At 41.5% G+C, this 72,089-nt stretch overlaps 1 protein-coding gene across 1 annotated transcript; it reads left to right on the top strand.

Annotated features, from left to right (window-relative positions):
* Positions 1-8,556: 8,556 nt before the first annotated feature.
* Positions 8,557-18,027, top strand: LOC112262455 (neuroblast differentiation-associated protein AHNAK). The gene is made up of 7 exons (XM_024438101.2): positions 8,557-8,644; positions 11,469-11,518; positions 11,670-11,780; positions 11,867-11,953; positions 12,068-12,212; positions 12,501-12,661; positions 12,769-18,027. Exons 4-7 carry the CDS (start codon positions 11,939-11,941, stop codon positions 17,392-17,394), a joined length of 4,947 nt encoding a protein of 1,648 aa, XP_024293869.2. The 5' UTR covers positions 8,557-8,644; positions 11,469-11,518; positions 11,670-11,780; positions 11,867-11,938; the 3' UTR covers positions 17,395-18,027.
* The last annotated feature ends 54,062 nt before the right edge of the window (positions 18,028-72,089 follow it).

Consider the following 72,089-nt stretch of genomic DNA (forward strand, 5'->3'; position numbering starts at 1 on the left):
AAAGATTTCCCAAGCCTTAAACATCCCAAGGAGCACTGTGCAAGCGATAATATTGAAATGGAAGGAGTATCAGACCACTGCAAATCTACCAAGACCTGGCCGTCCCTCTAAACTTTCAGCTCATACAAGGAGAAGACTGATCAGAGATGCAGCCAAGAGGCCCATGATCACTCTGGATGAACTGCAGAGATCTACAGCTGAGGTGGGAGACTCTGTCCATAGGACAACAATCAGTCGTATATTGCACAAATCTGGCCTTTATGGAAGAGTGGCAAGAAGAAAGCCATTTCTTAAAGATATCCATAAAAAGTGTCGTTTAAAGTTTGCCACAAGCCACCTGGGAGACACACCAAACATGTGGAAGAAGGTGCTCTGGTCAGATGAAACCAAAATTGAACTTTTTGGCAACAATGCAAAACGTTATGTTTGGCGTAAAAGCAACACAGCTCATCACTCTTAACACACCATCCCCACTGTCAAACATGGTGGTGGCAGCATCATGGTTTGGGCCTGCTTTTCCTCAGCAGGGACAGGGAAGATGGTTAAAATTGATGGGAAGATGGATGGAGCCAAATACAGGACCATTCTGGAAGAAAACCTGATGGAGTCTGCAAAAGACCTGAGACGGAGATTTGTCTTCCAACAAGACAATGATCCAAAACATAAAGCAAAATCTACAATGGAATGGTTCAAAAATAAACATATCCAGGTGTTAGAATGGCCAAGTCAAAGTCCAGACCTGAATCCAATCGAGAATCTGTGGAAAGAACTGAAAACTGCTGTTCACAAATGTTCTCCATCCAACCTCACTGAGCTCGAGCTGTTTTGCAAGGAGGAATTGGAAAAAATGTCAGTCTCTCGATGTGCAAAACTGATAGAGACATACCCCAAGCGACTTACAGCTGTAAGCAAAAGGTGGCGCTACAAAGTATTAACTTAAGGGGGCTGAATAATTTTGCACGCCCAATTTTTCAGTTTTTGATTTGTTAAAAAAGTTTGAAATATCCAATAAATGTCGTTCCACTTCATGATTGTGTCCCACTTGTTGTTGATTCTTCACAAAAAAATACAGTTTTATATCTTTATGTTTGAAGCCTGAAATGTGGCAAAAGGTCGCAAAGTTCAAGGGGGCCGAATACTTTCGCAAGGCACTGTATATGTTATTTGATGTTGATCACAGGTCCACACCTTAATGTACATCACACTACCAATGAACAGTCCCACTCGCTTAACCAGACCATAGTAGTCAGTCTTATCAACAATACATACAAGGATAGCAAGTAGACAAGCTACAAACAAGGTATCATCATAAGCATCTGACAATCTATTGCACAAAGGTTTTGTTTATGAATGGCTTTTAGTGCCTAATACTGTGCTTTCCCTGTGTGTGTGTGTGTGTGTATGTGATGCTGTGCTCTGCTTGTCTGGCCTACGTTACTACGCAGCATCCCTTCTCTTTCTCTCTTGCTGTGAGCTCATACTCTATTTTAGCTCTTAAATAATTTAACAGGAAGCATCCCTTTGAAAACACACCCTGACTCAGACAATGTGACCAGGCACCATGCGGCACCTCAGGTTTTTCATACACACTCTCTAAAGTCTGTGTTTAGCTCCCCTTTTGCCTTTCCCTCTTATACACGTTTCCCAACAACTGTAATATATAGCATCTGGTCCTGTGAAAGATATTGAACTATGTAGTGTACTGTGTCAAATTCAATGATGTGCCTCCTCCTCCTCGCCCCCCTCCCATAAATCTCTATTGGAGCGTCGTCCTGAGTGTCCTTGCCTGATTGGTCTGATCAATGCAGCTGGTGAGAGGGAGGGTGGGGGCAGCCCTCCCATAATACGTTTAGCATGCTGCTCTGAAGGTCTATGTTTACAGGAGAGATTAGAAGAGCCCTGCCTCACTCCAGTGTGGACTGCTCTGAGCGTGGATGCTGCAGAAATCACTCTCTCACACGCGCTGCTCGTAGGCTTTACTCACTCACTCACTCACTCACTCACTCACTCACTCACTCTACTCTCTCTCTGGTCCTGCGACTCTTGCCTCCTTCCCTGCTGTGACTGACTGAGTGGAGGCAGTTTGAGGAAGAGGCTGCAGCTCTAGCCACTCCAGAACAGGCAAGCCGCCAGAGCTCATCAGCAGCCAGGGCCGCTGCGCTGTCGAATACCTGTCCGAGGACAGGACCCCTTCTCCCTCCCAGGACCCCAGTGGACTGACAACATGTGCGACTGTTTGCACCTGGCCTTCCCCAACTGGCACGGCTCGCCGGGAACGGGTGGGCATCCCTCTCTCTCTCATCTCTCTGTTTCTATGTGGTCCTAAACTATTCCCTGATTTAGCACCCGAGCTCAGCAGAGCTGTGTGAGTGAGTGTGTTGGGAGGCTGGTGCTGCTGAGAGTAGAGTGCTGAGTCATGCTGCTGACCTGCTGCTTGCCTGCCTGCAGTGTGTGGATGGGTGTGTCTGCAGTGTGTTGTCTGGGTGAGCCTACTTCATAGGGATGCGCTTGATGTGTTTACATACAGTGGGGCAAAAAAGTATTTAGTCAGCCACCAATTGTGCAAGTTCTCCCACTTAAAAATATGAGAGCGGCCTGTAATTTTCATCATAGGTACACTTCAACTATGACAGACAAAATTAGGAAAAAAAATCCAGAAAATCACATTGTAGGATTTTTAATGAATTTATTTGCAAATTATGGTGGAAAATAAGTATTTGGTCAATAACAAAAGTTTATCTCAATACTTTGTTATATACCCTTTGTTGGCAATGACAGAGGTCAAACGTTTTCTGTAAGTCTTCACAAGGTTTTCACACACTGTTGCTGGTATTTTGGCCCATTCCTCCATGCAGATCTCCTCTAGAGCAGTGATGTTTTGGGGCTGTTGCTGGACAACACGGACTTTCAACTCCCTCCAAAGATTTTCTATGGGGTTGAGATCTGGAGACTGGCTAGGCCACTCCAGGACCTTGAAATGCTTCTTACAAAGCCACTCCTTCGTTGCCCGGGCGGTGTGTTTGGGATCATTGTCATGCTAAAAGACCCAGCCACATTTCATCTTCAATGCCCTTGCTGATGGAAGGAGGTTTTCATTCAAAATCTCACGATACATGGCCCCATTCATTCTTTCCTTTACATGGATCAGTCGTCCTGGTCCCTTTGCAGAATAATAGCCCCAAAGCATGATGTTTCCACCCCCATGCTTCACAGTAGGTATGGTGTTCTTTGGATGCAACTCAGCATTCTTTGTCCTCCAAACACGACGAGTTGAGTTTTTACCAAAAAGTTATATTTTGGTTTCATCTGACCATCTGACATTCTCCCAATCTTCTTCTGGATCATCCAAATGCTCTCTAGCAAACTTCAGACGGGCCTGGACATGTACTGGCTTAAGCAGGGGGACACGTCTGGCACTGCAGGATTTGAGTCCCTGGTGGCGTAGTGTGTTACTGATGGTAGGCTTTGTTACTTTGGTCCCAGCTCTCTGCAGGTCATTCACTAGGTCCCCCCGTGTGGTTCTGGATTTTTGCTCACCGTTCTTGTGATAATTTTGACCCCACGGGGTGAGATCTTGCGTGGAGCCCCAGATCGAGGGAGATTATCAGTGGTCTTGTATGTCGTCCATTTCCTAATAATTGCTCCCACAGTTGATTTCTTCAAACCAAGCTGCTTACCTATTGCAGATTCAGTCTTCCCAGTCTGGTGCAGGTCTACAATTTTGTTTCTGGTGTCCTTTGACAGCTCTTTGGTCTTGGCCATAGTGGAGTTTGGAGTGTGACTGTTTGAGGTTGTGGACAGGTGTCTTTTATACTGATAACAAGTTCAAACAGGTGTCATTAATACAGGTAACGAGTGGAGGACAGAGGAGCCTCTTAAAGAAGAAGTTACAGGTCTGTGAGAGCCAGAAATCTTGCTTGTTTGTAGGTGACCAAATACTTATTTACCACCATAATTTGCAAATAAATTCATTAAAAATCCTACAATGTGATTTTCTGGATTTTTTTCTCATTTTGTCTGTCATAGTTAATTACAGGCCTCTCTCATCTTTTTAAGTGGGAAAACTTGCACAATTGGTGGCTGACTAAATACTTGTTTGCCCCACTGTAAGTTGATGTACTTTTTCCTGGTGTATAGTCATTAACCGAGAGCCCATGCAGAATGCATCAAAAGATGAATGTAATCTGTCATTCACAATGTAAACATAACTCATTTAATTTTCTTATAGAAGCAAATTCTGGAGGACAAACACATTGAGAGTTTGTATCACAGCGCGTGCTTGCTTGAACTATCTAAAGTGTATTCAGTTTTGCAAGCATTTTGTTGAAAGGTTAAGAAGTAATTTAGGTTATCTTTAGTTGAAATTGTGAGAATAAAACATTCTTTATGGTCAATGAGAATATGTTGTGTCTTTCCAATGTTAGCAATGGCCTTTAGATTCTAGATTTGTGGACATTGTTCTTAGATTTTTACAAACATAACTCTTGTGTCATTGACGTGTTCAAATAATGTTTATTTTTGCCTATTCTCTTGACTTAAATAATTCCATTCACTTGACCTTAAAAGGTTCCAATGCAGACGTTTTTATGTCAATATCAAATCCTTTCTGGGTAACAATTAAGTACCTTACTGGGATTGTTTTCAATTTAAAACCTCTTAGATGTAAAGTCCCATGTTTTGGGAACCTGTGTGGTTCTGATACCGGTTCTGACCTGCAATTTTGCTTATTAATCAATCTGTGGACACCATAGATAGAAGTGTCTTGCATTGAGCTGTAGCCCTGATTCTCATGGACACAGGGGTAAGGCCTCTTCTGACTGTGTGAAGCAGGATGTGAAATCTGACACCACTTGAAGCTGGGATGTTCCTCCTACCATTTCATTCGCTCTTCCAACTGTCCATCAACTGAACGCTACGTCACAGTGCCTAATAATGCATATGCCTGCAATCCTTACACCGTAGCGCAGCAAGAGAGAGTCATTTAGCGGCACTAGCACATTCAGAGATAGAATTATAGCCAGTAATCTAAAGTAATTAATAGATATTAAACAAAAACACTTTCTGTTTTTCATTAATTTGAGATGAAACGAGTTCAGGAAGCCAAGCTAGAGCTCGGTGAGACGTTCACAGCGATGGGGGCAGATATTTTGTTCAAGAGAGACCTTTAGATAATAAGGAAGGTGAAATCTTATAGTTAGTCATTTTATAATGTGATTAAACTCTATTTAGAAATCCTATATATGTAATTTCAAGCCTTATTCATACTCATATTCAGTTTTGTTGAATAGGAAATGGTGTATCACTGCAGAATGCTGTGGTAGCCATGCTGGTTAAGTGTGCCCTGAATGGAATCATGTAGTAACCATAACAGTCTAAAACAATCTTTTATATTTGAGATTCTTCAAAGTAGCCACCCTTTGCCTTGATGACAGCTTTGCACACTCTTGGCATTCTCTCAACTAGCTTCATGAGGTAGTCACCTGGAATGCATTTAAATTAACAGGTGTGCCTTCTTAAAAGTTAATTTGTGGAATTTCTTTCCTTCCTAATGCGTTTGAGCCAATCAGTTGTGTTGTGACAAGGTAGGGGTGGTATACAGAAGATAGCCCTTTTTGGTAAAAGACCAAGTTCATATTATGGCAAGAACATCTCAAATAAGCAAAGAGAAATGACAGTCCATCGTTACTTTAAGATATGAAGGTCAGTCAATCCTGAAAATTTCAAGAACTTTTAAAGTTTCTTCAAGTGCAGTCACAAAAACCATCAAGCGCTTTGATGAAACTGGCTCTCATGAGGACCGTTTTCAGGAAAGGAAGACCCAGAGTTACCTCTGCTGCAGAGGATAAGTTCATTAGAGTTACCAACCTCAGAAATTGCAGGACAAATAAATGCTTCAAAGAGTTCAAGTAACAGACACATATCAACATCAACTGTTTAGAGGAGACTGCGTGAATCAGACATTCATCGTTGAATTTCTGCAAAGAAACCACGACTAAAGTACACCAATAAGAAGAAGAGACTTGCTTGGGCCAAGAAACACGAGCAATTGGTCTGATGAGTCCAAATTTGATATTTTTGGTTCCAACTGCTGTGTCTTGGTGAGACGCAGAGTAGGTGAACGTATGATCTCTGCATGTGTGGTTCCCACCGTGAAGCATGAAGGAGGAGGTGTGATGGTGTGGGGGTGCTTTGCTGCATGGCCCCCCAGCTCGTGGCCCCCCTGCACTGCATGTGTACACCAGTGTTTAATGTGTCAAACTTTTGTACAAAAAGTGCTGTACTTGGGTACAGGTTCAAAGTTACTGAGATAATGTAATTCCTAGGTCTGGGAGGGACAGAAGTCGAGGTGGGGCAGAGATAGGGATGGTAGAATGAGAGATACAGTAATTGCCCTCTCCCCTGAGCAGAAACCTGTGTCAAATACTGGCCCAGATTTAGTGTGATAGGTGGTCCACTTAGCATTAAAGCCCATTGAAAGTCCATTTATGGTATCATCCATGATATCATCAATTAAACACCATAGACATTGACAATCTCTTACAGACAGTCTGGGGAATATTGCTACTTTTATAGACATATTATTGTACTTTGCCCCTCTGCATAGAAGTGGTGGTAAGCAGTACTGGTCCCATTAGAGGATGGGTGTTCACACTGTTGTTTGCTTTTTCAATCTATGCCTATGAGACGTATTGTCTCCAGTATTTTAAGGACTTCTCCCTGTGGGGCAATTTTTTTAAATCGTATTGGGAGGGTATATGTGGGAATAGGGGCAAATTCTGATAGTTGAATTCTAAAACCACGATGAAACTCCTATCACGTTAGGTGAGAATGAATAAATGTTCTGGCCTGCTCGATTTAAAGCATGCGGGATCACAGTCCCATGTCCACTTAATCCATGGGGAAAATCCTATTTAGATTTTTTTCCTCCTTTTGAATGCAAACAAGCCACCCCCAGAAGAAGGAGCTTGTGTCTTATTCAAATTGGGTAGGAATTATGTCTTGCTTCTCTGTAAATGAGGAACATGTAATTCGTTTGGATAATGCATGAGTTTGGTTAATGAGCTGAGCTCAGGGTCCTACCAGGTGCAGGGCCTATGAGGAAAAAAACAAACTCTAATGGTTATAAAAGTGATCATGGGTTGCTGGTTATGTTCAGAGAGAAGTTGTTTGATAAAGTTGTTAGTGGAAAATGTATGCCGTAGTAATCCAGGTTTTTTAGTATAACATCATTTCTTTGAGGGTATATAAAATGACAAAATAGTTGTTTAGCCACTGTTGAGATTATGAGATTATGAATGGCCTTCCACATTTCAAGGTGCACTTTTCCAGCTAGACGTGGCCTTGAGAGTGACCACACCCAAAGACAATGGTGCGGTTGCACCCCACATGAGTCATGTAAGATTAACTCCATGAAATGTTGCACAATTTCAGAGATTTGTAAATAAACTTGAACATTGAGGGGACCTTTTTTAAAAATCTTGTACAGTGAGGGAGAGATTGTTGGCAAATCTAAAGCATGCAAAAAAATATATTTGTTTGTAATCACATAAACCTCAATGTGCAATCACACCAACCACATTGTAAAACTGTGTAACTAATTACACCTGCCATGCAGTATGCAATTACTATGTCAACACATTTTGTAGCGACACCTAACTTAAAGTAGGGCAGAAAGTGAATTCATGTGGATAATTTGGTAAATAGTGTGTGTCACCATATCACCTTTCTGCAGCACCCATATGACAAATATTTGAGTAAGGAGTTTCTTCACGTTTAGTGCCAGTTTTAGGTACAGGAATATATGCCAGCCCCTGTAAAGGAAATAGAATATAACATGAACATCATCATTTTCTGGTCTTTTTTTTTAATGGAGATATCAATTTGTAGGATTGCCCAGCTTCATACCACAATAAAGGAATTATCCTGAGAAGGGAATTCTCTTAGGAGGGAACACTGCTTTATAGTGTACAAATCTATTTCTCTCTACCATTGCATGTAGTTGTATTTAGCATTTTGCTACAAGTTATAAAGGGAGCAAATTGATTTTAAGCATCCACTTCTATTCAGCTCACACAGGTAGAGTTCCCTTGTTCCTCAGAGAACACTGAACCCACTGTCTCTACATGTCATAACCCTCTCCAGCATTACCCTCCCCTCTGACCATGTACAGATGCTGATAATCATTCAATCTGAAGAAAAATGTGTGTGAATAAGTCCCTGTGAGATGAGAGTGGAAATGACTAAAGACTATAAACTTTACATAGTTTTTCTATTCATAGCTGCAGTGTACATTCCTTGTACGAGGGGAAAGGGTTATAATACACAGACATAAATCCGGTCAATTTACATTTATGTTGGAGAACATCCACACCTTTCTGAGAATGAATTTAAAATATGATTTGCAACTCTCCAATCCTGACTGTCTCCTCCTGTGTTACTCATGCTGTTACAAGATTGATCTAGATTAGAAGGCCGTATCCACCCTTATATGTCTATCAGAGGCTGGTCACTGGGACCAAAAACAAAACAGCTATGTTGGCAGTTTCATTCAGTCTGTTGGTCCACAGTGGAATCTGGGTGAGGCAGTATTAACAGGATAAATCAGGTTGCTAGTGTGGCTTAGAGGGTGACATTTTTCCTTCAGGTAAGCGCTCTCTATATAATAGAGAAATATTTCTTTATGACATTGTTTTCATGTGCTTGGAATAGCTATGTTGGAAAAGCAAACGTAGTAGTAGTGATGGCTATTTAGCAGACACTTTGATTCTATTACTGAGGGGCAGAATTTTTTCCTGAGCTACAGACGGTTATATTGATCTGCTAATACAGGACTAGTAAAGGCCCAGTGCACAACTTTTGTGAAAAAAATACAAATATTTTAACTTAAATATTTTTCTTATTACAGATTTTTCAGGGGGTGCCGCAACACCCTCAGCACCCCTACTTCCTGCAGCTATGTACCTTGATAGAAAATGACTTAAGTAAAAGTGAAAGTCACCCAATAAAATACTACTTGAGTAAAAGTCTAAAAGTATTTGGTTTAAATGTACTTAAGTACTATGTTGGAAAACATACTAAATTGTCATACTTTAGTAAAAGTGAAAAGTAAATGCTACACATCAAATTCTTTATATTAAAGGTGCACTATGCAGATGTATAAAACTGAAAAGTAAAAGATGCAAAAAACAAAACTTAAGAACGGGAAGCATAGAAATAGTGCACATAGAATAGATCTACCGCTTCTTAGATTTGCTTTCAATGAGAATGACAAATCTATAACCAACCTTTTTATTTGAATTTGGTCAGGTCACACAATAAGTTACAAATTATAGCTTTAAGCAAACCAGACGGCACAAATATATATATATATATTTTTTTTTAAGGACCAACAGGGCTCACTCCAACATTCAGACATAATTTACAAACGCAGTATCTGTGTTCAATGAGTACGCCAGATCAGAGCCAGTAGGGATGACAAGGCATTATATTGATGCAGTTTGGCCCTAAATTATTGATACCCTTGATAAAAATGAGCCATAATGACTGTAAAATACATAATTCAAATACTGAGCTATATTGTATGCAAAAAATGGGGAAATTATTTTATTTTATACCAATACAATTGCTCAGAGAAAGATTTTGTTTAAGAAGTTATATATTTTTTTCTCAAAAAGGTAGGGGTCCAAATTATTAACAGCCCTAAAGATTCTTATAAATGAAGTAGTCAATTAGTAGTATTTGGTCCCGTATTCCTAGCAATGACAACATCAAACTTGTTGGATGCATTTGCAGTTAGTTTTGATTGTGTTTCAGATTATTTTGTGCCCAATAGAAATTCATGATAAATAATGTAGTGTCATTTTTGAGTCACTTTTATTATAAATAAGGATAGAATGTTTCTAAACACTTCTACATTCATGTGGATGCTACCATGATTATGGATACTTCTGATTAGAATCGTGAATAATGTTGAGTGAAAAAGATAGAGAGGGTCAAAGATCATACCCCCAAGATTACAGAGGGTCAATAAACAAATAAAAATAGTAAAGTAAAGAACAGATTCCCCCAAAAATGACTTACCACTGCTCATAAGGTACTTTCTAAGGGAATGACACACCCTTTCCATAGGAAGTTCCCACACCTATACACACAAACTCACAAGTGCACACACAAGATTGTGTACACAGAAAAGTGTGAGGTCTAAGGTCTGAGATCTAAAATACTGTGGTAAGAACTATTTGTACTCAATGAGGAAGTTGTTGAACATGTTAATGAACACCTGTTTTTGCAACACAGTTATACTGAAAGCACTGACCATTGGTCAGACAGATCATTGTTCACCCAGTAGGCACAACATTGACTTTAAAAGGATATTACCACAGAATGCTCAGAATTTCTAAGCAAATTACACTTGCATTTTGATGAGAGAACCTGTTTGTAGAAAGGTAATAGGTACCTTCAGACGGTTGAATGCTCTCGTACACTTTATTGCTTGCAACGTTTAGACCGGAACACATATCAAACATGTTTACTTGCCTAAGTCAATCGATATCACATACAGTATCTCAGAAAGCAAACTCAGCATTGGATAGGCCTAATGCCGAGCGGGGAAGTGATCTCGACTGTAACCTTGTTACAGCATATTTTATAGATAATCTTGATTTTCACATCAACATGAAAAGTGTTTCTACAACCCCACTGCTACTTCAGCCTACTGCAACATCTGATTTTGTGAGACACCCCAGCTTTCCACCACTGCTTTCCACCACTGCAGTGATCTGACCAGTGACTTACAGAGGCCTATTGTGATATGAAGCTTCAGATTTGTCCAACCAGTCCAACCATTGAGGGTACTCAGCAGCTAATATGACCCTATTGACACCATCATTTGTTTTTGAATAGTTGTTTTATTTCTCAGAAATTGTGGCATCACGGCAGGGTAACTTAACAACAGAAAATATGATCACAGCATGATTGTGTATCATGGATGATGGTAATAATAACAATCACATTGATCAGGATTATATAATTTCAAAACTACACACTCTTACCTACTTTAGACTTCAAGGCTAGCCAGCCACACTGGCTGTAACTCAAATCTCCAGATCGATAGAGTGGATCATTTAAAAGGCGCTGCAGAAGCTGGTTCCTTTGGGAATTCTTGCCAGGAAGAACTTCCAATAATCTCCTCCTGGGTTACAGTTTCTCAAAACAATTCTGCTCCCATGGTAAAACAGGCAGAGAGGATCAGTCAGTCTAGGGCTCGGTTTTGTCAAATACATCTGAATTATTTTGTTCTTGTAATATCAAGATAATATTCACTATACATGTGAACAAAACATTGAAATCCTCTCTAATACCTGATCTATCTAATGATAGATATTCTGAGACTTAACCTTTTGACAACTGTAGTGGTTTACCTTGATCTAAATATGCTCTTAGTGTTTTTTCTTCTTGGTTTTGAATAGGGGCCGGACGAAGGCTGAAGGGACCAGAGCCTGACACGGTGGATGATTCAGTGAGTGGATATACTGATATGAAAAACCTATTGCTTGCATGTGTGGACATCATGTGAATACTAAAGACTATGGGAAAGACACAACTTAAATTAGAATTTTTAATTCATCCCTATATAGCAACAAAATGAACTATACATATTTTTGTTCCAGATATGTGAAGAGCCATCTGAATTTATAGAGGGGGAGAGACCTCGCCCACAAGGATCCTCCCCTGTAGATGAATACCCTGAGACTGACGAATACACTGACATTGATAAACAGGTACAATACTTTATATTTCAACCAACCATGGTGACTTGTAGTTTGAATTTTGTCAGACACTCTGATTCATTTAACATTCCTTTTAGGGTGGAGGTGGGAGTGGCAAGAAAGGAAAGAGGGGTTTTGGGTCCCTTTTTGAAAAGCGCTCCCCTGCCAAGATGAGTGAACTGGAGGTCAGACATGTCTGCATTATATTGAACTCATGCAGAAGCATTGTTTCAGGTTGTCATTGGTGGTACATAACATGTAAAAAATAGATTTTTCTTCATTTTTTCCTGTAAACTCAGAGCTCAGAGTCGGGAGTGATTGTGAGAATGGCAAAAGAGACATGTGCCGAGGGTCTTGTTGTGAGCGGAGGAGGGAAGGAGGGCATCTTCATTAAGGAAGTGAGGCCAGAGTCCCCAGCCTCAAAGCTTCTTAGTGTACACGAGGGTAAGCAGACAACTAGCTCATACCATGCTCTTTCAGAAGTTCATTAAAAAAAAATTGCCTTTAGAGTCTGTAGTCAAGACTCTATAGTATAGACCAAATAGTTCATCTGAAAGCAAAGGACATATTGGTGAAATGTGCAGTGAAATGGGTGAAATGTGAAGTAATGGAGGCAAGATTGCTTTTGCTATCCAGGGTGAGAGACTCTTTGATATGACTCTTTGATATGCTTGTTCAACAGTTCAAATGGGGATTTATTGATCTTGCTATGTCTTCCTTTTGTTCATTCAGGTGATCAGATACTCAGTGCCACAGTGTATTTTGACGATGTTAAATATGAAGATGCCCTTCAGATATTGGAACATGCACAGCCTTACAAGATGGAGTTACTTCTGAAACGCAAACCAATAAAGATATCCACCCTTGAGAGTGAACCAGCCCTTGAATCCCAAGTAACTATCACTATGTTATTTTTCTGGATCTGTAGAGTAGTGCTATGTCTTTGGCTCTTTTTCTCATGAAGCAATCAATCAACATTTCATTTTTTTTTATCCTACAGGTGGAACAAGGTTCCTCTCTGGAAATGAGGGGACATTCAAAGACAAAAAGGCACGGTGACCGAATCTCTTGGCCCAACTTCCCCTCCTTTAGCAAAAGTCGAAAGTCCCATTTTAAGAGGTCTCACAGTACCGCAGATGCAGATGATCAGAGGAAGCTGGAGCTGAGCCCAACAACAAGTGACACAGAGTCGCCAATCAAATCTCAGGAGGCTGTCAAGGGCAGGACAAAGAAGCAGAAGATAAAGTTGTCAAGTCTAAAGATGAAGGGCCGCAAGAGCAGGTCTGTTGAACAGTCGGGCCAGGACACAGACATACTAACTGTAGAATGTGCGCAAGTTATGGAAATCCAACAGAGTCAAGATGACATATACTCACCAGATGGTCTAGAGAGCACATCAGGAGAAACACCTCAAGTATATGTGTTTGAATCAGAATCAGAAAAAATGGAATCCACCAAGATAAAAAATGAATGCTCTCTTCCGGACCTGACAGGCTCGGAAAACAAACAGCACAAGGTAGAACTCATCAGACTGGACAAAACTTTGAAAACCACAGACATAACAGTTGCTTTTGCTGATCAAGAGAGTCCCTTAACCAAGACATCTCTGGAGGAAAAGAAAAAGAAGAAAGAGAAGAAAGAGAGGTCAGAACTAAAGTTTAGGATCAAGGGAAAGGAGACAAAAGACAAACACAAGCAAGAAAAACATGTAAAATCATCCCCAAAAAGCATGAAGATACCAGTAGTAGATATCATAACATCTGATCTGTCTGCACATGACAATACCTTGCTGATTCCAACTATAGTATCACATACTAAGCTGATGGAGCGTCAACTCCCAATTGACATGTCAGATGTAGGATTTATCAGGAAATCCCCTCAGATTGGACAAGAACGAGACTTGAAAGAAACATATGTTAAAACAAATTTAAATGCACAGGAAATGCATGCTAAGGTCACCAGTATTACAATGGAACCTGACTTGCAGATGGAAATACAAGCTTTAAAGTTACCTACAGAGACAAGCATTGATGACGTTTTAGTACAAATTGGTACAAGGACTGCTACCAAGTTCAAGCTGCCAAGGGAGGACCTTGCTGACTTTGTTACCGCTGAACCTATAAAAATGACAGACGTGAGGATTGTAAAAATGGATGTGAAAAGCCTTAAAGTTGAGGATAGGAGGTTGAAGATACTTCCAAACCGTGATGATATTGAGATCCCCGGCATGGAAGATGCATCATCAACTGGCACCAAAACCCCAGTGATCAAACAGCCTAAAACAGCATTCACTCTTCCTGTTGAAGAAATTCAGGCGCAGACTGTTCAGATGGTTATAGACGTTGACAGAGTTAAAGAGGCTGTCTCCAAATTGCCAGGGTTCAAGCTGCCGAAGGGTGACACCGTAGGACTGCCTGCTCATCAAGAAATCACAAAGACAGATGTGAATGCAGAAAGAGTAAATGTGACAGTAGAAAACACCCTGTCTAAAATCACAGACATAAAGGCACAGTTGGACACGTATGTCAAAAAGACTGACATAAATGCTTCACCTGAGAAGTTGAGCCGGAGCTCAGTTACCACAATCAAATTGCCAAAGAACCAACTTTCTGATCTAGGTGCTCATGAACCTATTACTATGACAGAAATATACCATAAAGAAAGAAAAGAGGAAGCTGGAAGGACCAATGAGGTTGAAATCCAAATTGAACTCCATAAACGAGAGAACGTGGAGATACCTGGAATGGAAAATATACATCAAAAAGGATCTCCCAACCAAGTGGATAGGGGAAAAGAGTTGGCAGTACCAGTACCTGAGTGGCCAACCATCAAAGCCGAGGAGACAAATGTAATTCCTTACACTAAAGGATTAGATAAGAAGTCAAAGAAAGCAAAGATGTCAATGCCTGCTCCAAATGTCGCCGTAGATGTACCTGATGTGGAAAAGGACATTAAGGTTCAAGGAACTGAAATACCAGAACCCAAACTGACAATGTCAGAAATTAACATTGAAAAGCCAAGGGTTGATATTAAAGGTCCAAATAAAGATGTGGATGTCAATCTTAAAAAACTTGAAATGTTCACTTTAACAGAAGTCAAAGTGCAGGTCCAACCACCTAGCGTTGAACTCAAAGTGCCTTCTGGTGAAGTTGAAATACCTGAGGGAGCGGCTAAGGAAATTGATGGAAAAATAAAAAAGCCACAGATGTCATTTGGATGGTTTTCAAAACCAGAAGTGAAAGCACCCGAGGTTGATATCAGTCTTAGAAATGTGAATATTTCGCTTCCAGAAGGAAAGGTGGAGGTCGAAGATCCAGATGTGAAAATGAAATCTCCGGAAGTTCAAATTAAAATGAAACATGATATTGAGCTTGAGGGACAAGGAAGTCAATTTAAATTACCAAAATCTGGACTCTCAATGTCGAGGGTTAAAGGTCCTGAAATTGGCTTAAGTCTGTCAAAGATAGATGTAGATGTCGACTTACCAGAGGGAAGAGCAGACCTCCAACTATCTGATGTGGAAGTCGGAGTGCCCTCTGTTGAAGTTGAAATACCAGAAGCAGGTTCTAAAGATATTGATGTGAAAATGAGAAAGCCAAGAATGTCATTCCCCAAATTTGGATTTTCAAACCCTGAATTGAAAGCACCAGAGGTTGATATCAGTCTTCCAGAGGTGGATATTTCTCTTCCAGAGGGAAAGATGGAGGTCAAAGAGCCAGAGGTGGAAATGAAAACTCCAGAGATTCAAATTGATGTGAAAGATACCGTAGGCTCCCCCTCAAGATTCAAAATGCCAACTTTAAAATTCCCTAAATTTGGAGCAGCTTCTCCAAATGTCACAATAGAGGTACCTGATTTGGACAAGGACATCAAGGTTCATGGAACTGAAATACCTGAACCCAAGCTGACAATATCAGCATTTAACATTGAAAAGCCAAGTGTTGACCTTAAAGGTCCATCTATAGATGTCAATCGTAAAAAAAATGAAAATGTCACTTTACCAGAGGTCAAAATGAACGTCCAACCACCAAGCATTGAACTCAAAGTGCCTTCTGGTGAAGTTGAAATGCCTGAGGGAGCTGCTACAGAAATGGATGTAAAAATGAAAAAGCCCAGGATGTCATTTGGATGGTTTTCAAAACCAGAAGCGAAAGCACCCGAGGTTGATGTCAGTCTTACAAACGTGGATTTTTTGCTTCCAGACGGAAAGGTGGAGGTCAAAGAGCCAGACGTGGAAATGAAATCTCCAGATGTTCAAATTGAAATGAATCATGATATTGAGCTTGAGGGACAAGGAAGTAAATTTAAATTACCAAAATTTGGACTCTCATTGCCAAGAGTTAAAGGTCCTGAAATTGGCTTAAGTCTGTCAAAGACAGATGTAGATGTCGACTTACCAGAGGGAAGAGCAGACCTCCAACTACCTGATGTGGAAGTCGGAGTGCCCTCTGTTGAAGTTGAAATACCAGAAGCAGGTTCTAAAGATATTGATGTGAAAATGAGAAAGCCAAGAATGTCATTCCCCAAATTTGGATTTTCAAAACCTGAAGTGAAAGCACCAGAGGTTGATATCAGTCTTCCAGAGGTGGATATTTCTCTTCCCGAGGGAAAGGTGGAGGTCAAAGAGCCAGAGGTGGAAATGAAACCTCCAGAGATTCAAGTTGATGTGAAAGATACCGTAGGCTCCCCCTCAAGATTCAAAATGCCAACTTTAAAATTCCCTAAATTTGGAGCAGCTTCTCCAAATGTCACAATAGAGGTACCTGATTTGGACAAGGACATCAAGGTTCATGGAACTGAAATACCTGAACCCAAGCTGACAATATCAGCATTTGACATCGAAAAGCCAAGTGTTGACCTTAAAGGTCCATCTATAGATGTCAATCGTAAAAAAAATGAAAATGTCACTTTACCAGAGGTTAAAATGAAGGTCCAACCACCAAGCATTGAACTCAAAGTGCCTTCTGGTGAAGTTGAAATGCCTGAGGGAGCTGCTACAGAAATGGATGTAAAAATGAAAAAGCCCAGGATGTCATTTGGATGGTTTTCAAAACCAGAAGCGAAAGCACCCGAGGTTGATGTCAGTCTTACAAACGTGGATTTTTCGCTTCCAGACGGAAAGGTGGAGGTCAAAGAGCTAGACGTGGAAATGAAATCTCCAGATGTTCAAATTGAAATGAATCATGATATTGAGCTTGAGGGACAAGGAAGTAAATTTAAATTACCAAAATTTGGACTCTCATTGCCAAGAGTTAAAGGTCCTGAAATTGGCTTAAGTCTGTCAAAGACAGATGTAGATGTCGACTTACCAGAGGGAAGAGCAGACCTCCAACTACCTGATGTAGAAGTCGGAGTGCCCTCTGTTGAAGTTGAAATACCAGAAGCAGGTTCTAAAGATATTGATGTGAAAATGAGAAAGCCAAGAATGTCATTCCCCAAATTTGGATTTTCAAAACCTGAAGTGAAAGCACCAGAGGTTGATATCAGTCTTCCAGAGGTGGATATTTCTCTTCCCGAGGGAAAGGTGGAGGTCAAAGAGCCAGAGGTGGAAATGAAACCTCCAGAGATTCAAGTTGATGTGAAAGATACCGTAGGCTCCCCTCAAGATTCAAAATGCCAACTTTAAAATTCCCTAAATTTGGAGCAGCTTCTCCAAATGTCACAATAGAGGTACCTGATTTGGACAAGGACATCAAGGTTCATGGAACTGAAATACCTGAACCCAAGCTGACAATATCAGCATTTAACATCGAAAAGCCAAGTGTTGACCTTAAAGGTCCATCTATAGATGTCAATCGTAAAAAAAAAATGAAAATGTCACTTTACCAGAGGTCAAAATGAAGGTCCAACCACCAAGCATTGAACTCAAAGTGCCTTCTGGTGAAGTTGAAATGCCTGAGGGAGCTGCTACAGAAATGGATGTAAAAATGAAAAAGCCCAGGATGTCATTTGGATGGTTTTCAAAACCAGAAGCGAAAGCACCCGAGGTTGATGTCAGTCTTACAAACGTGGATTTTTCGCTTCCAGACGGAAAGGTGGAGGTCAAAGAGCCAGACGTGGAAATGAAATCTCCAGATGTTCAAATTGAAATGAATCATGATATTGAGCTTGAGGGACAAGGAAGTAAATTTAAATTACCAAAATTTGGACTCTCATTGCCAAGAGTTAAAGGTCCTGAAATTGGCTTAAGTCTGTCAAAGACAGATGTAGATGTCGACTTACCAGAGGGAAGAGCAGACCTCCAACTACCTGATGTGGAAGTCGGAATGCCCTCTGTTGAAGTTGAAATACCAGAAGCAGGTTCTAAAGATATTGATGTGAAAATGAGAAAGCCAAGAATGTCATTCCCCAAATTTGGATTTTCAAAACCTGAAGTGAAAGCACCAGAGGTTGATATCAGTCTTCCAGAGGTGGATATTTCTCTTCCCGAGGGAAAGGTGGAGGTCAAAGAGCCAGAGGTGGAAATGAAACCTCCAGAGATTCAAGTTGATGTGAAAGATACCGTAGGCTCCCCCTCAAGATTCAAAATGCCAACTTTAAAATTCCCTAAATTTGGAGCAGCTTCTCCAAATGTCACAATAGAGGTACCTGATTTGGACAAGGACATCAAGGTTCATGGAACTGAAATACCTGAACCCAAGCTGACAATATCAGCATTTAACATCGAAAAGCCAAGTGTTGACCTTAAAGGTCCATCTATAGATGTCAATCGTAAAAAAAATGAAAATGTCACTTTACCAGAGGTCAAAATGAAGGTCCAACCACCAAGCATTGAACTCAAAGTGCCTTCTGGTGAAGTTGAAATGCCTGAGGGAGCTGCTACAGAAATGGATGTAAAAATGAAAAAGCCCAGGATGTCATTTGGATGGTTTTCAAAACCAGAAGCGAAAGCACCCGAGGTTGATGTCAGTCTTACAAACGTGGATTTTTCGCTTCCAGACGGAAAGGTGGAGGTCAAAGAGCCAGACGTGGAAATGAAATCTCCAGATGTTCAAATTGAAATTAATCATGATATTGAGCTTGAGGGACAAGGAAGTAAATTTAAATTACCAAAATTTGGACTCTCATTGCCAAGAGTTAAAGGTCCTGAAATTGGCTTAAGTCTGTCAAAGACAGATGTAGATGTCGACTTACCAGAGGGAAGAGCAGACCTCCAACTACCTGATGTAGAAGTCGGAGTGCCCTCTGTTGAAGTTGAAATACCAGAAGCAGGTTCTAAAGATATTGATGTGAAAATGAGAAAGCCAAGAATGTCATTCCCCAAATTTGGATTTTCAAAACCTGAAGTGAAAGCACCAGAGGTTGATATCAGTCTTCCAGAGGTGGATATTTCTCTTCCTGAGGGAAAGGTGGAGGTCAAAGAGCCAGAGGTGGAAATGAAACCTCCAGAGATTCAAGTTGATGTGAAAGATACCGTAGGCTCCCCCTCAAGATTCAAAATGCCAACTTTAAAATTCCCTAAATTTGGAGCAGCTTCTCCAAATGTCACAATAGAGGTACCTGATTTGGACAAGGACATCAAGGTTCATGGAACTGAAATACCTGAACCGAAGCTGACAATATCAGCATTTAACATCGAAAAGCCAAGTGTTGACCTTAAAGGTCCATCTATAGATGTCAATCGTAAAAAAATGAAAATGTCACTTTACCAGAGGTCAAAATGAAGGTCCAACCACCAAGCATTGAACTCAAAGTGCCTTCTGGTGAAGTTGAAATGCCTGAGGGAGCTGCTACAGAAATGGATGTAAAAATGAAAAAGCCCAGGATGTCATTTGGATGGTTTTCAAAACCAGAAGCGAAAGCACCCGAGGTTGATGTCAGTCTTACAAACGTGGATTTTTCGCTTCCAGACGGAAAGGTGGAGGTCAAAGAGCCAGACGTGGAAATTAAATCTCCAGATGTTCAAATTGAAATGAAACATGATATTGAGCTTGAGGGACAAGGAAGTAAATTTAAATTACCAAAATTTGGACTCTCATTGCCAAGAGTTAAAGGTCCTGAAATTGGCTTAAGTCTGTCAAAGACAGATGTAGATGTCGACTTACCAGAGGGAAGAGCAGACCTCCAACTACCTGATGTAGAAGTCGGAGTGCCCTCTGTTGAAGTTGAAATACCAGAAGCAGGTTCTAAAGATATTGATGTGAAAATGAGAAAGCCAAGAATGTCATTCCCCAAATTTGGATTTTCAAAACCTGAAGTGAAAGCACCAGAGGTTGATATCAGTCTTCCAGAGGTGGATATTTCTCTTCCCGAGGGAAAGGTGGAGGTCAAAGAGCCAGAGGTGGAAATGAAACCTCCAGAGATTCAAGTTGATGTGAAAGATACCGTAGGCTCCCCTCAAGATTCAAAATGCCAACTTTAAAATTCCCTAAATTTGGAGCAGCTTCTCCAAATGTCACAATAGAGGTACCTGATTTGGACAAGGACATCAAGGTTCATGGAACTGAAATACCTGAACCCAAGCTGACAATATCAGCATTTAACATCGAAAAGCCAAGTGTTGACCTTAAAGGTCCATCTATAGATGTCAATCGTAAAAAAAAATGAAAATGTCACTTTACCAGAGGTCAAAATGAACGTCCAACCACCAAGCATTGAACTCAAAGTGCCTTCTGGTGAAGTTGAAATGCCTGAGGGAGCTGCTACAGAAATGGATGTAAAAATGAAAAAGCCCAGGATGTCATTTGGATGGTTTTCAAAACCAGAAGCGAAAGCACCCGAGGTTGATGTCAGTCTTACAAACGTGGATTTTTCGCTTCCAGACGGAAAGGTGGAGGTCAAAGAGCCAGACGTGGAAATTAAATCTCCAGATGTTCAAATTGAAATGAAACATGATATTGAGCTTGAGGGACAAGGAAGTAAATTTAAATTACCAAAATTTGGACTCTCATTGCCAAGAGTTAAAGGTCCTGAAATTGGCTTAAGTCTGTCAAAGACAGATGTAGATGTCGACTTACCAGAGGGAAGAGCAGACCTCCAACTACCTGATGTAGAAGTCGGAGTGCCCTCTGTTGAAGTTGAAATACCAGAAGCAGGTTCTAAAGATATTGATGTGAAAATGAGAAAGCCAAGAATGTCATTCCCCAAATTTGGATTTTCAAAACCTGAAGTGAAAGCACCAGAGGTTGATATCAGTCTTCCAGAGGTGGATATTTCTCTTCCGAGGGAAAGGTGGAGGTCAAAGAGCCAGAGGTGGAAATGAAACCTCCAGAGATTCAAGTTGATGTGAAAGATACCGTAGGCTCCCCCTCAAGATTCAAAATGCCAACTTTAAAATTCCCTAAATTTGGAGCAGCTTCTCCAAATGTCACAATAGAGGTACCTGATTTGGACAAGGACATCAAGGTTCATGGAACTGAAATACCTGAACCCAAGCTGACAATATCAGCATTTAACATCGAAAAGCCAAGTGTTGACCTTAAAGGTCCATCTATAGATGTCAATCGTAAAAAAAATGAAAATGTCACTTTACCAGAGGTCAAAATGAACGTCCAACCACCAAGCATTGAACTCAAAGTGCCTTCTGGTGAAGTTGAAATGCCTGAGGGAGCTGCTACAGAAATGGATGTAAAAATGAAAAAGCCCAGGATGTCATTTGGATGGTTTTCAAAACCAGAAGCGAAAGCACCCGAGGTTGATGTCAGTCTTACAAACGTGGATTTTTCGCTTCCAGACGGAAAGGTGGAGGTCAAAGAGCCAGACGTGGAAATTAAATCTCCAGATGTTCAAATTGAAATGAAACATGATATTGAGCTTGAGGGACAAGGAAGTAAATTTAAATTACCAAAATTTGGACTCTCATTGCCAAGAGTTAAAGGTCCTGAAATTGGCTTAAGTCTGTCAAAGACAGATGTAGATGTCGACTTACCAGAGGGAAGAGCAGACCTCCAACTACCTGATGTAGAAGTCAGAGTGCCCTCTGTTGAAGTTGAAATACCAGAAGCAGGTTCTAAAGATATTGATGTGAAAATGAGAAAGCCAAGAATGTCATTCCCCAAATTTGGATTTTCAAAACCTGAAGTGAAAGCACCAGAGGTTGATATCAGTCTTCCAGAGGTGGATATTTCTCTTCCCGAGGGAAAGGTGGAGGACAAAGAGCCAGAGGTGGAAATGAAACCTCCAGAGATTCAAGTTGATGTGAAAGATACCGTAGGCTCCCCCTCAAGATTCAAAATGCCAACTTTAAAGTTCCCTAAATTTGGAGCAGCTTCTCCAAATGTCACAATAGAGGTACCTGATTTGGACAAGGACATCAAGGTTCATGGAACTGAAATACCTGAACCCAAGCTGACAATATCAGCATTTAACATCGAAAAGCCAAGTGTTGACCTTAAAGGTCCATCTATAGATGTCAATCGTAAAAAAAATGAAAATGTCACTTTACCAGAGGTCAAAATGAACGTCCAACCATCAAGCATTGAACTCAAAGTGCCTTCTGGTGAAGTTGAAATGCCTGAGGGAGCTGCTACAGAAATGGATGTAAAAATGAAAAAGCCCAGGATGTCATTTGGATGGTTTTCAAAACCAGAAGCGAAAGCACCCGAGGTTGATGTCAGTCTTACAAACGTGGATTTTTCGCTTCCAGACGGAAAGGTGGAGGTCAAAGAGCCAGACGTGGAAATTAAATCTCCAGATGTTCAAATTGAAATGAAACATGATATTGAGCTTGAGGGACAAGGAAGTAAATTTAAATTACCAAAATTTGGACTCTCATTGCCAAGAGTTAAAGGTCCTGAAATTGGCTTAAGTCTGTCAAAGACAGATGTAGATGTCGACTTACCAGAGGGAAGAGCAGACCTCCAACTACCTGATGTAGAAGTCGGAGTGCCCTCTGTTGAAGTTGAAATACCAGAAGCAGGTTCTAAAGATATTGATGTGAAAATGAGAAAGCCAAGAATGTCATTCCCCAAATTTGGATTTTCAAAACCTGAAGTGAAAGCACCAGAGGTTGATATCAGTCTTCCAGAGGTGGATATTTCTCTTCCCGAGGGAAAGGTGGAGGTCAAAGAGCCAGAGGTGGAAATGAAACCTCCAGAGATTCAAGTTGATGTGAAAGATACCGTAGGCTCCCCCTCAAGATTCAAAATGCCAACTTTAAAATTCCCTAAATTTGGAGCAGCTTCTCCAAATGTCACAATAGAGGTACCTGATTTGGACAAGGACATCAAGGTTCATGGAACTGAAATACCTGAACCCAAGCTGACAATATCAGCATTTAACATCGAAAAGCCAAGTGTTGACCTTAAAGGTCCATCTATAGATGTCAATCGTAAAAAAAATGAAAATGTCACTTTACCAGAGGTCAAAATGAACGTCCAACCACCAAGCATTGAACTCAAAGTGCCTTCTGGTGAAGTTGAAATGCCTGAGGGAGCTGCTACAGAAATGGATGTAAAAATGAAAAAGCCCAGGATGTCATTTGGATGGTTTTCAAAACCAGAAGCGAAAGCACCCGAGGTTGATGTCAGTCTTACAAACGTGGATTTTTCGCTTCCAGACGGAAAGGTGGAGGTCAAAGAGCCAGACGTGGAAATTAAATCTCCAGATGTTCAAATTGAAATGAAACATGATATTGAGCTTGAGGGACAAGGAAGTAAATTTAAATTACCAAAATTTGGACTCTCATTGCCAAGAGTTAAAGGTCCTGAAATTGGCTTAAGTCTGTCAAAGACAGATGTAGATGTCGACTTACCAGAGGGAAGAGCAGACCTCCAACTACCTGATGTGGAAGTCGGAGTGCCCTCTGTTGAAGTTGAAATACCAGAAGCAGGTTCTAAAGATATTGATGTGAAAATGAGAAAGCCAAGAATGTCATTCCCCAAATTTGGATTTTCAAAACCTGAAGTGAAAGTACCAGAGGTTGATATCAGTCTTCCAGAGGTGGATATTTCTCTTCCCGAGGGAAAGGTGGAGGTCAAAGAGCCAGAGGTGGAAATGAAAACTCCAGACATTCAAGTTGATGTGAAAGATACCATAGGCTCCCCATCAAGATTCAAAATGCCAACTTTAAAATTCCCTAAATTTGGAGCAGCTTCTCCAAATGTCACAATAGAGGTACCTGATTTGGACAAGGACATCAAGGTTCATGGAACTGAAATACCTGAACCCAAGCTGACAATATCAGCATTTAACATCGAAAAGCCAAGTGTTGACCTTAAAGGTCCATCTATAGATGTCAATCGTAAAAAAAATGAAAATGTCACTTTACCAGAGGTCAAAATGAACGTCCAACCATCAAGCATTGAACTCAAAGTGCCTTCTGGTGAAGTTGAAATGCCTGAGGGAGCTGCTACAGAAATGGATGTAAAAATGAAAAAGCCCAGGATGTCATTTGGATGGTTTTCAAAACCAGAAGCGAAAGCACCCGAGGTAGATGTCAGTCTTACAAAGGTGGATTTATCTCTTCCTGAAGGAAAGGTGGTCAAAGAGTCATATGTAGAAATGAAAGCTCCAGAGAGTCAAGTTGAAATGAAAAATGAAGGTTTTTCAGTTGATGGAAAACTACTAACACCAAACATAGAGGATAAAATAATTGAAACGGGGGTGAAGAAACCGCTGATAACCTTTCCAAAAATAGTTTTTTCAAGATCTGAAATTACGGCTCCTGAGATTGTGATTCCTCCAAATGTAGACATTTCACTCCCAGAGGGAAAAGAGTTCAAAGTGCCTGAAGTGAAAATTGAAGCTCCAGAGATTGAAGTTGACGTAAAAGAAGCTGTTGGCTCCCCCTCAAGATTCAAAATGCCAACATTCAAATTGCCTACATTTGGTTCAACTTCAAAGGTGGCAGTAGATGTCTCTGATAAAGAGAAGGTTATTGAAGTACCTGGTGTAGAAATTCTAGATCAAGTACTAGGAGCTTCCTTTCCAGTTGATTTGACAGAACCCGGGGATACAGTTGACATTAAAGGATGTAGTGAAGTTCATCTACATGTTGCTGGATCTGCAGGGCCCTCAGTTGAAGAAGGAATGACAATAGCTGATGTGGATGTTCATGGTGTTGACAGTTCAGAACTGACAATTGATGATAAAGGCCATGGCTTACCCAGCAAAGGTCAAGGCTCACCAAGTAAATTCAAACTTCCAACCTTCAAAATGCCCAAATTGAGCATTTCAAAATCCAAACGACAGAATGAACATGAACATGATGATATAAGTCCAAATATTATTTTGGAGAATAATGAAATTCATGTGGAACCACAAGGACCAGAGATTTCACCAAAGTTGACTTTGACAACATTTGGGGAGGTATTAAGAAGCATTGATGTTGAATTTTATGTCCCTGCATTAGAGGAAGTGGAAGAAAAGCTCACAGGCTCAAGGGAAGGACCCAGTGCTGAAACCCAGTCTATCCAAGAAGAGGAAGAAGCGAAAGAAAAATCCAAATTTGTTTGGTTTAAGTTTCCTACATTTGGACTATCTTCTCCTTCAGAATCTGCCAAAATTTTTGAAAAAGATACTTCTGAGAAAGAAGCAAGTGAGAACAGCCCTGCAGGTGACTCTGTGGAACAAGATTCCAGCTTGACCTTCTCAGTGCGGTCATCGGATGCTTTTGCAGATATCAGTTCTACAGTCACAAGCGAACAAGTTGCTCCATCATTGGCCTCTCCAACCAAAGTCACAGTGAAATACTCTGACCCTATTGCCACTGAGATACAAGGTAATATCATTACCTCCACAGCAAGGACAAAAATGATCTCTTTTGAACCCTACTTGGCAGAGAAGGTCACCATTCCAATGTCCTCTGGAGCTTCCTCCTCATCAGTGGACACCCTAAAACTGGAGTCTGGTACACATGTCATCACATCCAATATACAAGCAATACCAGACACACAGAAAGCCACGCTCTTAACAGATTTTGGATTGCAGACAGGGACCGCCGGAGCTTCCTCTGCATCTTGGTCAGTGGACGACACCAACAAAATACAGAGTGATGGGCAAACAGTCATTACGAGGCATGTAATTAGGGAAACGTCAGGCACTGACAAGGAAACGGTTGTCATAACTCAAAGAGTTACACATGTGTTTGGGGCTGAGCCCATCTCAGATGAAACCGCCTCATCTATCAAACAGATGAAAGAAACTATGCATTCTGAAAAAATGAAATTCTTCGATGGGGCTGAATTGGAGTGACTTGGAGGAATATGATAAATCCCTCAATTGAGAAGTAATATCAGTCATATTATTATTGTGCTCTTAATAATTAATTGTGCTTTAATTTATGACAGAGATTTAATATATACAGTTAAATGTTTTGATTGTTTACTTAGTACACAATAAATATAAATATACACAAGTGATACAGGTAGGGATATTAATGCCAAAATTGTCACTTTATTGTAATTACTACCATTGAGACCATTTTACTGAATTTGCTGTTTTAACACATCTCTGCAGGTTGTCCTGCTGTACATATAATGGAGAGAAACTTGTTAATCCACTGCCATATACATTGATAAATTACCTCCGATTTCTGCTCTTTATTCCACTTCTGGGCAGCAATATATAAATATAAGGAATCAATGATTATGACTCTGAAAATATGTTTACAATTATTTCACTGTAAAACCATACAAAATACTTAATGAATACGTAGTGATATAAATACAAACCATGCAACATTAATAGAACAAAAATACACAACACATAAGGAAGAATTGCAATCTGAACACTTATTACCATGAAATAAATATATGTTGCTAAAATGTGATGCTTGTAATCATAGGTAAAAAGAAAGAAAAATATATTGATGCAACTATATTTTGATTAGAATTATGCATAGATTTAATTTTCCATAATGTATACTGTACCTAACAAAAACATTTCTGGATTTGTGTATAGTTGGAAAATTGAAAATGCCTATGTATATACTTGATTTTGATCACTTCTTTTGCAGAGTTACTTTGATTGTTGTTCTTATTCTCCACTGATGTAATACATGTATTAGCAAAACTATACATAATAAATCTTCTAAAATATTAAGAAGTGCATTTCCTTACTGCAATATGTATCTACATTAAATGCCACTCAGATTCCTGGTACCTTCTCCACAGACATGTCATATCCTGCAACCTAGTAGTGAGCTAGTTTCTATAGCAGGCTACTGGCCATTATAGTGGATCATGTATGCTGGCTAGCCACAGACTATCTATGAATAATTCAACATCATTACAGCAGTAGGCCCACTCTTGGTGGTATGTGTGCACATATTACAGAGTGCGTAGTCTTTTCCCTATATTCATTTATTTGATTTTATTATGTATTTCTGTCGAGACGCGGTTTTAAGATCAGAGTGACAAGTCACATATCTTCCTCAGATTCTCATCAGATCGTCTGAGAAACCTCCAAGGTAACTAGCTAGCTAGGTTGAAATCCTGGAAGTGTAGCCAACCCTATATACAGGGCATTCTGAAAGTATTCAGACCCCTTTACATTTCCTAAATGTTGTTATGCGACAGCCTTATTTTAAAATGGATTGAATTGTCCCCCCCCCCCCTTATCAATCTACATGCAAAACCCCATAATGACAAAGCAAAAACAGGATTTTAGAATGATTTGCAAATGTATTAAAAATAAAAAACTTAAATATTACATTTCCTTAAGTATTCAGACCCTTTACTCAGTACTTTGTTGAAGCACCTTTGAAAGCTATTACAGATTTGAGTCTTCTTGGGTATGACGCTACAAGCTTGGCACACCTTTATTTGGGAGTTTCTTCCATTCTTCTCTGTAGATACTCTCAAGCTCTGTCAGGATGGTTGGGGAGCGTTGCTGCACAGCTATTTTCACGTCTCTCCAGAGATGTTCGACCGGGTTCAAGTCCGGGCTCTGGCTGGGCCACTCATTCAGAGACTTGTCCCAAAGCCACTCCCACGTTGTCTTGGCTGTGTGCTTTGGGTCATTGTCTTGTTGGAAGGTGAACATCATCCCAGTCTGAGCTCCTGAGAGCTCTGGAGCCGGTTTTCATCAAGGATCTCTTTGTACTTTGCTCCGTTCCCTTGATCCTGACTAGTCTCCCAGTCCCTGCCGCTAAAAAACATCCCCACAGCATGATGCTGCCACCACCGTGCTTCACCATAGGGATGGTACCAGCTATCCTCCAAAGAATTCCATCTTGGTTGCATCAGACCAGATAATCTTGTTTCTCATGGTTTGAGAGTCTTTAGGTGCATTTTGGCCTTTTACTAAGGAGTGGCTTTCTTCTTGCCACTCTACCTTAACCATCGCCACAGAGGAACTCTGGAGCTCTGTCAGAGTGACCATTGGGTTTCACCTCCATGACCAAGGCCCTTCTCCCCCGATTGCTCAGTTTGTCTGGGCGGCCAGCTCTAGGAAGAGTCTTGGTGGTTCCAAACCTCTTCAATTTAAGAATGATTTGAGGCCACTATGTTCCTGGGGACATTCAATGATCAGATCTGTGCCTTGACCCAATCCTGTCTCAGAGCTCTACGGACAATTCCTTCGGCCTCATGGCTTGGTTTTTGCTCTGACATGCACTGTCAAATGTGGGACCTTATATAGGCAGATGTGTACCTTTCCAAATCATGCCCTATCAATTGAATTTACAAGGCCATCATCCCGGAGTCACCTCTTCACAGTTGACGTTGAGACTGGTGTTTTGCGAGTACTATTTAATGAAGCTGCCAGTTGAGGACTTGTGAGATCTTCAGTTTCTTGGCAATTTCTCGCATGGAATAGCCTTCATTTCCCAGAACAAGAGTAGACTGACGAGTTTCAGAAGAAAGCACTTTGTTTTCTGGCCATTTTGAGCCTGTAATCGAACCCACAGATGCTGATGCTCCAGATTCTCAACTAATCTAAAGAAGGCCGGTTTTATTGCTTCTTTGATCAGGACAACAGTTTTCAGCTGTGTTAACATGATTGCAAAAGGGTTTTCTAATGATCAATTAGCCTTTTAAAACAACAAATTTGGATTAGCTATTGCCAGTGGAACACAGGAGTGATGGTTGCTGATAACGGGCCTCTGTTCCGCTATGTAGATATTCCATTAAAAAAATTTGCAGTTTCCAGCTACAATAGTCATTTACAATAACAATCTCTACACTGTATTTCTGATCAATTTGATGTTATTTTTTGTTTGTTTTGTTTTTTGTTTTTTTGTTGTTGAATTTTTACCCCTTTTTCTCCCCAATTTTGTGGTATCCAATTGTTGTAGTAGCTACTATCTTGTCTCATCGCTACAACTCCCGTACGGGCTCGGGAGAGACGAAGGTTGAAAGTCATGCGTCCTCCGATACACAACCCAACCAGCCGTACTGCTTCTTAACACAGCGCGCATCCAACCCGGAAGCCAGCCGCACCAATGTGTCGGAGGGTACACCGTGCAACCTTGGTTAGCATGCACTGCGCCCGGCCCGCCACAGGAGTCGCTGGTGCGCGATGAGACAAGGACATCCCTACCGACCAAGCCCTCCCTAACCCGGATGACGCTAGGCCAATTGTGCGTCGCCCCACGGACCTCCCGGTCGCGGCCGGTTATGACAGAGCCTGGGCGCGAACCCAGGGACTCTGATGGCACAGCTGGCGCTGCAGTACAGCGCCCTTAAACACTGCGCCACCCGGGAGGAATTTGATGTTATTTTAATGGACAAAAAATTTGCTTTTCTTTCAAAAACAAGGACATTTCTGAGTGACCCCAAACATTTGAACGGTAGTGTATATGATGGTGTGTATATACATTATGGACATGTATATGAATATAAAAGGTGTGTACAGCAGTAGTTATATAGGATAAGTCTTGACTAGAATACAGTATATACAGTATGTTGTGGGTAAAACAGTATGTAAACATTATTAAAGTAACAATTGTTCAATGACTATGTACATTGGGCAGCAGTCTCTAAGGTGCAGGGTAGAATAGTGTGTGGTAGATGGCTAGTAATGTCACGACTTCTACCAAAGTCGAAGTCTCTCCTTGTTCGGGCGGTGCTCGGGGGTCGACGTCACCGGTCTTCTAGCCATCATTGATCCATTTTTAATTTTCCATTGGTTTTGTCTTGTCTTCCTACACACCTGGTTTCAAACCCATTCATTACCTGATGTGTAGTTAACCCTCTGTTTCCCCTCAATTCTTTGTCAGATTGTTTGTTATTCAGTGTTGTGTTGGTTTTTGTATTGGTGCGCGACGGGTCCTTGTACCCACTTTATTTATTGGTACATTTAGTGTTTGGAGTATGTTTTGTTTATTTGTTATTAAATACTCCATTACACTCAGTTTGATTCTCCTGCGCCTGACTTCCCTGCCACCTATACACACGACTCTGACAAGTAACAGTGACTAAGTTCAGGGTACTGCGCGGAGGCCGGCTAGTGGTGATTATTTAACCGTCTGATGGCCTGGAGACCCCACACACAAAATGTGCAAAGCTGTATGTTTGGGGAACGCCCTTGAAGTTCAAGTGTTGCAGTCATGTTGCAGGTAACAACAGATGCAGTAGTACCTGAATGCTGTCACTAGAGGTTGGTAGTGTTCTACTCACACTGCTCAGAATGAATACAACTGTCAGCTGTGTAAGAGCAGTGTCAGTGAAGTGCCTGAGAGGATGGCAGTAAGTTATATTTCCAAGCTACATCTGTGGCTTTACAATGAATCAGTCAGACAGTCTGACCGTTTACCCGTTCTCTAATTTCCCTATCTACACACAACAAAAACAAATCCCGCAAGTGTTGTAACTGTAGGCTTACAGTAGCCTAATGTATCCTACTCTTTCCATATAACATAAGAGGTAGATTGTCAACTAACTCTTCACCTGCTCTGAGGGGAATTGAGTGAGCTTCATAATGTAATACCAAGATGAATGGTGCAGCACACAGTGGAGGCTGTATGTGATGTCCAATAATGTGATGTCATCTCCATTTCTGAGATCTGTTTAAATTAAAAGTGAGAAGATCAAATTTCAATTAAAGATCAAATAAGGAAATCTCATGAGCTCCTGATAAGTGGTGTTGCAACTGAAGAATGTCTGGCCTTGAAATTGCAATTAACATGACTTGAAAGTTAAAGTACATTTGATAGCCTACCAGAGACTAGGCAGGTTTCCATTCCTCCCAGGTTTATTTAAAAAAAACATTGTGACATGTGTAATGGAAATGGCAGCTATTGGTGAAATGTTCTAAAGATTGACAACATTTTTATCTGGGGGACCTAAAATCCCCAAAAGTCCCTACAAGGATAGTAAAACAAGTAAAATTCTACCTCAGGGACATTTCTCACATCCTCATGAGGACAGAGGCTATTTTAAGATTAGGGGTTAGGGTTATAATAAGGGTTATAATTAGGGTTAGGGTAAAAGGTAAGGGTTGGGGTTAGGGGTTGGGGAAAATAGGATTTTGAATGGAAATAAATTGGAGGTCCCCACGAGGATAGAAGAACCTAATGTGTGTGTGTTGTCAATGACCCCCCCAGTATTATGTCTATCCAAGTGGGTGTGACACCTACTCCCATTGCCTGCTGCACTGCTGCTTGGATTCCACCTGGCGATCTGTTCACTGTTTGCCCTGGCCTGTCTCCCCCTGTCTGGTACAGGTACCTCCGCCACACTCACCCCTCTCTCCCGAGGTTTAGCTCACCTCCAGCACACACACACTGATGGGGCGAGTCAATCTGAACTTACAATGGCTAGCCCCAAGTCGTTGTATATTTTATTTTGTTCTTGTGCATTTTGTTATTTTGCTATTTGCCTCATGACTCCTGCATACTTTGTTGATTACAAACTTTCTTTACCCAACCATGGGACAGACTATGTTTGTTCGCAGACTCTGGACTCTGACTCTCTATTGGTTACACAGACCTTTGGCCTCCCATCCTATTCTAACCACCCCTCGCCGGCTTTGTATTCATGTTACCTGATGAAATTGCTGTACAATATGATCTTGTTGCCATCTGATGCACATGTCATAAATCAGCACTGCAGAGCTCTCCCTGTGCTATGCCGTGCCTTGATTGTATTACTGTTGATGATATCTGGAAATGTGCATGTACACCCTGGCCTATCTACTCTTGCTAGCCCCAATTCTGACTTGTGCTCTGATGTCTGCTTCACTGATTTCTGCTCTCGCAAAAGCCTGGGTTTTCTGCATGTTAACACTTCAAGCTTATTACCTAAAATGGATCAATTGAAAGTGTGGGTTCACAGCTCCAATCCAGATGTGTTGGTTATTACTGAGACGTGGTTAGGGAAGAGTGTTTTGAATACTGATGTTAACCTTTCTGGTTATATCCTTTTTCGGCAAGAAAGGTCTTCCAAAGGTGGAGGAGTGGCAATCTTTACCAAGGATCACCTTCAGTGCTCGGTTGTCTCCACCAAATCTGTCCCCAAACAATTTGATTTGCTGGTTTTAAGCATTAAACTTTCAAATAGCTCTTTGTTGACTGTTGCTGGGTGCTATTGTCCTCCATCAGCACCGGCTTGCACCCTACCTACCCTAAGCTCTCTCTTGGCCCCTTACACTAAGTCTGAATTTGTCCTGATAGGTGACCTAAACTGGGACATGCTTAAACCACCTGACCAAGTCCTAAAGCAATGGGACTCCCTAAATCTTTCCCAGATTATCACCAATCCCACAAGGTATGACTCCAAACACCCAGAAAATGCTATTCCCCTCGATGTTATCCTCACAAGTAATCCTGATAGGTATCAGTCTGGTGTTTTCTGTAATGACCTTAGTGATCACTGTTTTACAGCCAGTGTTCGTAATGGCTGCGCAGTGAAACAAACTGTCCTGATTTGTCATAGATGCTTGCGAGCAACAACGTATTTCTAGTGTTTTCATGTTTGATTGTTGGGAGTGTGGTTTTAGTCCGACAATCAGGGTGGGTGGGGTTTATGTTTTTTTTTCTATGTTTAATGTAGTTTCCTTCCTAGAGACACATAGGTCACTTCAGTGTTCAAACTAAAGTTTAAATATTACCTGACCATTCAGTTATATATTTGAAACCCAAACCATGCTTAATCCACAAAAAAATTTCACATTCAATGTAAAAGGTCTTAACAGCCCGGTTAAGAGGAAAAGAGTATATACATACCTTAACAAATTAAAGGCTGACATTGTGTTTTTACAAGAAACACATCTTACAGCCAGTGAACACAAGAAATGAAAGAGGAAATGTTTTTGCGTACTCTTTTAACTCCAAAGCAAGAGGAACTGACATTTTGATAAGTAGACATATCCCCTTCTGTGTCAGCAACACCGTGTCTGATCCCTCAGGCAGGTTTGTTTTGGTGCAGGGGCATATGTATGTCTTGGACCCTATTGAATATTTATGCTCCTAAATTCGATGACCATATGTTTATTCAGAATGGCTTCCTTCAGGTTGCTCAAGCACCACCAGGATGGCTACTGGCTGGAGGAGATTGTAATTTGTGTTTAGATATAGTTTTTGATAGGTCCTCTGTTAAACCCCCACTTCTTACCAAAGCCGTCAAGCTCAACATGTCATTCATAAAGGATCTCAATTTACTAGACACCTGGAGACAGATGCACCCACAGGATAGGGACTACTCTTTTTATTCACACCCACACAGCACACACACGCATACATAACGTTTTGCTATCAACCCAACTGTTTCATAAAGTGTTAGATATCGATTATCTCCCCAGATTGCTTTGTGACCATTCTCCTCTGGTATTATCAATCTCCATTCCTACCAAGGTAAATGGAGCATATAGATGGAGAATATATTCTATACTCTTAAAGCAACCTGAATTTTGTACATTTATCAAGAGCAGAATAATATTTTTTACTTTGACAAATAAACCCTCTTCTCCTGACAGTTTCATTCTTTGGGACGCATTGAAAGCCTATCTGAGGGGACAGATCATTGCCTATACTAAAGGGTTGAAGAGAAAACACAGTGCTGAACTGAATGTCCTTGAATTTGAAATCTCTGATCTAGAGAGAACCTACCAAGAGGCCCGACTAAAGACCTATAAAAAAAAGTACTCAATTGTCAAACTTGAGTAAAAGTAAAGATACAAGTAAAAGTGAAAGTCACCCAGTAAAATGCTATTTGAGTAAAAGTCTGAAAGTATTTGGTTTTAAATATACTTAAGTATCAAACGTAAATGGAATTGCTAAAATGTACTTAAGTATCAAAAGTAAAAGTATGAACCATTTCAAATTCCTTATATTAAGCAAACCATAAGGCACAATTGTATTTTCTATTTTTATTGACGGATAGCCAGGGGCACACTCCCACACCCAGACATTTTTACAAACGATGCATTTGTGTTTAGTGAGTCCGCCAGATCAGAGGCAGTAGGGATGACCAGGGATGTTCTCTTGATAAGTGTGTGAATTGGACCATTTTCCTGTCAAAATGTAACAAGTACTTTTGGGTGTCGGGGAAAGTGCATGGAGTAAAAAGTACATTATTTTCTTTAGGAATGTAGTGAAGTAAAAGTAAAAGTTGGCAAAAATATAAATAGTAAAGTAAGTACAGATACCCCAAAAAACGACTTAAGTAGTACTTTAAAGTATTTTAGACATCTATGTTTGGGCGAAATCAAGGCTGGTCCAGACCGGACAAAATCTGAACCAAACATAGAAGTCTATGATTGGTTCAGATTTGGTCCGGACTGGACCAAAAAATAATATCCGTGGATGTGGAAATCAAGTCCGGTCCGAACAGCACCAAAAAAAGATGTCCAAAAGGTGTCGGTGTCGGTCCATGCTTACTGAGGGGTAGCCTACAGTGTTGCCTGAAATTGAATTTTACGAATGCCCATCTATGTGGTAAGCCTACCGTTTGCAAAACACACCCAAAAAAAGACTTCCGGACGGGACCAAAAAAAGTATTGTGCTTACTGGGGTGCAACCTACCATGTTGACCCACAATGAAATGTTATGAATGCCCATCCATGTGGTAGGCTCACCGTTTGTAAAACAGGCCATAGCATTGGCTTTATTAGTCCTGACTAATCAATTTGGCTATTTAAGCTCTGAATATCAGCTACCCAACTTTATCAGGAGTTATCATGAGCCTATTTGCAATGTGTTTACACAACAGGAAATGCAGAAATATTTTATTTTTTGCTATGATCAGCTTGTCAAAAATGTACAGATTCAAACTTGAAACCACTGATCATGACAATGGGGTGAAACTCCTGGACAACAGTTGTGATTGTCTATTCCATATTGTCCATTTTACTTTGACCTGTCCTGTTTTTAGGATATGTTGTTTATTAACATGACAGCACATTTTTCATTTGATTGAGGGCCATTTAGTTTAAGCTATTTGATCTGAGAATCTGGCATCATATAAAATTGTCCGTCTCATTAAATTGTCATACATTTATCTCCAGCCTGTAGGCTATAGAAAAGGCCGCACACTATTTGTACCATATCCTATTTGCTACATGATTTATGTTAGATAATTTTTGGGACGTAACGTTGGTGAAGCGCTGCAATGCTTCTCTCCAACAGCACCCTGGAGAGGCGCACTAGGAATGGAATTTTGCGCCCCTGCCTTTGACAAAGTGGGGTCACCTAAAAAGTCCATATGCCACTGGTTGAATAAAATTGTAATTGTTTTTGGGTAGAATTATGTGAGGTTTTATGTGTTGTTGTTGGAGATGCGTCTTGGTCAGTTTAGCTCATAAAATGCCGCCCTTCTCAATCTGCCACCAAAAGCATCCGCCTAATCCTGCTTCATGAGAGGGCCGACTCTGTGTCCTATCTATCTATCTATCTATCGATTAAAAAAAAACACAAAAGCCTCCCCAAAGCAAAAAAAAAAAGTTTGACAACCCTCCCTTATTTTGGACCACCTCTCCCCCCAGTAAATGTTGATCTGTCCCTTATCAGGGCTGACCAGGTGTAGACCTGTTTATATAATTATTTAGACACAGACCTATAGGTCCATGACAATACATATCCCACCATTGGAATACATTCTATCAATAGTGTTTTGTCATGTTGATTAGGTGATGAGCTCTGGGTTGGGTAACAAGGCTGAGGTGTGTTTGTGTGTGTGGTAGTAGACTGAGGCATGGGAATTAGGGCTGGGGAATAGCATAGCCAGGTCATTCTTACTGGTGGAGGTGTCTGCATAGGGTGGAATGACTGTATTGCTAGTCTATTCACATACCTTTTCATGGATTTAAATGGGTTAGTATTGGCAAAGAAATCTGTGACATTCTCTGATCATTTTAAGATTAAAAGCAGCATGAGCTGTAAAAAAAAAATGAAATAAAAAAAGAAGCTGCGTTGAGTAAAAAGGTGAAGAGGCTGCGAATAAACCAACTTCAGCCTGTAATTGAATCTGTGCCAGAGATGTTCTACTAGAAGTATGTAGCTTTGTCTGTGCGCAATAGAGTACCACAGTATGAGTGATAATACCCATAAAACCTAACGGTCAAACAGGGAAATGGTTCCAATGGTTTTTCCACCATACATCTTTCCCATAGGGGATTTTAGAAACACTTAAAATAAGGGCTGTGTTGTGTGTAGGCTTACCCTGGCGTGACGTTTTGATAACTGTGTAAATCTCTCTAGGACAAGTTGACTTTTATCAATATATTCACCTTAACCCCCAAAACTGAAATGTTAATTAGCTGCTAATGTGGCTATCATAAAGAAATACAAATGCTATGATCATCTGGATGAGGCTGCCGAATCGAGGCAAAGGTGAGAATGTCTGTATTAACTGTCTAATGTTAGTTAGACAGTTCCCCATCGTTGTAATTTTTATTTATTTTGGAAGCCATAGAAATGCATTTATCAATGTCAACATTTGTTTTTGCCACGTTTATTATACAGTATTACAGACACCTTAATGCATACTTTTACATTATATTATGTGAGCTAAACATACAAATAAAAAATAAATACAAAAATATATCAAAAGATTTTCCTTAAAGTATAATTTGAAAGTTCTGTTACTGTCCCCACTACAGCAAAATAATACCTAAATGCATGTAATTATGTCCTTGAAACATTTAATTGAAACACTGTAGAATTCCATCCATTCCGATGGAGGACTGCTCCTTCTGTGGTGAGCCAATATGGCGAACCAGTGGCTTCAAAGGCTCTCATTGGCCAGAACATAGCTTCAGCAATTCAGGGTTTATATACATAATTGGTTATCATGCTTGCTAAATAAATACAAGAGGGAAGTAGGGAGCACGCCTTGAGCTTTGTGTGTTGTGCCTGGCCCCGACCTGCGATTTCCGTTAATCTGATTGGTAAAGAGAATGCTACAGCACTACGATGTGAAGGACAGAGAAATTGTGTGCAAATCAAACCTTTTAAGACTTTGCATCAATATATTTCATTAAACTAAAACAAACTGATTGAATAGTGCTGTGGCAAATTTAGCCTCGCGACACGTTTTCCAGCAGCCCTGATACGATGTGTGAATTCAATAGGCCTACTCGATTCTTTTATTTTTTCATAGGTAGGTTTCCAATGACCCAGGTTCAGTGGTGATTTTAGCATGTAAATCTTGTAGGGCCAGCAAAGCCAATACACAACACAACACAACACTAAACAATACATTAATTTCACTATGACGGTGACAAACTGTGCCCACAAACTGTTAGGGCCTACATAAAGCTGTCCCAACAGCAGAGTCCCAACAGCTGTCCCAACATCTTGCCACTGTTACACATGGCTATCAGCGGAGCCTTGTCTGGCAGCAAAACTGTTCATTCAGCCTCATTTATTGCCTTTTTTAAAAACATAGCTGAAATGGCTGACTTGCTTATTAAACAAATGTGGTTTGTACCGATAATTGAGATGTACAAACTATGACATAAGGGGACGACATGTGGATAATATTTGGGAAAAAAATGTTTTACCTTTATTTAACTAGGCAAGTCAGTTAAGAACAAATTCGTATTTACAATGACGGCTTACATACACTTACTATTACTTTCTTAGCTACAGTATACATATCTCCCTGGCATGTTACATCATTTATGCAGCAACATACACGCCATTTTTGGACTCACATTGTTGTGCTGTGCTCACTTGAACACCTTGAACAGGAAGGTGGCGTGGGATAAGAGGAAATCCATACTATCGATTAAGACATTAATGAGCGAGCTAGGACGGACGTAGTCAAAATAACTATTTGTTCAGCACTTTTGAATTGTACAGCGACAGAATTCAGAACATGGGCCATTCTTACAGTATTCTTGCTGTACAACAAGTCAGAACCGTAGGATAAATAAAGGGGGCATATAAGCAGACAATGAAAGCTCTTACAATATTTGATGATTACATTTCTCAAAAACAGGTTATAGGCTACATGTGCACCACCAAGTCAGAACAGTAGGCGAAATTAAGAGGTGAAAATAGACCAAATTATTAGGGTGAGGCACATGGGCTACTAACAGCTTACTACACAACATACACTTTGTATTACTTTCTTAGCTACAGTATACATATCTCCCTGGCATGTTACATAATTTATGCAGCAGCATACAATACATTTTTGGACTCACCTTCTTGTGCTGTGCTCACTTGAACAGGAAGGTGTCACGGTGGTCCTTCGCGGGCAAATTTTGTCATCAAACTTTGTCATCAAAGTCTGCCATTCTCTGGATGTATGGTGCTTTCAAGACAACTGGGAACAAAACCAAAAAAAGCTTGACTCTTGATGACATCAGTGATCTAGCTCATAGCTCTAGAAAGAGGCTTGAGTTCCAGATTTACAATTCCGAGCTGGAAAACTTATTTCCCCAGTCGTAGCTCGTTCTTCCTGAGTTCCCAGTTGTCTTGAACTTACTAAAGTCAGATTTTGCAGTTCCGAGTTAACAGTTGTTTTGCTTCATTGACAGCATGGCCAATGTTGAATGTTTATAATATTAAACTAGGAAAACAGACCTTTAATCTTAGGGACCACACAGCCATTCCACTGAATAGCAGGCTAATGATTACTTTGCAATACTTGCAGTTAGCCACTGATTCCTTCCAAACCACTTATTGTTGAATTTGCGATTTCCAGCTTGTTGTGTAATGTTTATGTCCAATGGTCGATGAGTACCGATACGTTTGATCAATTATTTCTCTTCATATGACAAGGATTAAAAAGGATTGCTATCTAAGATTTTGACATGATCAGTCCAATCAAAGCTACTGTAGAAATAATGTGATTTGATGTCCTTTTATCTGTGGCCAATAACCTTGAACCTTCTTGGATTGGCACCTCTAATGTAACTGTAATAGGTCCTATGTGTAGCTGGTGTAGAGAGTCAGGCGCAGGACAGCAGATATGAGTAATCAATGTACTTTTACTCAAAATGTAAAAAATACAAAGTAACAAATACACGCACACCATGACAGACCAAAAATACAGTAAACAATCACTCACAAAATCAACATGGGGAACAGAGGGTTAAATAATAAACAAGTAATTAGTTGAGTGAAACCAGGTGTGAAAAAACAGACGGAACAAATGGAAAATTAAATGTGGATTGGCGGTGGCTAGAAAGACGGTGACATAACTCTATGGCAGCACCCAAGGGGCTTGAATTTTTTAGCTCTATCCTTAGACATGGCGATGACGTAGTGTCCCCATGAGTGACAGAATACTGAGCCAATTATGGCGCAATGCTCCATATTTTCTGCTGGCTTGCCCCACCACCATGGAAGGCACTGAGCTAGGCTGAAACACCTTAATTTGGAGCCCGTTACTCAAGAAAACAAAAATGAGACCATGTTTGCATGATAATAATGACATATATATTTTTACATTGTTTGCAAACTGATATGTGACATGTAATAATGTTAAAATAACATTAAAAACCCTGAATGACGGTTCGCCACTGCCCAAGTTCACTCAACAAAATCAATGTTGCAAAAAAAAAACATTGTGACGTGTAATGGAAACGGTAGACAAATGATCTAAAGATCGCCAACATGTTATCCATTTGACAGGGCTGTATTTTTCTTTTGTCTAACTTTCTTTATTGCTTCAAATTATTATGGAAACAGTTTTTTTTCGAATAAATGATGATTGCCTAATCATTTTGAAGGTACATGAGGAAAATGATGTCATCATGTAACTATAAAGCTACACTCCATATTTAATTCTAAATGCCTACTGCTTGCTAAATCTATTTTCAACTCTAAAAATAATGTTTTATTGCAGGAAAAGGATTGTCTTGACTTTCAAGAATGCCTGAATTGCTTCGCCTTGCTTTTCTGGTTGGCTGGTTGTAAATTTCAAAATCCAATCATTTCAGATTGACCCTTGTGTAGTCTTAACATTCTGTATACTCCCCTTGTCTTAAGGGTAAAAAATGACTCGCCTTCACTAAACCCCTAAAATAAAGCAACTTAATTGAATTGAAAACCCCAAATCTATTTTGCATGGAGAAACAACCTGTCATTCATCACAAACTTGAATATCTGGGTTTTCCCTCTTCACCATGCAGACTGCATTTAATCAGTTGACACCACTCGTTTTTATTACAACACACGTCATAATTGTTTGCTTTACTAAAGTAGAGGTTTATTATTATTATTATTATTGCTAAAGGTACCGCATAGGTGTAAACATACCTTTTCTAGCAAGAGATAGCACTTGTATAGCCTAAGAAAATAGCAGAAATGTGCAGAAAGGAGTTTGGAAAGCATTTTATTGAACGGAAACAAGAGTCTTGAACTTTTTTGGCCACATAGTGATATATTCTTATATACTGTACAATGAAGAATTCAACTACAAAATACTAGTCTTCTCCCATTTTTTTAACCATTGCCCCCACACACAAGGTGTATAAACAACAACAATAAAAAATAATAAAATAAGATAATAGATACAAAACAAAAATGTGAAGAACATAAATCAATCAACTCTAATTAGCACGTGTGTTTGCATGGAATTTGCAGATGTATTTCTCACATGTGCAACACATAGTATTTGTTTTACAGTCCTTTGGGGGGGCAGAATGGGCATCTCCTCCTCTTGCCTGCCCCAGTTGCAGCCTCAGGTTGATCAGGACAAGATTCAGCCCCCTGAATAGTTTTCACAAGCGCTGCAGAGGCTGCTGTGCAGGGGAGGCGCTCCCTTCTTTGAATGTGTGGGGTTACAAGTGCCTTTCCCAGCTGCTCCAGGAACACCCTCTTGTTCTGCTTATCAGGCATCCAGGTAGGGTTGATCTTGTTCCATATCACGAAGGCATTGTATGAGGACACATCAATGATGTTATGGAAGATGACCAGGGGCTAGCGGGCATCATCCTCCTGCAGCTGTAAGTTCAAATAACCTTGTCCAGGTTGTCCATGCCTCCTTTGTTGTGGTTGTAGTCCAGGAGGATGGCTGGTTTCCTGTCCTCATGATCACTGATCTCAACCGTTTTGTGCATTGTGCTCAGGAGGACCACATTCTTGTTCCTCTTTTTGGAGGTAAGAAACTAGAGTGGTGGTGGGGGTGAAGACAAACTTTGATGAGTAGACCTCTCTCCCCCTTGTTGCGAGGAGTGCAGGGGGGAGCTCAGGCTTGTTCTTTCTAACTGTGCCAACCATGGTGATCTTCCTCTTCACGAGCTGCTGGCTGAGTTCATAAGAGGTTAAAAAATTGTCACGTGACATTGTGCCCCCTCAGTCCATCTGTCACATCAAGCACAACTCACATCCCCTGGTTTTGCTCCGGGCCTCCACCAGTCGGCTTCCCTGTATAGACTTGCATCTTCCAAGCGTACCTGGATTATGCGTCACAGGCCAGCCATATCTTAATGCCATACTTTGCTGGCTTGCTGGGCATATACTGCCAGAAAGGACAGCGAACTTTTGACAAAAGAGATTACTATCAGTAGTTAGTGTCACACAAAACAATCACATAAATTAATGATATTACAGCAATACATAATAAAATTAACAGTCAAAATCACATACATTACAGATATGAAAATAAAAAGGTACCTCTGAATGGAACTCGGTGCTCATCCACTGTTACTTCAGGCCCAGGGTTGTAGAGGTATGGCAGACGCTCCACCCACTTCTCCCAGACCTCTCTTATGGCCGCCAGTTTGTCTCTCACATATCTTGCAGGTATTGACTCACAGTTATCAAATCATAGCATTCTTGAGAAAGTGTGAAAGACTTTCAGCGACTTCGTGGCACTGAAAATCACACTTCCACTCTCTGCATCCCAGAGACTACATGTAGCCTCGCCTTGGGACCAATACACACCAGCTAAGATTAGCAACCCTATGTAGGGATACAGCTCAATCTCGTCCATCCGTTTCCAGTTGTCTCCATATTTACGGAAACACTCCAAATTTGTCATCTCCAGGATGATTTTTTAGATGGCTGGTGTGATGAACATGTAGAATGTTGAGGCAATGTCCTGGGCATGGGCAACTGCATGTCTTGTGGGCACTGGGGTCATCTTGAATCAGCTATGGTGTGCTAGGGCAAAAAAACAAAAATGTGCACCCGGGGGACCAGGACTGAGTTTGGGATTCCCTGGGCCAGAGAGCATGTTTAGCCTACATTATGAGATTGTTATGGACAGAAGAGCAACATCATTTTTATTTGAAAAAGACAGCCAAGCATCGATGATCATGCCACCAGAATAAGACCATCAATATTTATTAGAATGGAGCATCAAGCTCATCACCTTGCACTTTCACTAACCTGTGAATGAACATAATTGATATCATCTGTAGCCTAATAAACTGCATGCTTTCCCAATGAGTTGTAGTGGGAGGACCACAGTACATGTCATTGCATGACTCCAAGTGTAACGGTTTTCTTGTGTCGAAGGAGAGGCGGACCAAAACGCAGTGTGGTTATTATTCATGGTTCTTTAATAAAGAAACTATACATGAATAGACTAACAAAACCAAGAAATGTGGAAAACCAAAACAGCCCTATCTGGTGCAAACACAGAGACAGGAACAATCACCCACAAAACCCAACACCAAACAGGCTACCTAAATATGGTTCCCAATCAGAGACAATGACTAACACCTGCCTCTGATTGAGAACCATATCAGGCCAAACACAGAAACAGACAAACTAGACACACAACATAGAATGCCCACTCAGATCACACCCTGACCAAACAAAACATAGAAACATACAAAGCAAACTATGGCCAGGGTGTGACACCAAGTTTACGATATGATAGTTATCATATCAATATTTGCACATAAAAGGGTTTCCAACAACATTTGTTGCATAATTCCATTTACCAACACTAAAAGATCCCACCTTCTCTAGCAAATGTAGTTTTGTCGACATTTGGAAAGTTTACCAAAAAGTTTCCATCAGGCCTGTCATTACTGTTTTATCCAACATGTAGGCTACTTTACTCACATAAAACGGTTGGAAACCTGGTTTGTAGTGATCACAGCTACAAAGTCATAATTTTGGCTAAATCCCACATTTCTACAATTTATCTTCTTAAAATGTAATGTATTACCTAACTGTAACACTAACCTTAACCACACTGCTAACCTTATGTCTAACCTTAGATTAAGACAAAGAAAAACACATTTGTGTTTTCATGAATTTGCCAGCCAATCAGCATTCATGGCTCTAACTACTCAGTACATAATTTTGCATATAGTCATAGTGTACAGTCCTCTGGTAATACATTTGGCAGAATAATCAATTGCTCTGCTCTCTCTATCCTACCCGTTGTCTCAGTACAAACATTTCGCTACACCCGCAATAACATCTGCTAAATATGTGTATGCGACTAATACTATTTTATTTTATTTTGATTTGAAGTAGGCTGTGGCGTGAAGTCGACTCGAGTGCGAAAGTGCGCATGCTCCAGCACTCGCGTGTGTGGGAAACTTCATTGGGTACGTTACGGTGTATATGGTCACTTGTCTACCGGATTTCTATCACTGTTCTGAAAAAAAAGACATTCTGAAGAAAATATACTGTTTGCAGTGTTTTCACTGGACATCTAGCCTACCTCAACACATTTTGAAAGGACATAATACGTTTATAAACGCTCCGAACAGGTAGGCATGATTATTAAGGTGCGCACAGTTACAGTTAAATAATAGCCTGTAAAAAGTTTGTGTTTAACAACAAATGGTTTAGGACAAACTAAAATATCCTATAATAATAGAAAATAGAGTTCACAAATGTAGTATTCAACAGTTTACGACTGATAGTTCACCGAGTTATCAATATGGGTCTTAATTTTGGAGAGAGCTGGATTATTGCAACCATATTGTGTCATAGAAGGACGTGGGTGTATCTCAATACCAGACCCGCCTCCTTTCCTATGTCTTATTTCTTAGGCCTCACTAATATGAAAGGATTGGATATACATGTCAGTGAGTGCATTTTATCAGTCACTCCAGCTAAACAATATTGCTTGGGCCTCAAATAGGACAAATATAACTAACACCAACTGTTTTGGAGCCTGTGTGTCAGAGTGACAGGATAAACACTTTATTGAGTTGGAATGGTATGCAGACTTTGCTTTTGAATAGTTGGATGCACCTTGATGACATTTTTTACATCTGCATTCATCCTGCACAAACACCCTTGTTACATCATGCTGTGGTATTTTATTTTCACAGGATGTGATTCACAGTTTCACACTCATGCCATAATTAGGTAGGTGTGTTTGTATGGAGTAACACTACATACCATATCTTAACCCTCAGCAATGTGTTGGCCTTACCCAAGCTTTCACAATCACATTGAACCATGGTAAAGATGACTTCACTTACTGGTAATGAGTAAGAGAAAAGCCTTTCCCTTGGACCTAGGATGGCCAAGAGGTCAAGACACAAAGTGACCACTGGAATACCGTCCAGGGACAAGACATGCTTTTGAGTAGGAATAAAGGAGCAATTGTCTTAAAAATGTACCACAGTACGAGGAATTAAAAAAAAAAAACATCCAGGTTACGAGTAGTAATCATCAGTAATTGCTATAATGCATAAATGAAAACACCCAAATCAGCTGTCCTTTTCCACACTGCCAAGTGTGATACTCAGACAATCACACAAAGATTACATCTCCTCATTTATCCATGGAAGCCATTGCTGTCAATCCAACTGACTGAGTGGGGTAATTTGTGAACTAATGCTCACCAGAATATCTTTGACTCTGAGTGTAGCAAGGTCTGTCTGTTTAAATATTTTCTGTTGATTCTGTTGAGTTGGCAGTGGCACTTCATGAATGCCTTTATATTAGATGGCCTGCGTCTGCTCCGTTTCCCTGTGCCAGCTGTTGCTCTAACACTACATCAGATTTCAAGGACAACTGCATACATAAATAATGAGTGAGAGTGAGTCTTCAACAGTCATGAAAACAGGGTTTAGACATCATGATACCCATTTAGTATGCTGCTTACATTCTCATGAAAACTCTGTAAAAACAAATCCTGGTTCAGATAAGTTTCTTCTACACAGTCTTAATATTTTGTGAATTTGTTGTTTTTGAAGTACCACATTGCTTTATGCCTATTTGCATATGATACTAAGTACAGTACCCTGTACTTAGTTTCAACTTCAAGGGCAATGATTGGTTGTCTCGTTGGACCACAGGCTGGCTTTGCACTTCACGTGTCTCTCTGATCAAGGTGTCGAAAAATAAGCACAAGCTGAGCGAGGGAGGGAGGAGAGAGCAACCAAGAGGGGAGATTATAAAAGTATTACATTGGATTTCTTGAGTGTCAGTGAGTAGCACTATGTGAATGTATTATAGGTAGACATAAACCACATCCGTTTATTTACATGAAAGTGTGAACAACAATGGTATTGCCTTGTTGTTCATAGGATGACTAAGGTGATTAACACACAGGAACCTGTGATGGAGGACTTCAGTGTAGCTGCAGCTGTGTCAGGGGATCAGGGCATATCCTTTCAGGTGAGTCTACTATTGCCTCAATCCATCCATCCATCCATCCATCCATCAATCCACCAGTCACTCAACCAAGAGATTAATTGACATCCTACCAATGAAACAATTACAAATGTGCCTTTCATTTCGGATCTTTCTTGTAAAATGTTGTATGAGCTCTCATTGCAAGGATCTCAAATTCCTATTAAAAAGAGTAAAACACTAATAAAGAGTAAATACACCATACTGAGATACAGCTTCTACCCCCAAGCCATAAGACTACTGAACCATTAATCAATTGGCCACCCGGACTATTTGCATTGACCCCACCCCCCTCTTGTTATTACACTGCTGCTACTCACTGTTTATTATCTATGCGTAGCCACTTTACCCCTACCTAAATTTACAAATTCCTTGACTAACCTGGACCCCCACTTATTGTTATTTTATTGTGTTACTTTTTATTTATTACTTAAGTTTATTTAGTAAGTATTTTCTTAACTCTATTTTCTTAACTGCATTGTTGGTTAAGGGCTTGTAAGTAAAGATTTCACGGTAAGGTCTACCTGTTGTAATCGGCGCATGTGGCAAATAAAATTTGATTTGATGTGGTCGTCTCACCTAGCTATTTTAAGATTAATGCACTAACTGTAAGTCGCTCTGAATAAGAGTGTCTGCTAAATTACTAAATTGTAATACTTCTTATGTCCAGATCTTCCCTGATACCCATGAGAGGAATCCCAAGCTGTCCAAGAGACTTCCCTCTATTGTGGTGGAGCCCTCTGTTGGGGGCAATGTGGAGAGTGGGGAACTCCGCTGGCCCCCTAAGGATCCCAACTCTGTTGAGGTCCCAAGTGGGATACAGCCCTACAAACACACACCTCTTCAGACCACATAGGACCAGACTGCAGGTAGGATAACCTGGCATGATATTCTATTGCCCCAATTTCAAAGTGTCTGTGTGACTCTTTCCCTATCTGAGTGTGACACTTCTCTCCATGCGTCTCCCAGATGAAGATCAGAATCTTGGGGTGCAGGACAGCAGTGAAGTGGTGTCTGGGGCTGTAGTAGAGGAATCTAACTGAGAAGATCATCCATCCACCTCCACAGCTGCTCTCGCTGTGAATGTGTCCAGAGTAAGATAGATAGGCATGGGCACGGAAGAGAGGGTAGGAGGTACTTGGAGGGTCGTAATCCTTACCTGCACACTGCCAGAACGAACACATAGGATTTAATTTGGATGTTTAAACTGGACAGCAATCTGTAAAGCTGTCTGAAATATCTTGCTCACATTTGCCATACTACTGGTGGTAGCTACTTTGTGCAGTTTTCATATACATGCAAACTAGATCACAGCTACGCAGCACTCTCAAAGTTGCAATATGTAACTTTTTGGGCGACCCGACCAAATTCACATAGAAATTTGAGTTTTATAGACGTGAGTTTTATAGTTGTATATTGTCATTCTCATTGGAAGCAAGTCTAAGTGGTAGATATGTTCTAGGTCCACTATTTATATGCTTCTCATTCTTAAGTTTTGTTTTTGCGTCTTTTGCTTTCGGTTTTGTACACCAGCTTCAAACTTATGAAAATACAAAATTTTTGGTTATTGAAAAGATATTTCATGGCGGTTTAGATGCTTGTTTTTTCACATAAACTCAAATGAGGCAAACTATTCTAATTTTAACAACCAGGAACGCGCAGTGCAATTTCTGCATATTGCACCTGAATCATTTTATTTTCCTTGCTCTGCAGAAATGCTGATACTGTGTAAAAACATGGAGTACTTTTTAACAACTGAAGTGTTTTTGAAAAGCAGCATTTAAAGTTGTGTCCAGCATATAGCATTTAAGATGCATAAAGTGGTGACAACTGTGGGTGTAGTAAAAAAAACGACTATTCTGGTTGACAGTTTTTTATGTCTGGCTTCATATGTGTAAGCGTAATTTGTTTTCTTCAATTTCTTCTACTATAAAAAGCAAAAGCTTAACATCCAGAGATAGTCCTAGTTGTTACAATCCATGACAGTGAAAATGCTGTGTAATCTATTTACCGCAACTGCATTTTTCTAATCTGCAGTTTTTATAAACAATAAAAATGTGAGTGCTTAGATTGAAGCCTCGTGTATTGCATAAATAACAGTCTTTGGGCTTGCCAAACATTCTTTGTTACCTTGATTTTTGTCAGCCTGTGCCTATATACAGTGCCTTGCGAAAGTATTCGGCCCCCTTGAACTTTGCGACCTTTTGCCACATTTCAGGCTTCAAACATAAAGATATAAAACTGTATTTTTTTGTGAAGAATCAACAACAAGTGGGACACAATCATGAAGTGGAACGACATTTATTGGATATTTTAAAAAAAATTAACAAATCAAAAACTGAAAAATTGGGCGTGCAAAATTATTCAGCCCCCTTAAGTTAATACTTTGTAGCGCCACCTTTTGCTTACAGCTGTAAGTCGCTTGGGGTATGTCTCTATCAGTTTTGCACATCGAGAGACTGAAATCTTTTCCCATTCCTCATTGCAAAACAGCTCGAGCTCAGTGAGTTTGGATGGAGAGCATTTGTGAACAGCAGTTTTCAGTTCTTTCCACAGATTCTCGATTGGATTCAGGTCTGGACTTTGACTTGGCCATTCTAACACCTGGATATGTTTATTTTTGAACCATTCCATTGTAGATTTTGCTTTATGTTTTGGATCATTGTCTTGTTGGAAGACAAATATCCATCCCAGTCTCAGGTCTTTTGCAGACTCCATCAGGTTTTCTTCCAGAATGGTCCTGTATTTGGCTCCATCCATCTTCCCATCAATTTTAACCATCTTCCCTGTCCCTGCTGAAGAAAAGCAGGCCCAAACCATGATGCTGCCACCACCATGTTTGACAGTAGGGATGGTGTATTCAGGTTGATGAGCTGTGTTGCTTTTACGCCAAACATAACGTTTTGCATTGTTGCCAAAAAGTTCAATTTTGGTTTCATCTGACCAGAGCACCTTCTTCCACATGTTTGGTGTGTCTCCCAGGTGGTTTGTGGCAAACTTTAAACAACACTTTTTATGGATATCTTTAAGAAATGGCTTTCTTCTTGCCACTCTTCCATAAAGGCCAGATTTGTGCAATATACGACTGATTGTTGTCCTATGGACAGAGTCTCCCACCTCAGCTGTAGATCTCTGCAGTTCATCCAGAGTGATCATGGGCCTCTTGGCTGCATCTCTGATCAGTCTTCTCCTTGTATGAGCTGAAAGTTTAGAGGGACGGCCAGGTCTTGGTAGATTTGCAGTGGTCTGATACTCCTTCCATTTCAATATTATCGCTTGCACAGTGCTCCTTGGGATGTTTAAAGCTTGGGAAATCTTTTTGTATCCAAATCCAGCTTTAAACTTCTTCACAACAGTATCTCGGACCTGCCTGGTGTGTTCCTTGTTCTTCATGATGCTCTCTGCGCTTTTAACGGACCTCTGAGACTATCACAGTGCAGGTGCATTTATACGGAGACTTGATTACACACAGATGGATTGTATTTATCATCATTAGTCATTTAGGTCAATATTGGATCATTCAGAGATCCTCACTGAACTTCTGGAGAGAGTTTGCTGCACTGAAAGTAAAGGGGCTGAATCATTTTGCACGCCCAATTTTTCAGTTTTTGATTTGTTAAAAAAGTTTGAAATATCCGATAAATGTCGTTCCACTTCATGATTGTGTCCCACTTGTTGTTGATTCTTCACAAAAAAATACAGTTTTATATCTTTATGTTTGAAGCCTGAAATGTGGCAAAAGGTCGCAAAGTTCAAGGGGGCCGAATACTTTCGCAAGGCACTGTACCTATCCCCCTCTCTCTCACCCCCTTCATGTGTCGTTCTGCCCCTGAACAGGCAGTTAACCCACTGTTCCTAGGCCGTCATTGAAAATAAGAATTTGTTCTTAACTGACTTGCCTGGTTAAATAAAGGTCAAATAAAAAATAAAATGTATATCCCCTCCCCACCACACACAATCCTGGCTTGCAATCCCCATGTCTGATGGCTCACTTGAATCTGGTTTCCTGGTAAAGGTCAGATACAATGTTTTCATCTAGACATGAGTGGCAGGGTCTCAATCTTATTTTTCCATCTCTTTCCTTTTTGAATGTGACCTTTCAGCTGACAATTTAGTGAAGGTCCCACTCCTGGGAAAACGAGTGGGCAGGATTGGAGAGCAAGGAGTGAGACAGAAAAAATAATATGGTGTAGATAACCTTTTGACATTTGAAAAATATATATATTTTTGAGAAATGGAAGATCAATACTGTGCACTATTTAAGACTTGCAGGCCTTAAAGCTCAAATCAGTTTAGTTTTTCAAATCCATTTTGGACTACTGTCTGTCCAAACATCAAGTTACAAGTGAACAAATCAGATTTGTGTGTTCAGACAGCAGTCAGTTGCTGATAAGGCTATGCTAGTTGTCATAGTAATTGCGGGTGTGTGTGCAGTCAGTGGTGTAAAGTACAGTACTTACAACTAGTTGTTTATTGGGGTATCTGTGCTTTACTATTTATATATTTGACAGCTTTTACTTCATTACATTCCTAAAGAAAAAAATGTACTTTCTACTCCATACATTTTCCCTGACACCCAAAAGTACTTGTTACATTTTGAAAGGAAAATGGCCCAATTCACACACTTATCAAGGGAACATCCCTGGTCATACCTACTACCTCTGATCTGGTGGACTCACTAAACACATGCTTTGTTTGTAAATGATGTTGGAATGTGACCCTAGCTATCCGTAAATTGAAGAAACAAGAAAACTGTGTTGTCTGGTTTGCGTAATATAAATAATTTGAAATGATTTATACACTGCTCAAAGAAATAAAGGGAACACTTAAACAACACAATGTAACTCCAAGTCAATCACACTTCTGTGAAATCAAACTGTCCACTTAGGAAGCAACACTGATTGACAATAAATTTCACATGCTGTTGTGCAAATGGAATAGACAACAGGTGGAAATTATAGGCAATTAGCAAGACACCCCCAATAAAGGAGTGGTTCTGCAGGTGATAACCACAGACCACTTCTCAGTTCCTATGCTTCCTGGCTGATGTTTTGGTCACTTTTGAATGCTGGCGGTGCTTTCACTCTAGTGGTAGCATGAGATGGAGTCTACAACCCACACAAGTGGCCCAGGTAGTGCAGCTCATCCAGGATGGAACATCAATGCGAGCTGTGCCAAGAAGGTTTGCTGTGTCTGTCAGCGTAGTGTCCGGAGCATGGAGGCGATACCAGGAGACAGGCCAGTACATCAGGAGACGTGGAGGAGGCCGTAGGAGGGCAACAACCCAGCAGCAGGACCGCTACTTCCGCCTTTGTGCAAGGAGGAGCAGGAGGAGCACTGCCAGAGCCCTGCAAAAGGACCTCCAGCAGGCCACAAATGTGCATGTGTCTGCTCAAACGGTCAGAAACAGACTCCATGAGGGTGGTATGAGGGCCCGACGTCCACAGGTGGGGGTTGTGCTTACAGCCCAACAGCGTGCAGGACGTTTGGCATTTGCCAGAGAACACCGAGATTGGCAAATTTGCCACTGGCGCCCTGTGCTCTTCACAGATGAAAGCAGGTTCACACTGAGCACGTGACAGTCTGGAGACGCCGTGGAGAATGTTCTGCTGCCTGCAACATCCTCCAGCATGACTCCAGCATGACCGGTTTGGCAGTGGGTCAGTCATGGTGTGGGGTGGCATTTCTTTGGGGGGCCGCACAGCCCTCCATGTGCTCGCCAGAGGGAGCCTGACTGCCATTAGGTATGAGATCCTCAGACCCCTTGTGAGACCATATGCTGGTGCGATTGGCCCTGGGTTCCTCCTAATGCAAGACAACGCTAGACCTCATGTGGCTGGAGTGTGTCAGCAGTTCCTGCAAGAGGAAGGCATTGATGCTATGGACTGGCCCGCCCGTTCCCCAGACCTGAATCCAATTGAGCACATCTGGGACATCATGTCTCGCTCCATCCACCAACGCCACGTTGCACTACAGACTGTCCAGGAGTTGGCGGATGCTTTAGTCCAGGTCTGGGAGGAGATCCCTCAGGAGACCATCCACCACCTCATCAGGAGCATGCCCAGGAGTTGTAGGGAGGTCATACAGGCACGTGGAGGCCACACACACTACTGAGCCTCATTTTGACTTGTTTTAAGGACATTACATCAAAGTTGGATCAGCCTGTAGTGTGGTTTTCCACTTTAATTTTGAGTGTTACTCCAAATCCAGACCTCCATGGGTTGATAAATTTGATTTCCATTGATAATTTTTGTGTGATTTTGTTGTCAGCACATTCAACTATGTAAAGAAAAAAGTATTTAAAAATAATATTTCATTCATTCAGATCTAGGATGTTATTTTAGTGTTCCCTTTATTTTTTTGAGCAGTGTAGTTTTACTTTTGATACTTAAGTATATCTAAAACCAAATACTTTTAGACTTCTACTCAAATAGTATTTTACTGGGTGACTTTCACTTTTACCTGAGTCATTTTCTATTAAGGTATCTTTAATTTTACTCAAGTTTGACAATTGGATACTTTTTCCACAACTGTGTGCGGTGGTGTAAGCTGATTGGTGTTGATGTTAGTGCTTCCTACACCTCAGAAGTTATGTATCAAGCTAAGGTGACAACAATGCCTGCCATGTACATTCCCCAGTTTATTTTAATGTTCAGAATCATAGGGTAAGAACACGTCTAGGGTTTTTGTATATCTATGGGGTTTTGATATGTCTAGGTAAATGTAGGTCTATGGTGGCCTGAGTTTGTTCCCAATCAGAGGCAGCTGTTTATCGTTGTCTCTGATTGGGGATCCTATTTAGGTTTCCATTTTGGTTTTGTGGGTTATTGTCTATGTGTAGTTGCATGTCAGCACTCGTGTCTTATAGCGTCACGTTCGTTTTGTTGTTTTGTTTAGTGTTCTTTGTGTAATAAAATAATAATGTATTCTTATCACGCTGCGCCTTGGTCTCCTCGTTATGACGAACGTGACAGAGCTAATCATTTAAATGTAATTAACTAGAAAGTCGGGGCACCACAAAAGAGTGTTTATAGAGCTGTTATCTTCCGAATTATCTCTTAAAGACCTAGTAATATTTTACATCAATAGCAGTCAATATTAATCGTCACCTTATTTCAGTCTCATCTGAAAGTTGTAAGTTCTTCACGAACCCTGGCTAACAAGTTGAATCAGCAATACAAAATTGGATTTAATTATTTATTTACTAAATACCTAACTAATCACACAGATTTACATAAACACAGAATGAATCATACATCGATTACAAATTATGTCATAAAGGAAAATGTCCCTGGCGGACGGAACAGATATGACAGCTGGTTACACAAAGAAAGGGGGTTGGGTTTGAGTGAAAGAGCGGGAAGACTTGAGGAACAAAGGGAGAAGCTATGTCTCTATCGGGCCGTAGGCAGCTACTCTATCGTAAATACAGAATCTTATGTATTCTAAATTACCGCCCATTTGGAAAAGGAAAATGCAATAAATATTAACTCTGAGCTGCGCTTCAATAGGTTGGTGGTAGATGGAAGGCCGTGTTGCTCAACAGAGTCCTTTGTCCTTTGAAGAGTGTCTCTGGTGGTGAACGGGATACGTTGTAGTGTCGTCGTTGTGTGGTAGACGGGGTACGTCGTCCATCCTTTCCTAGCCCACGTTTACAGCTGCTGTTGCCAACTCAACGGCTAGAATGTCTCACTTCTTTAGTGAATAAGAGTTCAAAGTTCATACCATTCACAACCAAAGCGCACACTGAGGTTGGCTTAGTTCTGTAGTTGACATGTCAGTCCTTTTTAATGTATGGACCGTCGTCCTCGGAACAGAAGGTTACATTTTCGTCAAGGGCTTATATAGTGGAGGGAGAGAAGAGTGTGTTTCATGGTTTATAACCAATGTCTCTTCACAGGGGCGTGGCCACTGATTGAGCAGAGCTCTAACCTTATGAAAACCCAATTCTCTCATTTGGAAGCTAAAATTAAATTAAATCTTTTCACAAATAGATTCATATTCAAACATTTAAATCGCACAACAATTCCATGTGAATCTGATACAGTTTATGTTGTCCTGTCATCAGTTATAATTATGACAACCGAACTGACATCATATTCATTAAGTACCAACGCATATTTTCCACTGGTTGGATTACCAAAATATGGTTCCTTTCTCCCCACCATTTGATGTTCCCAGACTCTATGTTTAACAAAGGCTATTCAAGAGTCCTTCAGTAGAGAAGAGAGAGAGAGGGGAGAAAGGTATTTATGAGGGGGTCATAAACCTTACCCACAGTCCAACGTCATGACACCGTGGTCCTGCCTCTGGGGAATACTTCACAATGCTGTCCCTGGTCCTGGCAGCCAAAAATCGAAGAAACAAAACATTCATCCACCACACAACCCCTGAAACCGCTACATACCTCCCCCCAGCATTGACCCTGTGGTCAGAGCGGTCAAAGAAAACATGGCATGCATACGAGACATGGTATCAGCATTACCATGTTTAGAACATGAACGGTGGACGATCCGATAGTGGAAAGGCTGGAGGCTGAGGAACCACCGGGTGATTCAGGCGTTAGTGTCCTTATTCTACTTTCTCCAGGTAAGGGGAGCGTGATCTGTCGTCAGTACAAACTTGCAGCCCAGAACATAATTTTTCAAGGACTCGAGGCCATTTGATTGCCAAACACTCTTTTTTCACTGTTGATATTTGGTTTCACGGGGAATCGTCTTACGGCTAATGTACAGCACCGGATGTTCCTCTCCATTAACTTCCTGCGAGAGTGCAGCTCCAATTCCAGTGTCCGATGCATCTGTCTGGACAATCAGAGGTTTCGAGAAATCTGGCGAATACAACACAGGGGCAGTGCATAAGGTCGTTTTCAGTTTCTGAAATGCCTCTTCGGCCACAGGGTTCCACTGTACCATGGCAGATTGGCCCTTCCAGGTCAGGTCACACAGGGGTCCTGAGATGATTGCATAATCCTGGATGAAACATCTGTAATAACTGTAAAGCCCATACCTGTTTCTTATTCACTGGTCAAGGCCAATTATGGATCGCTGCAACCTTCTCTTGTGGTTTCATCAACCCTCGCCCTATGGAATAGCCCAAATACTTTGCTTCACTTACCCCCAGCGTGCATTTCTTTGGGTTGGTCGTGAGTCGAAGGGTGTCGATGACCGCTGCTTGCCGAAGGGTGTCGATGACCGCTGTTAATCGGATTAGGTGCTCCTCCCACATGTGGCTGTGGATTATCACATCGTTCAGGTAGACTGCAGCATAGGATTGATGTGGGCGAAGAATGCTTTCCATCAGCCTTTTAAATGTGGCTGGGGCTCTTGGAACAGGTCATCTGGAGTGGAGAATGCCGTCTTCTCACGGGCTGCAGGGGTCAGAGGAACCTGCCAATACCCCTTGGTTAGGTCAAGTGTACTAATGAACCAGGCATTTCCCAGTCTTTCTATCATCTCATCTATTCTCGGAATGGGATAAGCTGTTCCTGTCTCGCTTATTAAATGTTTTACTCCCCGTACCTGCTTTGTCTCTCCAGCGTCAATTCATGTGACAGTCTTTCCCCTTCTTATCCCAGGAGAACTCAAGTGTCGGCTACAGGAATCTGGAAGGTAAGTACCTATTTGGCAATTCTCCTATCATAGGTCAGGGAGTTTTTTGGTAGCGGTTTCATTTTCTTTTCACTGGAAAATGTAAATGGTACCTGGCATGCCCTATTACAGGCACAGTCATCTCCTTTGTCCTGTAGTCCTTTCCACAGTTTTGAAAATATGGACAGTCGCGTCCCAGTAGCACCGGATATGGTAGGTTTTCAATCAACCCTAGGTTACCTCTGAACTGCCCTCTGGTGGTGTTAATCTCTACATCTGCGGTTGGGTTAGTTTTGGTGTCCCCATTGTTATGACTGTCCTGTGAGGATCCGAATGGGTCAGATCAGCTTGGCAATGGATGACAGTAACCAGACCCTCTCTCACCCACAGAGGGGAGGAGAGAGCTGCTGGGGGGGTTGACAGTTCACACCCTGTTGTAAATCAAGGAGAGAGAACATCCCTCTCCAAATTTCACAGAGTGCTTTATCTACACTGAGGTTTCCTGCCGAAACTCTATCACGTTATAAAGCGAATACTGGAAAAATATTCCTAACAGAGAACGTGGGGAATGGTAAAGAAATGAACATTTAGACCAGAAAAGCATGAAGCAGTAGCTACACGTGAAATGGTTGGAACTTTGAACCTCAATATGAGGTGAAAAAAATGAACTCACCTCCCAGACCAGAACATCGCCAGGCTGCAGCTGCGCGTGTTAAGTGGTTTGAACCCTGAATGCCAACACGTGGTGGAAAAGAGAAGCTCACCTCCCAGACAATCACTGATAAAGCTGAATAGCTGTCCTAAGAAAAGTATCTAGAAAAGCACATTTAAGTGGGACCACTCTACTACTCTTCTCAAATCACTGTAGTATGTTACCTTCATCAACCAATGGGAACCATCGACATGGCTGGCTAGCATATCTTCAAAGGAGCATCGTCCAGAGTGAACAACAGTAGAAGAGACGGGTCCAAACCCATTTCGGACAATCAGAGCCTTACAAGCGTGCCGCTGAAAGGCCCATCACCCTTCCTAAGGAGGGCTGGTTCCGACAGAGATAAAAGGCTAACATAGGCAGTCACACTTAAATTCATTCATGATTTTTTACTCCAAAGTGGCGGCGGTTTGTGTGCAAAGTATATGATTACTGTGAGAATTGTTTCTAACATGTATCAACGATAAGTGTCTCTTTTTCTCTCTCTCTCCCTCCCCATGTCCTTTTGTAAAAAGCAACCATATTGTGTCAGTCCGCTAGGGACATTTTCCTAATGTATTAAGTGGGTATGTTATCCTGTGCTATCATTTATTTAGCTAGTGAATAAATAATTAAACCAATTTTTGTAGTACTGAATCATAAGTAAGACTGGGGTTTTTGCAGATGCAAGAGGTTACGAATGTTCAGAATGATGATATGAGACGAGGTTATGATTAATATGTTGACTGTTTTATGATGGTGATAGGTAAAGACCATTAGAGTATAATTCGGGAGATGGTAACTCTTTAAACAACTGTTTCCATGGTGCCCCAAATTCCTACTGAGTTAATTGTTACGTGATTAATTTCATCAGGTAACAATTAAACACAGTTAGTTTGTTCGATAAGTAACAGTCATCAGATTAAGGAAGTAAAGTCACGGCACCATGTACACAGGTGATGTCCATGGTTGGAGCGGCAGTCCTCTGCTGGTGGGTTAGCTGTCACGCCCTGGCCATAGAGAGGCTTTTATTCTTTATTTTGGTTAGGCCAGGGTGTGACTAGGGTGGGCATTCTAGTTTGTTTATTTCTATGTTTTATATTTCTTAGTTTTTTGCCGAGTGTGGTTCTCAATCAGAGACAGCTGTCTATCGTTGTCTCTGATTTGGAATCATACTTAGGCAGCCTTTTCCCCATTGTGTTTTGTGGGTAGTTGTTTTCTGTATAGTTTATTTGCCTTACAGAACTGTTAGTTTTTCTCTTTGTTATTTTGTTCGAGTGTTTTGATAAATAAAAATCATGAACACTTACCACGCTGCCTTTTTGTCCGATCCTCATTCCGACGAGAGACGTGACATTAGTACTGAAGGCGTGATGAGGAAGATCATGCTCCCGGAGTCTAGAAGAGCATCTACTTCTTTCCCTTGGACCTGCACCCGATTGAGGTGCGGTGGATGGCGGTGGGCTTGGACATGGGCAGAAACATGACTTGGGCAGAAACAGTGGTGTAGATTGGAAATGTCGACCTGCATGGGTTCCTCCTTCTTGGGACAGTTCCATGCGATGTGTCCTATTTCTCCACAGTGGTAGCACTCCTGGGTGTCAGTATCAACCACTCTATTCATTGCCTTTGCTTCAGGTTGGAAAACATGATCCTGGCGCCCACGTTCCCCATCCGCCCTTTGAATTATTTATTTCCAAACCCGGGGTCTCTCCAGTTGGGATGGCTGTCTTCCTCCTTCTTTGAGGCCTCCCTTTTCCTGGTTGGTTCTGTCCAGATGGCTAGGTTTGAGCAGTTTTTCTGTTGCTCGACATCTCTCAACGAGCTCCACTACTCTGTCCTCTGTGGTGGGACTGCCCTGGCTGACAACCTTCTTTTGCTTGTAAGGTAAGCCCCGGATGTAGTGGTCATTCACTATTCTTTCCATGATGGCCCCAGTATTGAGGGTCTCGGGCTCTAGCTATTTTTTTGCTAGGTGGAGCAGGTCAAACATCTGTGATCTGTGTGCCTTCTCGGGTGGATACGTCCAAGTATGGAACCAGTGTGCCCTCAAAGAGACAGTTCTCCCAACCGTGCTAATAATTCCTTCTTCGGTGCGTGAAGAAGTGTGGCCATGCCTCTCGTTCTGCCAATACACTCAAATGTCTTTAGAAAAGCCTCAACATCATCATTCAGCAGCATTTTCTGCAGATACCGAGTGGCCACGATGGGTAGACCCGTGGTCTGTTGAGCAATTTTCACTGCAGTGATTTCCGCAGTTAACTTTTGCATGCATCTTCCTTTGTTCCCCCAATAACAAGCGATTGGTTTCCGGTTGCTGCCGATTTGCTTCTTGTTGCATGTTATTGGAAGTGACTAATTGCTTCAACAGATCTTCCATGATTGTCTGTCCTTAAAACCGGTTTATATATATATATATATATATATATATATATGGATAGCAGATGTTAGGTTAGCAGATGTTAATGCGAGTGTAGCGAAATGCTTGTGCTTCTAGTTCCGACAATGCAGTAATAACCAACGAGTAATCTAACATTACAATTTCACAACAACTACCTTATACACACAAATGTAAAGGGATGAAGAATATGTACATAAAGATATATGAATGTGTGATGGTACAGAATGGCATAGGCAAGATGCAGTAGATGGTATCGAGTACAGTATATACATATGAGATGAGTAATGTAGGGTATGTAAACATTATATTAAGTGGCATTGTTTAAAGTGGCTAGTGATACATTTTTTACATCAATTCTTCCATTATTAAAGTGGCTAGAGTTGAGTCAATATGTTGGCAGCAGCCACTCAATGTTAGTGGTGGCTGTTTAACAGTCTGATGGCCTTGAGATAGAAGCTGTTTTTCAGTCTCTCGGTCCCTGCTTTGATGCACCTGTACTGACCTCGCCTTCTGGATAATAGCGGGGTGAACAGGCAGTGGCTCAGGTGGTTGTTGTCCTTGATGATCTTTATGGCCTTCCTGTAACATCGGGTGGTGTAGGTGTCCTGGAGGGCAGGTAGTTTGTCCCCGGTGATGCGTGGTGCAGACCTCACTACCCTCTGGAGTACCTTACGGTTGTGGACGGAGCAGTTGCCGTACCAGGCGGTGATACAGCCCGACAGGATGCTCTCGATTGTGCATCTGTAAAAGTTTGCTTTTGGTGACAAGCCAAATTTCTTCAGCCTCCTTCACCACGCTGTCTGTGTGGGTGGACCAATTCAGTTTGTCTGTGATGTGTACGCCGAGGAACTTTCTACCCTCTCCACTACTGTCCCGTCGATGTGGATAGGGGGATGCTCCCTCTGCTGTTTCCTTTTCTTCCTGTTATTGACGTTGAGTGTGAGGTTATTTTCCTGACACCACACTCCGAGGGCCCTCACTTCCTCCCTGTAGGCCGTCTCGTCGTTGTTGGTAATCAAGTCTACCACTGTAGTGTCGTCTGCAAACTTGATGATTGAGTTGGAGGCGTGCATGGCCACGCAGTCGTGGGTGAACAGGGAGTACAGGGGAGCGCTCAGAACACACCCTTGTGGGGCTCCAGTGTTGCGGATCAGCGGGGTGGAGATGTTGTTACCTACCCTCACCACCTGGTGGCGGCCCGTCAGGAAGTCCAGTACCCAGTTGCACAGGGCGGGGTCGAGACCCAGGGTCTCGAGCTTGATGACGAGTTTGGAGGGTACTATGGTGTTAACTGCTGAGCTGTAGTCGATGGACAGCATTCTCACATAGGTATTCCTCTTGTCCACATGGGTTAGGGCAGTGTGCAGTGTGGCTGCGATTGCGTTGTCTGTGGACCTATTGGGGCGGTAAGCAAATTGGAGTGGGTCTAGGGTGGCAGGTAGGGTGGAGGTGATCTGGTCCTTGACTAGTCTCTCAAAGCACTTCATGATGACGGAAGTGAGTGCTACGGGGCGGTAGTTGTTTATCTCAATTACCTCACCTTTCTTGGGAACAGGAACAATGGTGGCCCTCTTGAAGCATGTGGGAACAGCAGACTGGGATAAGGATTGATTATGTCCGTAAACACACCAGCCAGCTGGTCTGCGCATGCTCTGAGGACGCGGCTGGGGATGCCGTCTGGGCCTGCAGCCTTGCGAGGGTTAACACGTTTAAATGTTTTACTCGCGTCGGCTGCAGTGAAGGAGAGTCCGCAGGTTTTGGTAGCGGACAATGTCAGTGGCACTGTATTGTCCTCAAAGTGAGCAAAGAAGTTTAGTCTGTCTGGGAGCAAGACATCCTGGTCCGCGATGGGGCTGGTTTTCTTTTTGTAATCCGTGATTGACTGTAGACCCTGCCACATACCTCGTGTCTGAGCCGTTGAATTGCGACTCTACTTTGTCTCTATACTGATGCTTAGCTTGTTTGATTGCCTTGCGGAGGGAATAGCAACACTGTTTGTATTCGGTCATGTTTCCGGTCTCCTTGCCCTGGTTAAAGCAGTGGTTCGCGATTTCAGTTTCCTGCGAATGCTGCCATCAATCCACGGTTTCTGGTTTGGGAATATTTTAATAGTTGCTGTGGGTATGACGTCTCCGATGCACTTGCTAATAAACTCACCGAATCAGCGTATTCGTCAATGTTGTTGTTTGACACAATGCGGAACATATCCCAGTCCACGTGATCGAAGCCATCTTGAAGTGTGGAATCCGATTGGTCGGACCAGCGTTGAGCAGACCTGAGCGCGGGAGCTTCCTCTTTTAGTCTCTGTCTATAGGCAGGGAGCAACAAAATGGAGTTGTGATCAGGGGGAGGGCCTTATATGCGTCGCAGAAGTTAGAATAACAATGATCCAGGGTTTTACCAGACAGAGACTGGACATTAGCACAATCGATATGCTAATAGAATTTAAGGAGTCTTGTTTTCAGATTAGCCTTGTTAAAATCCCCAGCTACAATGAATGCAGCCTCAGGATATGTGGTTTCCAGTTTACATAGAGTCGAATAAAGTTAGTCCAGGGCCATCGATGTGTCTGCTTGGGGGGAAATATATGCGACTGTGATTATAATCGAAGAGAATTGTCTTGGTAGATAATGTGGTCGACATTTGATTGTGAGGAATTCTAAGTCAGGTGAACAGAAGGACTTGAGTTCCTGTATGTTGCTATGATCACACCAGGTCTCGTTAATCATAAGGCATACCACCCCCCCGCCCTTCTTCTTACCAGAAAGATGCTTGTTTCTGTCGGCGCGATGCGTGAAGAAACCAACTCCGATAGCGTGTCTCGAGTGAGCCATGTTTCCTTGAAGCAAAGAACGTTACAGTCTCTGATGTCTCTCTGGAATGCTACCCTTGCTCGGATTTCATCAACCTTGTTGTCAAGAGACTGGACATTGGCAGGTAGTATGCTCGGGAGCGGCGAGCGGTGTGCCCGTCTCCGTAGCCTGACCAGAAGACCGCTTCGTCTGACCCTTTTACGGCCTCGTTGTTTTGGTTCGCCGGCTGGGATCCGATCCATTGTCCTGGGTGGTGGGCAAAACAGAGGATCCGCTTCGGGAAAGTCGTATTCCTGGTCGTAATAATGATGAGTTGACGTTGCTCTTACATCCAATAGTTCCTCCTGACTGTATGTAATAAACCTAAGATTACCTGGGATACAAATGTAAGAAATAACACATAAAAAAAAATACTGCATAGTTTCCTAGGAACACGACGTGAGGCGGCCATCTCTGTCGCGCCAGAAGTGGATATATACACAGTTGAAGTCGGAAGTTTAAATACACCTAGGTTGGAGTCATTAAAATGTGTTTTTCAACCACTCCACAAATTTCTTGTTAACAAACTATTAGTTTTGGTAAGTCGATCAGGACATCTACTTTGTGCATGACACAAGTAATTTTTCCAATATTTTCTTTTTTACAGACAGATTGTTTCACTTATAATTCATTGCATCACAATTCCAGTGGGTCAGAAGTTTACATACACTAAGTTAACTGTGCCTTTAAACAGCTTGGAAAATTCCAGAAAATGATGTCATGGCTTTAGAAGCTTCTGATAGGCTAATTGACATTATTTGAGTCAATTGGAGGTGTACCTGTGGATGTATTTCAAGGCCTACCTTCAAACTCAGTGCCTCTTTGCTTGACATCATGGGAAAATCAAAATAAATCAGCCAAGACCTCAGAAAAATAATTGTAGACCTCCACAAGTCTGGTTCATCCCTGGGAGCAATTTCCAAATGCTTGAAGGCACCACGTTCATCTGTATAAACAATAGTACGCAAGTATAAACACCATGGCACCATGCAGCTGCCATAACGCTCAGGAAGGAGACGCAATCTGTCTCCTAGAGATGAACATACTTTGGTGCGAAAAGTGCAAATCAATCCCAGAACAGCAGCAAAGGAACTTGTGAAGATGCTGGAGAAAACAGGTACAAAAGTATCTATATCCACAGTAAAACGAGTCCTATATCGACATAACCTGAAAGGCCGCTCAGCAAGGAAGAAGCCACTGCTCCAAAACCGCCATAAAAAAGCCAGACTACGGTTTGACACTGCACATGGGGACAAAGATCATACTTTTTGGAGAAATGTCCTCTGGTCTGATGAAACAAAAATAGAACTGTTGGCCATAATGACCATTGTTATGTCTGGAGGAAAAAAGGGGAGGCTTGCAAGCCGAAGAACACCATCCCAACCATGAAGCCCGGGGGTGGCAGCATCATGTTGTGAGAGTGCTTTTCTGCAGGAGGGACTGGTGCACTTCACAAAATAGATGGCATCATGAGGTAGGAAAATCAAAACAGCTCAAGAAAGCTTGGTCACAAATGGGTCTTCCAAATGGACAATGACCTCAAGCACACTTCCAAAGTTGTGGCAAAATGGCTTAAGGACAACAAAGTCAAGGTATTGGAGTGGCCATCACAAAGCCCTGACCTCAATCCTAAAGAAAATTTGTGGACAGAACTGAAACAGCATGTGCGATCAAGGAGGCTTACAAACCTGACTCAGTTACACCAGCTCTGTCAGGAGGAATGGGACAAAATTCACCCAACTTATTGTGGGAAGCTTGTGGAAAGCTTCCCAAAACATTTGACCCAAGTTAAACAATTTAAAGGCAGTGCGACCAAATACTAATTGAGTGTATGTAAACTTCTGACCCACTGGGAATGTGATGAAAGAGGACTGGCCACCCCTCTTAGCCTGGTTCCTCTCTAGGTTTCTTCCTAGGTTCTGGCCGTTCTAGGGAGTTTTTCCTAGCCACAGTGCTTCTCCACCTGCATTGCTTGCTGTTTGGGGTTTTAGGCTGGGTTTCTGTACAGTACTTTGAGATTTCAGCTGATGTAAGATGGGCTTTATAAATACATTCTATTTGATGAATGAAATACAAGCTGAAATAAATCATTCTCTCTACTATTATTCTGACATTTCTCATTCTTAAAATAAAGTGGTGATCCTAACTGACCTAAAACAGGGATTTTTTGCTAGGATTAAATGTCAGGAATTGTGACAAATGAGTTTAAATGTATTTGGCTAAGGTGGATGTAAACTTCCGACTTCAACTGTATATACAGGGGGGGTACCGGTACAGAGTCAATGTCCAGGGGCACCGGTTAGTTGAGGTAGTATGTACATGTAGGTAGAGTTAATTAAAGTGACTATGAACTGCTGCCGTGTAGAAGTTTTCTCTGAGCTGTCCGTGGTCCTACCTCTGATGATTTGGGATGAGTTGGACCGCAGAGTGAAGGAAAAGCAACCAACATGTGCACACCATATGTGGGAACCCCTTAAAGACCGTTGAAAAAGCATTCCTCATGAAGCTGGTTGAGAGAATGCCAAGAGTGTGCAAAGCTGTCAAGGCAAAGAGTGGCTACTTTTTAAAGAATCTAAAATATACACTTTTTTTGGTTACTACATGATTCCATATGTGTTATTTCCTATTTTTGATGTCTTCACTATTATTAAACAATTTAGAAAATAATACAAATAAAGGCCCTGGAATGACTAGGTGTGACCAAACTTCTGACTGGGTCTGTATATATATATATATATTCTTTAACATTTTTTTTATTGGACTGGGCATAAGGTAAGCGAACTATAATAAAACGCAGTTTTTAACCTTTGTCTCTTAATATAAATATGCATGTGGGCATCATAGTTGAACTCAGTCTTCATATTTTGTGTATTCTTAATATTTGCCTTGAAATACCTTCATTAATGATGGTGATGACTTATCCCCACTTATCCTGCCACTTATACTGTGTTTTCAAAATACCCCTCCATATACCCATCAAGAGGCATTAAAAGTAATGTAAAACTTTGTAGAATTGCAGGAAATGTGGCTATTTTCCTCCCAAAATATCTAAACCACAATTTCGCTCTTGTTTGAACATAAACACCAGACCTAATTATCCTCTTTGTTCACAATAATAGTATATTGCGCCCTCAAGTAAAAAGTTATTTTACATACAGCTACTGTACATATAACACGTATTTTATATATTTAAGCACATTTCTCATGTCATGGCAACCGTCTTCTGACACGGTTGCAGCATCACCATGGCAAGCACATTTCCATATAATTTCAAAAGCAACACTTGACCCAGTTGTACAAAACCTGCATGTTGATTCTCTCTCTGCATGTTGATACAATCACCATCATCATCAGTGTTCCCTTGTTCAAGGTGATTATCATAACAAATATATTTATAATCTTCTGTGTTTGTGTTTTTTCCCTCCTCATTGATTTGTATTTTGTTCCATTTTGTTGGACAAAGAGTGACCTACGTCAGATGGTGCCCACTCTGTGTTACAACTTTCATCTTTCTCTCCCGCTGGCTTCAAACAGGTCCCTTAAAGAGGGGCATAATGGGTCAAGTTAGATACCCTACCACACCTAACATATCCCTTCACACACCAACCACTCAGTATCCTCAGCCTTCACACATCACTTTCAGCCTCATCTCACCTAGCAGGAACTTGATGGGGATGTTATCTCCCCATCATCAGGGCAGCAGGCCAGAGAACTCTCATGGAAGGGTCGTTATGTCCCATAGGGCGGCTCACAATTGGCCCAGCGTCGTCTGGGTTTGGCTGGGGTAGGCCGTCATTGTAAATAAGAATTTGTTCTTAACTGACTTGCCTAGTTAAATAAAAGGTAAAAAATAATAATAATGTTGTCAGGGAGATAGAACAGCAGCCTCACTAGAGAATTGTAAGCGAACATGCAGTTTCTGAATGCTTTATAGAATATCAATCAGTGTAGCATAACCACTTCATTATGTACAGGGCTCTTCACTGAATAGCTCAAAGCTACTTCTCTCCTCCTGTTAGTGATGCGGTGTTCATATTTACCACAGCCGAGGGTCACGCCTTTAGCCTTCCCAGCAAACATTAAATGTCACTTTAATCAATTGTAGGTAAGAGGCACTACACATGGCAGAGCCGAGGAGAGCTAGGGATTCTGTCACAAGCAAAAAATGGTACTTAAACAGTACATAAAGTGTGTCTTTGTCACAATCATGATTGGTTGGTTGATTTTATTTGTCAGTAAAGAAAAAATACATAGTGAGCTCCGAAAGTATTGGGACAATGACATGTATTTGTTTGTTTTGGCTCTGTACTCCAGCACTGATGATATAATGACTGTGGGGTTAAAGTGCAGACTATTGTTACGGTTTTCTTCCGGTGAAGGAGAGGAGGACCAAAATGCAGCGTGGTTATTTGTATACATCTTTAATAAAGATTAAAACACAAACAATACAAACCAACAAACGTACCGTGAAAACCTAAACAGCCCATTTTTTTAATTTTTTATAAAAAATAATTTATTATCTTCAATACCATTCATTCTTTACAACTCATAATTTTCATACATACTCAAATAATGGTATTTTAATTTAACTAATTTAACTAAACAAAAACCCCAAACAAAACCTCAGGGGAGCATCTTCCCTCCCCGTCTCCCTACACCTCTCTCTAACCTGGCCCACGTCAATACAAAATCCCCCCTTACCAAACCTAACAACACCCGTGCCCTAGCCCATACTACTCTGGCAAAGGCACAGTCCCAAAAGACATGGCGCACAGTCTCCTCCCTGCCACAAGAGGATCTTGGACAGGTCGGGGATTGCACCAAACTATACCGGTACATGATGGAACGTACCGGCAAGCACTTATGGAGGCTCAACCAATTCAGGTCCTTGAGCCTGTTGTCCAGACCTCGCGCCTGCACTCCCTCCAAGACCACTTCCGAGATGCCCACTACAGGCGCCGGACTCCCTGCCTCTCTGACCTCCTCGTACAGGTGCCTGTGATCTAAACCTACTCGGGCAACTTCAACCTCAGGGTGCGCATGCAGCCACTTGGCCGCATGACCAAAGTGCCACGGCAGCTGTTCCGCCCGAGGACCCGTGTTAGACCACACCATTACACTTCTCGCCTGATACGAGAAGAACACCCGCAGGAGGTAACCGGACGGGTGTATCACTGGATGAGCAAGCTCCGTTAACAAGAAAGAAACAAAAATTGTGTCCAGCTTGAGGGGGAAATGTGGTACCCCCCTACCTCCCTGCCCGATGGGACAGAGCATGCGTGTCCTGGCGACCCACTCGCACCTGCCACTCCACATGAACTGAAACACAAGCCTCACTAGAGGCCTCCTCAGACAAGCCGGCAATGGGTAGATGTACACCAAATACAAAAGAGACGGCAACACATCCACCTTTAGGATCAGGACTTTACCCATAAAAGACAAATACCTAGCCTTCCACATTGCTAGCTTCCTCTGTACCACTGCGATACGCATGTTCCAGTTTAGCGTCGCTGAGCCGGAGGTCTCAAAATGGACCCCGAGAATCCTCAGGGCCCCCTCACAGAGAGATAACCCCCCAGGCACATCCGTTCTACCGCGCCATCTACCGAAAAACTTGACGGAAGACTTTGCATGATTCAGAACCGCTCCCGACGCTCGGGTGAAATCCCCAAAGATGGCAAGGGACCTTGTCAGGCACGAGTCCTTGCACAGCAGCAAGGAAGTGTCGTCGGCGTACTGCGTCATCTTAACACGCAGCCCACTGCTCCCAGGGATCAACAAGCCTTCCACCCCTGTGTCTGCCCTAATGGCAGCCCCCAGAGGCTCCATGTACAGAACGAAGAGGAGAGCCGAGAGTGGGCACCCCTGCCTGACCCCAGACGAGAGGTCAAAAACGTCACCCAAGTGACTATTTACACTAACTCGGCACCCTGCTCCGACATATAATGTACGAATCCATCCTATGAACTTCTCCCCAAATCCTAATCGACCTAACACTCTGAATAAAAAGGATCTATTCACGCGATCAAAGGCTTTCGCCTGATCTAGCGCTGCTACCATTAAAGGCAGTCCTCTATCTTCAACCCAAGCGATGGAGTCCCTGATTAACTGTAGGTTCCATCTAATAGAGCGGCCCTCTACCCCGCACGTCTGATCCTCATGGACGACGTAGGGAAGGGCTGTGCGCAACCGATCTGCTAAAACCTTTGCAAGTAGCTTGTAATCTACACACAGCATGGTCAACGGCCTCCAGTTGCCAAGGTCTGTTACTTCCCCCTTCTTATATAAAAGTGACAGCACACCAACAGCCATTGATCCCCCCGGGACCCCCGTCTCAAGGATGGCCTTCAAGACTTCGAGGACCACTGGTCCAAGTATACCCCAAAACATGAGATAAAACTCAGCCGGCAGCCCATCCATCCCAGGCACCTTCCCTTTTCCCATCCTCCTAAGAGCGCTCTCAACCTCTTCTAGTGAAATCTGGGCCTCCATCACTTCTCTAATGTCCTCCGGCAACCGCCTGGACAAGTGTTCTAAAAACACATTTCCCTGCTCTACATCTATTTCCCTTTCCTTAAATAAACCTTGGAAATGATCAGTTGTCACCCTGGCCATATCCTCTGGTTCTCTAACTATACTACCATTTTCTTCCCTAACGCCATGCATTACCTTCCTACTCTGTCTGCCCCTAACCGACTTAAAGAACATAGTGTTCCTCAGATCCACAAAATCTGCATTTTCTTGTGCTGCACGAGGCGAATATGTGGCCGTAGGCCATACCGCGCCTGCAAAATGGGGGCTGACGTGCATAAAACGTCCCCCTGTCACCCCTAGGGAGAACATAGCAGGAGGATGGAGGTAGCCACCATGTCCCTTTGGGTCCTCCCTGAGGAGGGCCTGGAAGCCTCTCCTCCCATTCCAAAACCCAAGGGAGTCTTTGAGGTGCCTTGCTGAGGAGACGTTATCCATGTATCTCCCCAGAAAGGCCCTCACCTCTTCGTCCTTAACGTATGGGTTGTAAATGTTGACAGTTACAACCCTAAAGTTGTTCTTCGCCAGGCTTGTTATTTCATAGTGGCTCATCGGCCTCTCACCTCCCACTGCTCTTGCCCTTCTCAGGATATCATCGTGTTTCTCCTCTGTATATAGTGCCACGTCGTATGCTCCCTCCAACGAGTTGCCTTGGAAACAAAACACGTCCTTCACCGTCAGCTTTAGAATCCCCATCAATATTATCCTTCCAAAAGTTTCCCGTCCTAAAGGCTCCAACTCCTTTTCCTTCCAAGCAAACCGAATCATGTTGGCCAGCCCAATCCCAGGGACCGACCGTGTTGATGGATTTAGCACCATCTCCGCAAGGAGAATGGCGCACCCGACTCACGTTCTCTTCTCTTCCAAAACAAGGAAAAAAGAAAAACCAAAGTGACTGAGCCTATCTGGTGAAAACTAACACAGAGACAGGAAAAAAAAAAAATACTCAAAGAATATGGCTGCCTAAATATGGTTCCCAATCAGAGACAACGATAAACACCTGCCTCTGATTGAGAACCACTTCAGGCAACCGTAGACTTTTCTAGATAACCCCACTATACCACAATCCCAATACCTAAAAAAAAAACAAGACAAAACACACCACATAATTAACCCATGTCACACCCTGGCCTGACCAAAATAATAAAGAAAACACAAAATACTAAGACCAGGGCGTGACAACTATCAGCTTTAATGTGAGGGTATTTTCATCCATTTCTGGTGAATCGTTTAGAAATTACCGCACTTTGTGTATGTACTAATCCACCCATTTTAGGAGACCAAATTCACTTATGTGCATTAAAGTAGTAAAACGTTTAGTATTTAGTTCCATATTCATAGCATGCAATGATTACATCAAGCTTGTGACTTTACACATTTGTTGGATGCATGTTTTGTTTGTTTTGGAGTCACTTTTATTAGTGTGGATGCTACATGTACCATGATTATGGATAGTCCTGAATCGTGAATAATAATGAGTGAGAAAGTTAAAAACGCACAAATATCATACCCCTCTTCAGGGTATGATATTTATGCTTCTAACTTTTTAAAATTTTCGTCAAGACCAGTATGTAGGGGATCTATACTGAACAAAAATATAAACGCAACATGTAAAGTGTTGGTCCCATGTTTCATGAGCTGAAATAAAAGATCCCAGAAATGTTCCATATGCAGAAAAATCTTATTTCTTTCAAATGTTGTGCACAAATTTGATTACATCCCTGTTAGTGAGCATTTCTCCTTTTCCAAGATAATCCATCCACCTGACAGGTGTGGCATATCAAGAAGCGAATTAAACAGCATGGTCTCCCGAGTGACGCAGCGGTCTAAGACACTGCATCTCAGTGTTAGAGGAGTCACTATAGATTCTGGTTTGATCCCAGGCTGTATCACAACTGGCCATGATTGGCCGGTGTCGTTAGGGGAGGGGTTGTCCGGGCTATGCCATCATTGTAAAATAAGAATTTGTTCTTAACTGATTTGCCTAGTTAAAAAAACACTTTTTTTACACAGGTGCACCTTGTACTGGGGAGAATAAAATGCTACACTAAAATGTGTAGTTTTGTCATGCCACAGATGTCTCAAGTTTTGAGGGAGTGTGCAATTGGCATGCTGATGGTAGGAATGTCCACCAGAGCTCTACCATAAGCCGCCTCCAACATCCTTTTAGAGAATTTGACAGTACGTCCAACTGGTCTCACAACCACAGACCACATGTAACCACAACAGCTCAGGACCTCCACATCCAGCTTCTTCACCTGCGGTATCATCTGAGACCAGCCACCCAGACAGCTGATTAAACTGAGGAGTATTTCTGTCTGTAATAAAGAACTTTTGTGTGGAAAAACTCATTCTGATTGGCTGGGCCTAGCTCCCCAGTGGGTGGGCCTATGCCCTCCCAGGCCCACTACTTTTATCAGTACACTCGTAACAACATAAGAATTAAGAAATATATATTCGATCAAGTAAACCTCACATAGAAAATAAGCCATTACATTTTTTGTTGACCAAATTCGTCAGTTTCATTGACCTCCATTCAAAAACTTCTCACATAAGTGAGCAAACAAATGGGGAAAGAACACCACCTGCTGGAGAAGGCAGGTTCGAGCTCAGTTATCCCTCTCGCTTCGAGTCTTCCTCTGATTTAGGTCTATCAGGTGCGGCCAACACACCTGAACTCACTTAACAAGATAGAGGATTGAGAGAGTCTTGTTGACGCTGAGAACAGGACTATATGTTTTTAAATAACAGTCTTAGAACATTCTTTGAATGTTACTAATGTTTTCTTGTGGTTTTTGGAAAGTTTCTTAATCTTCTTTTGAACATGACTTCAAATAGAACCATGAGGAAACGTAATGTTGAAGTACTGAAATTCACATTGAAGAATGTCGTTTCTTAATGTTCTCTGAACTATTTGAGAGCATTCCCACTGTCAAACCAGTTGGAGAAAGGTCCTAGAACATGAAACCCGAAAACACAAATAACTTCCTCTGTTAGTAAATCCATTTGCTGCTCCTCCTCTCTGTCACTCGCTCCCTGTGCTCGCTTTGCTAATGGCGGTTCTAAGTCTGCGAGTATCCATAGCAACGGTCCTGGTTGGGCTGCTCTGCTCAATGAAGAGACATGAGAGAGCAGTTAGCTACTTTTCGTAGCTCTAAACTCGGACAAAACTCAAGGAACTTTATTATTTTCTGTGAAATCTCTCCTGTCTTCTATTTGACAAGGTTGAAGCACTTCGGATTGACACTATGTTATAGTCTTAGTCAGATATGACTGTACTGCGCAGCAGAGCACGCGCAAATTGCTCGGCTTCAAATGTTACTGGTAGTGATCAATTTAGTGATGCCCGTGCCCTGCTGGTACCCTAGTTATTGATTAAAAAACAGGCCCTACCGGCCCTAACCCAATGTATAATGTCGGGGCCGACGGGCTCGGGTCTTGTAGCAGAGCTTCCAGATTTCTTAAAGTAATGATGGACTGTCATTTGTCTTTGCTTATTTCAGCTGTTCTTGACAAAACATGGACTTGGATCTTTTAACAAATGGGGCTACCTTCTGTATATCACCCCTACCTTGACACAACACAACTGATTGGCTCAAACGCATTAAGAAGGAAATAAATTCCACAAATTAACTTTTAACAAGGCACACCTGTTAATTGAAATGCATGAAGTTGGTTGAGAAAATGCCAAGAGTGTGCATAGCTATCATCAAGGCAAAGGGTGACTACTTTGAAGAATATAAAATATATTTTGATTTGTTTACACTTTTCCATATGTTATTTCATAGTTTTGATGTCTTCACTATTTTTCTACAATGTAGAAAATAGTAAAACATTTAGAAAAACTCTTGAATGAGTAGGTGTGCCCAAACGTTTGACTGGCACTGTACATCCAACATGGTTAATTCTGTCAACCATCAAACCACTAGTGTTGGTGAGTATGTTAGCTAAGTAGATAGCTGGTACTAGCTGTCTAGTAGATATTTTTGGTTATACAACATATAATGCTAGCAGGCCAGGCTAGCTATGATAGCATTATGAAAGGGAAATGATACTGTAGCTAGCTAAATATATCAAGCTAATGTCTAATGTGATGTAGCAACAGAGGAAGATGTGCATAGCTCACGTTAGCTAGCTACCTTGTGTCCTGACTTGACTTTAACATTCATCTGAAGACAGTTAATTAGATAAATAACAATGTTTCATTTTTACACAATTAAATTAATGTAACAATTAACTCATTAGGATCTCGGGGCACCACGAGAGCAGTTCTTTAAAGAGTTACCATCTCCCGAATTAAACTCTAAAAGGTCTTCATCCAACACATCTATAAAACAGTCAACTTATTAATCATAACCTCGTATCATATCATCATTCTGAACAGTCGTAACCTCCTTGCGTCTGCAAAAACCCGAGCCTTACTT

Source organism: Oncorhynchus tshawytscha, linkage group LG11 (genome assembly GCF_018296145.1).
Source record: "Oncorhynchus tshawytscha isolate Ot180627B linkage group LG11, Otsh_v2.0, whole genome shotgun sequence".
NCBI lineage: Eukaryota > Metazoa > Chordata > Actinopteri > Salmoniformes > Salmonidae > Oncorhynchus > Oncorhynchus tshawytscha.

Bases quoted from the DNA above. Each gene is read 5' to 3' on its own strand.
- LOC112262455 (XM_024438101.2), top strand. The intron at 12,213-12,500 runs GTAAGCAGACAA...TTGTTCATTCAG, and splicing joins GCTTCTTAGTGTACACGAGG to GTGATCAGATACTCAGTGCC. The intron at 12,662-12,768 runs GTAACTATCACT...TTTATCCTACAG, and splicing joins AACCAGCCCTTGAATCCCAA to GTGGAACAAGGTTCCTCTCT.